General features: G+C 46.5%; 3 protein-coding genes across 3 annotated transcripts in view; 1 reads left to right on the top strand and 2 right to left on the bottom strand.

Annotated features, from left to right (window-relative positions):
- LOC146198143 (uncharacterized) overlaps positions 1–1,881 on the top strand; it is a 22,539-nt gene extending 20,658 nt beyond the window's left edge. The window contains exon 8 of the mRNA XM_084593473.1: positions 1–1,881. This exon is cut by the window's left edge and continues 775 nt beyond it. The gene's annotated coding sequence lies outside the window, so the exon portion shown is untranslated.
- Positions 1–3,599, bottom strand: part of LOC146198142 (solute carrier family 22 member 7-like) — a 3,834-nt gene extending 235 nt beyond the window's left edge. Inside the window, exons 1-2 of the mRNA XM_084591859.1 lie at positions 3,442–3,599; positions 1–1,587 (exon numbers count right to left, since the gene is read on the bottom strand). The exon at positions 1–1,587 is cut by the window's left edge and continues 235 nt beyond it. Coding sequence (XP_084447985.1) covers positions 1–1,587; positions 3,442–3,599 — 1,745 coding nt within the window. The remainder of the gene's footprint in view (positions 1,588–3,441) is intronic.
- Positions 3,600–19,318: 15,719 nt separating this feature from the next.
- LOC146198141 (arylsulfatase B-like) lies at positions 19,319–55,387 on the bottom strand. The gene is made up of 10 exons (XM_084592570.1): positions 55,290–55,387; positions 49,488–49,647; positions 48,146–48,258; positions 37,691–37,801; positions 33,897–34,022; positions 31,975–32,101; positions 26,634–26,924; positions 25,253–25,391; positions 21,273–21,576; positions 19,319–20,742 (listed from the first exon to the last, which is right to left on the bottom strand). The coding sequence occupies exons 1-10, from the start codon at positions 55,368–55,370 to the stop codon at positions 20,476–20,478; spliced, it is 1,719 nt and encodes a 572-aa protein (XP_084448696.1). The 5' UTR covers positions 55,371–55,387; the 3' UTR covers positions 19,319–20,475.
- Positions 55,388–72,089: the final 16,702 nt, after the last annotated feature.

Raw genomic sequence — 72,089 nt, 5'->3', positions numbered from 1 at the left:
ATCATCAGGAAGCACAGGAGGCTGGTGGCAGTTGGGGATACTTGAGAGTCTAGCTGAGACAAAAGCGGCCCTAACGTTGCTCCGACCTGGCCACAGAACTGGGCGAAGAAGGATCCGAGGCTCCGTACGACGGTTGGGTATAATTCGAGCGTGAAGACAAGTATGATGATGGTTTCCCCGAGCAGTGTGCACATGACGACCTCGCCGATGACCCAGGTTAGTCCTCCCTCGTCCAGGGTCCTCATGCTTCTATGTAGCAGCACCAGGACGCACGTCAGTGGCAACGCGATGGAGAGCAGGCTCTTGCGTGGAGTGACTGACAACAGAACCCAGGCTAGAATCAAAGAAAAGGTTCTCATAATACCGAGAAACGCCGCGTGCCAGACGCTTCTAGGTCTCTCCGTCAGACCCATTCCATATAATACCAGTAGCAGACTGAACCAAATCCAACACAGCGCAAAATTTCTCTTCTGTAGCTCCCTGGTGGTCAGAAAGCTGATGCAGTTCATCTTGGGTAGCAGCGTTGACATGGGAAAGCTCGATACGGTGAGGAACAAGTTCTTTTCGTCTACCTGGTGGTGGTTCCAAGAGGAAGCGCGTCGCATGACCTTCTCGGCTTGATCAACATTATTAGATATTAAAAGCCAGCAGATGGACTCATTGAGCAAGCAGAGAACTGGCAAAAGTGAGAACGTAAGAAAGAAAGTCACTAGGTTTACCGCCCTGTAGTCCGTCGACGCAAGGCTTATACCCCGTGCAATCAGACTTGCAAAGGATGTTCCGGTCATGGCCAGACAAATATAACCCTCCCTGTGCTTGTCACCCGAGTTCTCGAACATAACAACGATCATGGCCAGCTCGACGACGCTCAGCGATGCTGCCAGCAAAATCCTGGCGACAACGAATTCGAGGAAGGTGTGCGCCAACATAGTGGTCCCCGCTGATGCGGCAGAAAGTACGGTGCAAATGTACACTGCAGGAAGTCGGCCAATCCTGTCCGATATCTGACCGAAAAAGAGCATGGTGATAATGACGCCAACCCTGTTGTAGACGAAGGCGACGGTCACGTACCACGCACGATCGCAAACCAAATCCCATTCGCTGACAATTGTGGTTACTCCCGGCAACAGGTCGTAATCCCATTCGTCGCACGCCACTTCGACTCGCGTGCCGTTGCGCCCGATCGCGACAGGGTCATACATGGTGCATTGGCTGTAACTGCCGTCAAGCCGGCGTGGGATGCTTTCTTGTTTCCACTGGTCGACGCTGATGTTCGCATCCCGGGGAGGGCGGCACCAGTGGTCGACGGGAATCAGGAACGCGTGCACGGACATATGGTGCATGACAACCAGGGTGGCGAAGACCTGCACGAAAGCCACGTTGACCCACTGGAACATGCCGTTGCCTACGATTCTGTCGAGGTCGACGGGAGCTGGAGCGGTCGTGCTCGTGAAGGCGTGCCGAGACGGATGGTTGCTAGTGACAGGCTGCAAGTTAGACTCATCCGAAGGGGCGGCCGTGCTGTAGCACATAGAACCGTCCACCAGGGCAAAGGTCTCCGGCTGGGTTCCGTCATTGAGTCTTGCTCTGAAAGCATTAAAATCAGATGTCACATGGTCTGCGAGACGGTATTACGCGTGTATTACGCACCCTCCTCATACAAGAAGTAATGGCCAATTCAGCGTGGTCAGGCGAATTAGGTGTCCTAGCATCATGGTTTTGGATAGCAGATAAGCATTCGCACACAATCGTAATCCACAACCTTATGTGAAAGTCCACATATAATCCCCCGCTTTAAGCAAGCGACATGAACTGGCGGCGTTACGGCGCAGAGAGGAGGAACCGAAGTAGTAACTCAGATATGGTTCACCCGTCTCGTAACAGAAGCGTGCTCAACTGAGCTATTTTAGTGTGGTTCTATCAAGCCCTTGATGACAACATTCAAATTGCTCTAGGGCATTTTTATTATACTGATGCCCTGCCTGCAGGATATGCAGCCAGACGCGATGCCTGTGTTCGCCGCATGTTTGAACCTTAATTATATAGCTGTTATCTCGATGATGCATTTTTTACGCTATATTTGCGACTATCGAGCCCGATTGGAATTATATAGCAAAGCGCACGTTTCAGCGGGATGCTTAAGTAGCATGGAAGACCCGAGGTGCGGGAAAAAAACAACAACGTCAAACGTTTGTGCTGTTATTGAATTGTGTTTCTTTAGAAATGGTACTCAGAATTTTCAATTTCTCTTCACGCAAAGATTCACGCAATAATAATTTGCACATTTAAGAAAGTACAGAGGGGTTGCCGTTTGGTGCATTCCAAGAGCGCTTTTGAAGTTTTTACGAGAAGGGTGTCAATTCTGAATGCGGCAAAACTTTATCGAATTTTCTGTAATGTGTAGTACGGGGTCCGCTTCATGAAAACGTGGACGTTTCTTTGCGCCAAGCGACTCTTAACCGAGTAGACGGCGAAAACATGTGCAATCGCTCAAACGCGTGACTGATGACGCTAATGAGATGCTCTTTGTTTGAGTATTTGTGCCGTCTACTAAATATCGCCCCTAGGCGATATTTAGTAGACGGCACAAATACTCAAACGTCAGAAGCCAATGTCATGTAACCCTGGGAAGAGAGGGTTACGCTATGCCATAGAGCTTCTAAATATTACCTAGAGTAGGGTGCCTCGATGCCAGTGCCGCCGGTGCTCACATTGATGCACCCTGACCTAAAGGGAAAGCTGGTGCCACCTTCCAAACGAGTTTTTATAAGGGCACTTCATCCACCTTGCGAACGCCGCGGAAGACAAGGCTAATTACTTTTACTTGGGCCTAAAACGTAATTACTACCACAGAGATATAAATATTTGTAAAATTAATACGGAACAAAGAAACGTTGTTGTGTAAAATCAAAATGTACTGAAGTAAAATCTGCCCACATTTGCAATAAATTACCAGAAAGGCAAATGTAAACGAGTATCAAATTTAAATGTCCATGGTGTAGTAGGCTGGGTAATCACACGACGCCAAAACGCCCAAAACTTCGATGAAAACGAAAGGGAAGAACAAAAGAATCCAATCCGGGGAACAATGAACAAGCCACATCTGGAGAATTGTCTTTCCGGCATGCCTTGGGTGTCCATGGTGAAGTCAGAGCTCATCGAACAACTCTGGAATTAAGTGCTGAGCTACCAGTTTTCCATCTAGATCTAGTAAGAAATTCTATGCGATGCATGACCTGGCTATGGATGGGCTACTGCTGTGCTAGCTAGGCAAATGCCAGAATGCAGGTCATGCAAACCACACCAGTTTAGGTTGGGTTTGAGCGTGCGAATTAGTGCGTTCGCACTAAATATAACAGCCCCACAGCAACAGGCTGAGCGCGGCCTCATGGCTGAGCTGAAGTAGATGCTAAAAGTTGTCAAATGATACAGTATTTTCACCTCGAAGAGTCGTTCCGAGTGCTAATGTCGATGGTCACCAGCTTCTCAAAGCCCGTCGTCGACGACTTTCGCTGATCGGAAGACAACACCGTAGCAGCTTCCGGGAGAAGTCCGTTCTTGGACGCCGTGCTCTCGCCGCCGCAGCTTGTCCTCGACATGATCTTCCTCTTCAAAGGCGTACATGCGCGAGGTGCAACCACGTTACTTCGCTTCGTTCTTCTTCTTTTCTTCGGCTGTTGCCTGCCATGCCGCAGGAAACTTAGGGCCACAAGGTGAGAAATAGGGCCACTTTAAAATCTTCCCCATTTTAAAGTGGCCCTATTTCTCACGGCCACTTTAAAATCTTCACCCCTCCGGGGTGGCGCAGTGATTGCGGCGCTCGACTACTGTTCCCAAGGACGCCGGGTCGAATCTCGACCTCAGCGGCCGCTTTTCGATGGAGGCGAAAAGCAAGGCGCCCGCGTGCTGTGCGATGTCAGTGCACGTTAAAGAGCCCCAGGTGGTCGAAATTTCCGGAGTCCTCCACTACGGCGTCTCTAATAGCCTGAGTCGCTTTGGGACGTTAAACCCCACAAAACCAACCAAACCAACTTTAAAATCTTCGCATCAAATCTGCGGTCTTTTGCAACGAGCTGTCAAAAATGATGATGCTGATGAAATTTACATTCTTCCCTATTTTGCACGTGATGCGCTACTCGGTGTATCGAAGCATTTAGAGGAGCCTTTAGAAGCTTTCTGCCTCCATGGACGTTATCCTTGAATTCTGATGTGAGCTATGGCATCAAAGTACCCTAAACTTCATCTTTTGGCAGCGCACAACGCTCTCACAAGTTCTGAGCAGCTAAATGTAATAGGCGGTGTGACATTTTTTCCTGCCGGCCAGCATGATATCTACCTAGCCTGTATTTTTTGAAAAAGAAAAGAAAAAAGCTGACGGAGTGGGAAATTTAAATACGGAGCTAGGTGGGGCGACTGTTTTAAAGACAGCAGCTCAAACCCCTGGCGACGTGACTGCAGTTACAGAACGCAACTAGACGCGGCTCGAGACAAAGGACCTAAGGCGGTAGCTTTGGCTGCGAGGCAACTGGAAATCATGTTCCGCACTAGTCGAAAGGTAAACGGCTCTGTCATGTTGGCAATCGCAACCTTGCGCAGCTGCACAATAAGGTGAGAAGGCTTCGAAGGCGGCCGAAAGCGTCAGGCAAATAAGGAGCAGGCGAGGGCTGCGGCACTTCAGAGCGAGGGACGCTGAGTGAGCTGGTCATCAAGAAACGAAGAAGCGGCCGAAGGTGGTGGCATTGGTGGCATGTAAAGCGACAAAAGTGGGGAAGCAAGCCGAGCACGAAGTCCATCCATGGTCCATTCAAGAAAAATGGCTGACGGCAGAGTGGAGGCTCTCTAGCAGCGGAGTATGTAGTCAGGGGGACCATTTATTTTTTTGCACTGCAGTTTCTTTTACAAGATCACAGCGGGGCGCACACACACTATACAAGTAAACGAAAGCTGGGAACGAAAAATAGGAAACAAAATGGGAAGATATGTATATTTAAAAAATTTTAAATAACACTTTGCAAGAAAAGCCAATTCAGAGATATAATGTGGTACAAATCAAGAAATTAAAGTTTGTTTTCAAACACTTTTACTCAAGATACGGGATCAGTAGAATTACTCCAGACTGTAATCTTTCGTGCGTTTATTGGTGCTACTGTAAAATCCTGCCGTTGCTTCGCGTATATACCCACAGGAGAACGATGTACAGTCGTGAGCAAAAGTGGTACACAACACTTAGCCATTGGCGGAGCTCGGGAAAACTGCATTGTGACGCCATCTGGCAAAAGCTACCTGAGATCCAGACGATCGTCGCGATGGCCCATTCTATCAACATGCATGTGTTACTGTAGCTGTTCCGGCAGCTGTCGCTAGGTAGCGTTTAAATGCAGTTTCCTAGAGCTGCGCCAAATCCAAAGGGTTGTATATCACTTTTGCTCACGACTGTACATGGGATGTGCCACATTGTATGGTCAATTCATTAATTAAAAAAATTTTGGATACAGATGCAGTTCCTGTGACATCGTAAGTAAACCTCTTTGATTAATGCGTGACAGATGTGCGGCCATACGAACTATAGATAAATTGAAATAATTTTTTTGAACTCTAATTTATCAGGGATAATTCTAGTGAAATGATCCCTTGAAATATAATTTAGCAGTGTCAGTTCTAGCGAAATGATTCTAGATTATGACGGAGTATTCTAATACTCAGCATTAAGGACTTTATATATGAGGAAAGATGTACGGTGTGGTAGCTGAGCCTCAAATTTCGTCGAAGGAAAAATTGTTTCCGTCCGGCAATAGCTGCGACAACATCAACATGCTCTGTCCAAGAGAGTTTATTTGAGATTCGAAGCCCAAATTACTTTTATGTATTCATTTCTCAAAGAAAAATTATTGTTAGCAGCATAGATAAATGGCAGAAGCTTTTTTCCCCGACTTATACGCACGAATGCTGTTTTGTCGTAATTAAAACATATTTGTCATTGGTCACACAATGATTTTACCTTTGATGAATCGATTTACACGCCTTGATACAAGTGATACTACTCTTTTCAGCCTACGCATAACCGTTAGGGTATAATCTAGCAGGGAGGTTAGTGACAGTGTCATTGGTAGTAGTATACGAAAAGAAGCGGCATAAGAACGGACCTCTGGAGCTCGCCAGAATCAGCAGCAACTGGAGGGAAAAAAGAATCATATAGTATCTCAAACTTACGAAGGTTCCTTAAGTAAATTGCAGTCCATGCCAGCAGTATGTGCACTCCATTGTATTACCTAGTTTGTAAAGAAGATTGATATGGTAAACCCTCAAACACGTCTTTTTTAAATCTATAAATATAGCACTTTGTCTGCTTTCCTTCATTTATTTCCTGCGCAAAATCATATATTGTTCGAACTAGCGGGATGATGGTGGCAAATGTTCGTATAAATCTTGTGGGCGATTCCTCTGCCCGAGGGACGCGCACGACAAACACACAGTGGGCCGTATAACAAACATATTTAATCTCACAGGGATCTTGTCGTCCGGGTGGCTGCGGGTCGTTTCCGTGGAGAGCCGGGAGGGAAGCGGGAGCGACGAGCCAGGGACCAGGAAGCGCCAGGGACCAAGAAGAGACCGCGACGGCGGCGCGTGCCTTCTTTTATAGCCCCCTCGCGCGGGACCGGTTATCCCCGCGCGAGTGGGGAGAGGGAAACAGGCACGCGCGCAGGGAGCATTGGGAAGTGGCGCGGCCTTCGAATGCGCGGCGCGCCACGAGCCCTACATCTTCCCCCCCCTCAGCGTCCGACCCGGGCTCCGCCAACAGCCGGGCCATGTCCATGTCCGAGCCCGGGTCAGCGTAAAATATGAAGGCTTGTCGCCTGGCTCTGGCGGGATGCCATCTTAGCTGGTCCGTGGGACGGGAGAAGCAGCAGGCATGGCGGGGCTGTTCCGGCTGGTCCCTCTCCAGCAGCGGCCACATCCTCGGGGTCACAGCGCAGCTGGGCTTGGCCCTGGATACGCCTGGCAGCGGCCCTGAGCTGCTGCTCTGCATCGTGGACCCCTTGCCACGTGGCGCCGTGCTGGATGTACATTGCAGCAGGCGTTTTCGCCCCGGGCACACCTGGCTTCCTGAGGCCCGTACTCCAGGCCTGGGCAGCGGGCTCCACTCCAGACGCGTTGAAGACGGCCAGCATGGCCGCGCTGGTCACAATAATGGGCCACAAACTAGGGGGTACCCCTGTTTAAGTGGCCCCTCCTTGAACCAAGCGCTCGGTGCGGTTTCCCGCCCCAGCGACGGTGGTTCATCTGGCTGCTGCAAAATCTTATCAGAATGCATTCTGAAAGAAGCAAAGACGTTAGACAAAGTAGTGCACTACCTTGGCCTTAGGTTATAGCGTCGGTTGCGAACCGGGTTGCTACCTGCATCGTTTTGAGCTTCCCCCGCTTCGCAGTTATCGTCCTTGCGAAGGTGGTAAGCTTTCAAGTCTGCGACGTGCACCGGACCAGCGGTTTCACCGCTCGCCAACAACCGCAGCTGGTAGGTGAGTGGCGTTGTCCGTGCCGTAACTTCGAACGGTCCAACCCACTTGTGCGCTAGCGACGCGGCGAAACCACGCGCTGCGTTACTAAGCGGGTGCGTTCTTTTCAGTACCAAGTCGCCCGTGTTGAAAACGACGTGACGACGACCTTTGTTGTACTGATCCGCTTGCTCCATGCGCGCGACATCGAGGTTTTCACGAGCCGCGCGCTGCGCTGCCTCAAGGCGCTCGCGGAGCTTTGCCGCGTACTGTGTAAGCGGAGGGGGCGCGGGCCCCGCCGCGTCAAGTAGGGCGTTCTCTAGCGGAAAAGCGATCTCTTTCCCAAAATTCAAGTAAGCAGGTGTCATACCTACCGACCTGTTCACGGTTGTTCTAGTGGCGAAAGCCAGTTCGGACAGCCGTGCGTCCCAATCTCTGTGCTGCTCGGTCGTCGCGACCAGCATACTCTTAACATTCCGATTCACTCTCTCGGTTATGTTGCTCTGAGCGTGGTAGGGACTCGTTTTCCTGTGGCGGATTTGAAGCGCCCGACAGGAATCAGCAAAGACTTTGCTTGTGAAATACGAAGCATTGTCTGTAATGAGGTCGGAAGGGAAACCGAAACGAGTGAATGTCTCCAACAGTTTCTCCCAAATCCGTTCTGACACAAGCTTCCTAAGGGGGAAAACCTCAACCCACTTGGAATAGTGGTCCGTTATTACCAGGATATATTGGTGTCCGCGCGCGGAGCGAGGGAGGGGTCCCATGATATCGCACGCGACCACTTGCCACGGATAGTTGCTAACTACCGGCTTCATCATGCCAGCGGGTTTCCCCGCCCGAGGCTTGGCTACCTGGCAAACAGGACATGTACGGGCGTAACCCAGCACATCCTTTCTCATACCTGGCCAGGTCGCGACACGGCATAACTTATCGTAAGTCTTACTGCCGCTGCCATGGCCTGCCAGCGCTGAGTCATGGAAGTACTGGAGGAATCGTTTCCGCAACTTCCTCGGGACCACGACTCGGAAGGGGGATGCAATCGCCTCTTCCTCGTCAAGTTGGGGGATGTAGCGGAGCAGTAAGCCATCCTCGCCCAGCAGATACGCGTCGTACTTGCCCTCAGCGTTCCCGGTGCAAGCTGCACTACTCGCAAGCTCTGTCAGCACCCGCTGGCATAGACCATCTGCTTTCTGGGCCTCAATTAGCTCTTCCCTACTGACCGCTACTCCCCAAGACAGATTTCTCTCTGCCTCACTTCTTGGCAGGCGAGTAGTCGCCGCCACCAGCTGCTGCGCCTTCTCTCTCTCGCAGCACCGCGCGGCAACTCTGTCCGCCTCCTTTCTCTTTTTACCTACGCAGGGCGCGACACTCGCGTCCGCCCTCTCCTCCTCTCCACTGGCGGCGACGCCGCTTTCAGCAATGCTGGTCTGCGCCTCTTCTGCGCATCTGCCTGCCTTCAACGGTGCGCGCGATAAAGCATCGGCCACCTTATTCATGCTGCCCCGGCGGTACTCAATGGCGTACGCGTAACGTTGCAACGTCAGCGCCCATCTCGCGAGTCTGCCTGCGGGGTTTTTCAGCCTCTTTAACCACGAAAGTGCCTGGTGATCTGTCTGCACGGTGAAAACCGCTCCGTCTAGGTACATGTCGAACTTTGACAATGCGAACATTATCGCCAGGCATTCCTTTTCGGTCACGGAGTAATTCCGCTCCGCCGATGTGAGCGTGCGGCTAGCGAACGCGACAGGGCGCAGTTTGCCCTCGTGTTCCTGCAACAAAACAGCTCCTACACCGGCATCACTAGCATCTGTCTGCAAGACAAACGGCTTGTTCAGGTCGGGGAGGCGCAAACTAGCGGTGTTCGCTATCGCGCGAGCCAAGGCAACAAAAGCGTCGTTCTGTTCCTTGCCCCAGACCCACTTCGAGCCTTTCCGCAACAGCTGGTTCAACGGCCTAGCGAGCTCTGAACAACTAGGGATGAATTGTCTGTAGAAGGCAACCATTCCCAAAAACCTCTGCAAGCTTTTCACGTCCGTCGGGCAGGGGTAGTTCAGAATTGCCTGCAGTTTGTCATCGTTCGGTCTCAAAGTGCCATCATCAACCACAAATCCCAAGAGGTTAACTCTCTTCGATGCCAACTGCACTTTCTTTGGGTTGATCGTTATACCCGCACGTCTCATTCTTTCAAGAACGGAATTCAAGTGAATGAGATGCTCTTCGAACGACTGTGAGAATATCACGACGTCGTCGAGGTACGCCATCGCGTAGTTGAACCTTGCATCGCCCAGCACGATGTCCATCAATCGCATGAACGTGCTCGGTGCATTAGACAAGCCAAACGGGAGTCGAGTAAATTCGAAGAGCCCGCGGTGACAGGTGAATGCGGTTTTCTGAATGTCACCTTCCGCCACCTCAATCTGCAGGTACCCTCTGCTTGCATCCAGGACTGTGAAGAACCTTGCGTTCCCTAACGCGTACATCACAGCCTCGATCGACTGGAAAGGGTACGCAACCGTAGGCGTCAGTGAGTTGAGCTTTCGATAATCAACACACAGCCTGACCGAACCATCTTTCTTTGGCGCTAGAACCACTGGGGACGCCCAGGGACTTTGTGAGGGTCTCACCGCGCCGGTATCTATCATCTCGTCAAGGGCGCTGTCGAGAAGCTGTCTCTTATGCGCGCTTAACGGCCGCGGGTTACATCTGAAAGGGCGCGCATCACCCGTTTCGATCTCGTGCTGAAGCAAGTCGGTCCTGCCTGGTTTCTCTGTGAAACAATCCGAAAACGGGAGTAAAGTTTCTACGAGCCTTCGGCGCTGACTACCGGTTCCCGAGAAGGACGCGATAATTGCTTCTAATGGGCTACCATTCAGTGTCGCGGGGGAGCCCTCTGCGACAAAAGCGTGAACGCTCGCTCGCTCAGCGACGCATTCCTGCTTGGGTGCGCTAACAAAGGGAATGAGGGGGGTGAAGGGGCTGTAGCGATAGCCGTTCTCCCCCATGTCAAGCACAATGCCTTCGCTCGAAAGAAAATCTCTTCCCAGAATAACTGGTATGGTTAAGCCGGGCAGATAGACGAAGCGATGCCTCCGCTTCCTGCCGTCAAAACGCAGGACCAGACGCACCGCTCCTTCCGCTTTTGTCGTCCCTGCTGCTAAGCTCAAAGGGGTTTCTGCTGGCCTGACACGAATGTTACATCTACGGCAGGCCTCGAACACATCATCACCGACCAGTGACAGAGTTGAGCCCGTGTCAATGAGTGCCGAGTAGCTTTGACCGGCTAACCGCACTAGCATAAAAGGGCTCGAGCGCGACAACATTCCTTGCGCTCTACAGGCGAGGGGGACAAAAGCCTCAGCGCCCGGTGACGCGGCGTGGGAGTACATTTCCCATTTTCCGCCGTGGCTACCACGAAATTCTCCCGCCGACGGCGACAGGCTGGTGTTACCAATTATGGCCGCCGGCGGTCCGCGTTTCCCTGCATACGCCTTGCTTGACACTCTCGTGCCACGTGGCCCGGCTGGTTGCAATTCCAGCAAAGCCGGTCGTTCACCTGCCGCGCGGACGGGGGATGCCGCGTTCCACGAAGCTGTTGGGGACGTCTTTCCCCTCTCTCCGCGCCTGTGCGTACGTCGCTGGCGAGCCCAGCTCGACGCCGCTGCTCGAACGCGTACGGGTCAAGAGCGCGAGGAATATCGGAGCCTTCCGCTGGCCTTTCCTGCCCTACCGTCATTACGTCTGCGCCCCTGGCGCGCGGCGCGGAGTCTTGGCCTCCGGCCCAGGCGCATCGCGGCTCTAGCGATTCGGCTGGCCTGGGGGGTGGCTGGTAGCGCAATTCAGCGAGTAAATCCGCCTGTACTACCTTCGCTTCCTGTGCTAGGGCCTCGAGGTTTGCAAAACCACGTCCCCGCAAATACGGCTTGAAGCGCGGATGGCATTGCCTCATCACGCGCGTGACCTGTTCTAGATCGGTTGCCGTGGGATCTGCCCTCTTGTAGAGCTCCTGCATTGCGCGTACATACTCGAGGAGGCTCTCCTCCGGGTGCTGTGTGCGCAACGCTAGCTCCTCAAGCATCCGGCGTTCGTAATCGGGCGGCAAGAACTCGGCGCGGAAGCGATCTGTGAAGTCTGCCATCGACTGGAAGGCCGGCTGGCAGCGTCTCCACCGCGCCGCGCTCTCAACAAGTGCCACGGGGATTACCTGCGCTAGCACCACGTCGTCTGGGGAACCCAGTGCCGTCTGATAATCCTCGAGTTCTTGCAAGAACTCGTGGACTGACTTCACGTCAGTGTAGCCGGAAAAGGAGGGAACCTCTACATTTATCCGCGGACGCGAGACTGTCGCCGCAGCTGTGGCTTGGTTGGCGCTAGCCACCGAACCGAGCTGACGGGTGAACACCGACAACACTTCGTTCATCTGCCTCATCAGGGCGACCGCATCGGTAACCTGCGCAGACTCTACCGCGTCCTTTACCTCACTTCCGGACGCACTAGCGTCCGAAGCGGCGGCCCTATCTGGCACGTCTTTTCTCGGAGGCATTGCACTCAACAACTAAGGCCGGCCGGGAGTCTGAACGCGCACGACTACCACCTAGCCCGCATCAAGAGGCTAGTCACAAAGGCTAAACACTTCATAAAACTAACATATGCACAAAAAAAATTAAAACACAAACCGCCCGACACTAACAAACACACACATAACCCAAAACAAAATAAAACACTGTACAAACACTACTATACTACACTCCGTGTCATCTGCACACACGATAGCCCTAAACTCAAAATGGCGTCGCGCCTAACATACAAAGGACCGGCCCGTCGTGTTGCCGTGCGCTGCCACGTTGGCAGAGAAATCGTCCACATGGGTGCTAATTCAGCCCCAGTTGGGTGCCAGTTGTGGGCGATTCCTCTGCCCGAGGGACGCGCACGACAAACACACAGTGGGCCGTATAACAAACATATTTAATCTCACAGGGATCTTGTCGTCCGGGTGGCTGCGGGTCGTTTCCGTGGAGAGCCGGGAGGGAAGCGGGAGCGACGAGCCAGGGACCAGGAAGCGCCAGGGACCAAGAAGAGACCGCGACGGCGGCGCGTGCCTTCTTTTATAGCCCCCTCGCGCGGGACCGGTTATCCCCGCGCGAGTGGGGAGAGGGAAACAGGCACGCGCGCAGGGAGCATTGGGAAGTGGCGCGGCCTTCGAATGCGCGGCGCGCCACGAGCCCTACAATCTATGCATGACAAATGCCGCTCAGATCGATGAATAAAATTGTGCGAAGTGAGAGGCATGCAGCAGCCAAAATCCCTGACCTACACAGGCGTGCGGCTACCTTGACAAGCAAAGCAGAATGGTGGTTCAAAAAAAATTATTATGGAACGCTTATAGAGACACTAACAACTCTTTCCTAATTGGTATGTTAGAAAATTGCGGCATTTAGCGACCATGTTGTCGCTGGTCAATCAGCAAAAGGAGCATTAATTGCTGATCTATTTCGGTTCGAAGTAGAAAAGGTTTTATTTTTTTTCCGCCGCTATGATTGAACCTCAGCTTTCCCCTAATAACGTAAAGGGGAAAATGACGCATACCATGACGTAAATATGGACTCCGTGATATCTGGTGCGCTCTAGCAGCACTAAAATTAAAGCCATCGCAGGCTGGAGCCATCGCTTCGTTTTGATCAGCCAGATTCCGTTCTCAAGTTCGACTACGAAGTTCACACGGCGATCGTCGGCCTGCACTTCGACGACCTCTGTCCCTGCACAGTGTGCGATGCTCCTTGGATCTGAGGCTGCTCGACTAGCAGGACATCAGCAATGTCCGAGCGGCGACGATATGGCAGTGTGGGCGGTGGCGAAAAGCATTTGTATTAACGATATTAGGAGAGGTTACATGGACAGAATTGTCTAGTGGACCGCTCCGATTATAATACTAGTGGAGTCCCTTATTAAGGAACCCAATTGGTCTGGTCGCCTCACGAGATTGCTGAACCAGGGCTTGTTGGGCCGGTAAGTTTTAATCGTTTCACTGCGATGCCAATTATAAAGCTTGAGAAAACTATATTAAAACAAAAGGCAAATTCATGTTATACAAGTAACAAATAGCAGAGCGTTTAATCGGCATGGAGATAAGAAGTAACACGTATGAAATAGAGAAATCTTTGCGTGACGTGGAAGGGCTGAGGATCAAATCCTGTTCGATGCAGTTAATTTTTTTCTGTTATCTTCTTGACAAGCTCCCATGACATTTTAAATTTCAAAACTCTCTGTCCAGCATTCCCTCTCCTCTCTCAGAAACTAGGCTAAGCGAGTAAAAGAAGGTCACCCTGTACGGCACCTCCACACTGTTGTGTGCAGGTTTATCCAGCAGAATATACTGATACCCAATCTTTTATAAACGTCATACTTTTTTTTTTTAATAACGAATTGCTTGCTGAGGCATGAACATCGTCAGACCAAATCTTGGACTTCCCCTGGTGATTTGCGCTTGTAGCCCGAGGCACGTCAAAAGCGAAACCGCGGAGGCATGTAAAGCATAGAGAAAGAGATTGGTAAAGAGCGGTCACTCGGCGAAAACTGGCCCCAGGAAGTGACGCGCGACTGTTTGCGCTGCCGCCGATTGATGGATGGCGGCACCAACGTGCGCATGCGCGGACGCGCGCGCGACGGCACTCGCTGCAGCGGTAGCCCGCCGGAGCACTAGCAGACGACAAGAAGTTGTCGAAGGAAGCTGTGTGCTCGTGCCTCGCCGCGCTTGTGCGGCACATACCTCTCGTGGGCTGCTGCGCAGAACGACAGCGGTTTGAAACGACGGCGAGGTGAGCAACGTTTTTTGCTTAACTATGCTGCATTTCAAGCAGTTTACGCTGACCATGCCGGCCGGTGCCAATAAGTTTCGCAGCTCGTGAACAGGCGCGCCAGCTGTTCAGGCGCAGTTCGTTACGCCGTAACTCTGGCGGTTCCCAACCACGGCGAGGTGTAATATGTTGTGTTCTCGGGAAACAGCTTCATTTCGAACAGTTTAGCTCGTAACGCTTGACAAAGTGGCATGTGAAGGCATCAAGGCACGCCGTTGCGCCAAAATGGCGCGCTCGCCGGCCGGTGCGGCCATGGTGACGCAGTTTGCCGAACGGCTAGTTTTGCTAAGTGTCGCGTTTAGCAGAGCAACGGTAAAGTAAGAAACGTTTCATTCTTGACTTTCTTGTCAAACTACGCAGTATTTCAGGCAGTTTAGCTCAGTACGGCGGTCTGCGCTTCACAAAGTCGCACGTGAAGGGCAGCCAACAGGCATGACAAGGCGCTCGCCAATATGGCTCGCCGGCCGCGATGACATGTGACATGGCGCGAGGATTTACGAACGGCTAGTTTTGCGTGGTGTCACGTTTAACAGGGCAACCGCAAGGTGAGAAATGTTGCATTCTTGTAAAACTGCGAGGCATTTCGGGCAGTTTAGCTCAGCGCGGTGGTCTGCGCTTCACAAAGTCGCGTATGAAAGGCAAGCCAACGTGGCGTGCTCGCCGGCCGCGGTTTTGCGAACGGCTAGTTTTGCGTGGTGTCGCGTTACATTTAACAGGACAACGTTAAAGTGAAAAATGTTTTATTATGCGGCAAGCTTCATTGCTTCAGCTGTTCAGTGCTTTTGAAGAATATTGTTAGTTTAGTGGCTGTTATTTCACGCTCTGTAGAAATGTATTTTCAGCTAGGTTCGGTTAGCCTGCATTTCCTGACCTCTACGTTGCAAGAGTAGCTTTTGTATCAATTTTACTAATGACAGCTTTTCTGTTCTGGACCATAACTGCTGCTCACCAAGTTTTCAGTACCCACCCACATGCACAGATGTGTGCGCGGTGCAGTGGCCTTACATTTCATTGCAACCTTCTGCATCATATTCATTCCTTTTCCAACAGCACTGCATGGACCCACGGACTGTAGCCGAAGCACGGCAGATGCGACGAGGGAATGGTGTGGCCTTTCCTCAAGCGTCAGTACTCCTCTCTGCCCTGGACAATACAAGTTACCCTTGCTGAGGTAGCCGTGACTGGGACTGTGTAGTTTATGTATAATGCCTGTTTTGTTACATATCATTTGCAATAATTCGGAAATCAGTTATGCTATTTTTTGTCTCTACCTAAGTACTGTTTCTCACCTTGTGTATTTTTATTTTTCTGTATTGTGCACATCGCTTAGTGTGTGTCAAGTATTGTCAATGCATCCGTCTGCATCTGTTGCATATCGTGTTTTATATGCGGCAAAATAAATTCATTTCGCGAAGCACTTGGCGTCGTTTCTGCACTACTGTTTTGCAAAGGCTGTGGCGCAGCTGCGTTGATGGGTAGTTTAGAGAACTGGGAATCTATTTTTCCTGTTCTTATGCATGCTGAAAATATATAGAAACACTAGCAGACAATTTAAAACCAAAATAATGTGCCAAAAGGGCAGGGAAGGGCGCAGCGCATGGCTAGCATTCAAATCGCGCGCCCTTCAGCAAGACCGGATGTAGTTGCCGCCGGCCGCTTGGTGCACTACAGTCAAATGGGCCGCTGGGCCCTATGGGAGTGTCCGCTCTTTACCAATCTCTTTCTCTATGTGTAAAGTGCATAGCTATCATTGCGAAGCGCCGAAGCGAAACATACCGAAACGAAACTGGCATGGATGGATGGATGAAATATGGGAGCGTCCCCTTTAAAACAGGATGGTAGCAGTTGCTTCATGCTCGTTTTTTTTCTTCTCTAATTATTGTTTTAGATCAGTTTTTTGCTAGCATCCACCGCAGGTTCATTCACCCGGCCACTGGTATCTCTAAACCCCAGGGCCTCAGGAAGAGTGACTGCGCCTACATCGACTTCCGGATGGATACCATCACATTCGAGTGGAAACTGGTCGCCTGTGACGCCGCCAATCGTATATTTTCTTTGCCGTTCAATATTTAGGCTGTCGTTATGGCGTCGTCTTTGGATGAAAAAAACTTCGCATGCAGTTCCGAAACCAAACTTACGTAACAAATAACGTAATGCGCGTTAGTTGGCCTCCGGGATCCCCTAGGCTTCATGGCGCTTGTAGATGCAAGAATGGGCTTTGTGGCGACACCGGTGTTTCTCTTCTCGCTTTTTTTTTCTATCATATAAAAGCTTTGTTTTCAGTAAGAACAGTATTTTTGTGAAACCGAGCCAGTATTCTATCGATACAGCCCAACTTAATTGTTCTCTTACAGCTCCGCCTTTTAACTGTATGACGCGACGACATTAACGGCTTCCCTCCGCAGTTCCCCTCACAGGTCCTCGCTTGCCTGTATGTGCACTTTGACCCTCACTTAATCATCAATACCCTAATTTGTGCCTCTGTAATCCCAGATAAGTCTAGCACAGGGTCGTGTCACACCACTCGAAATAACTACAAATTCCCGCTTAACATTGCTATACGAAACCTGCCGGCATGGCCGAGGGGCATCACATGTCTGACTCGGAATGCAACAGTCGGGGAGGATTCGATACACATCTCACCCTGCCGTCTAAATTGAGAAGCCTGAAGTTCGTAGCTCATACCAAATTGACCACGTCACGTGGTCGCGAGACGTCGTACTACCCTACGACTAATCAGTGGATAATGGAGGAAGGAAATAACTTAGGAGAGGCCCTGACGTCACTTTTTTGAAGTCTGCGCGGCCGTGCCGCGACCGCACGCTGTAACGTCTCTCCTCCTCCTTTACCCTCCGCCTTTTCTTTCTCCGCGACGCTCACGAACCTCGGGCCTTTAGCAACGCTGTTGCTAGTGGCCCGAGTTTTCATAGCAACAGCGATGCCGTTGCTAATGGCCCGACTTGGCTAACCCTAAATTTTGACGTCACTTCCACCACACTTTCTCCAATGCATTGGGAGTGGCAAGGGCCTCTCCTTAGTTGTTTCCTTCCTCAATGCAGTGGATCAACCCCGGCTCAAAGAAGCCGAGGCCATTCACGATGGTCTCGAGGGAATACCGCCGCCGCGACTGGGACGGTGCAACACCTCTCTAGGTTCTCCATGTGGCTATGCGGGCGATGCGGCATCGCGCAGCTTCATCCGCAACCGATCTCGTAAGTGGGTGACAATTTGGTGAGCCCCAAATTACTGTTGGACCGGAAATGGGCGCGAGGACACACCGTGGCGCCACCTCTCGGAAGCGCTCGTATGACGCAGTAAGTGTGATAACGCACGTTGAACGGCTGCTGTAAGATGCTTTCGTAGGCAGTTCAGTTGCGCGTAAGCATTACGTTCACTTATTTATTTAAGGTACACTTTGGTCTGGGCCTCTATAAGCTTATTTTCAGGTATGAGACTCAGTAATGCGGCAAAAAAGCACTTCACCGAATCAGAGTTATCGAAGTTAGCGAGCTTATACTGCTACGACGACGCGCACCGGCTGCAGCATTTCTGTTGTTATGAAGAAAAAACAAACTGAAGCTACCACACAACCAGTTAGATGCAAGAACAGATGACTGTCACGAGCCTGACAGATTTTGAGCGCCTTCGCATAGCGCCGGCGGAAGCAGCGCCATTCGCCTGCTCCCTTGAACGTAGTAGAGCAAGCAAGTTTAACCGCGGTGATGACATGGAATAATTTTTTAGCAAGCGCGAAGACGTGTGTTCCACGAAGCGAAGTGTTGCGCACTGACTACCGTCATTGACACTCTGTTTTTTTTTTTGTTTTGTTTTTTTTTTTTGTTACGCATACTATCTCTGTCAGCACATCACAACATGCATGCAGTCTCTATCTTTCGTTTATTGACGAATTCTGTCATTCGAAATTATTACTGTACTGGAGACGTCGCCTGAGACAACTCACCGTGTGCACTGCTGCCCCAGGCGGCAGGATCTTCTAGTTCACTTCAGTGAAACTTCGGTGTCAACCTGTTCATTTCGAATAATTTGAGACCTTCTGGCCTTCGCACGATCCTTCCTTTGTTTGGGAGTGTACTGCTCCATGCAGAAGCTAGCATCTTTTCCATGCTTCCAGCAACAGTACCGTTAGAATTCGCAAGTGATAAGCGCAAATTAAAACGTGCGCGCCATTTCTTCTGCCGCTCACCCAACTTTTAGCGCCAACTTTATGGACAAAATCTCGCTCGCTCAAATGTCTGCAGCATACATCATGAGAATGATCACTCGCTGATTTGGCCATTCAAATTTTAATTAAGGAAGGAGAATTCCGTGAGCTTATGTTTCGGGTAGCAATGGGAGCTTGCGCCGGGTTCCCTCGCTTGCGTCCGGGTACAGAGCAGTAACAAACTGTATCAACAGCTTAAATAAACTTTAGCAGCCTCAGTAACGATGCAAGGTCAAAAGGTGCAACGCTAGCACTCTATATGAACCCAAACTACAGAAATAAACGCGAGTATTAGCTTTTAAAACGCGCAAGTTCAATCAAGCGTCCGCTTCAGCAGAAGTAGGAGGAGTCACGTGATCCCACTTTCTCCCCTAAGTCGACACTAGTGCCGTGCGCTCCAGTGGTGGCGCTTGCGCCCAATACGTCACTATAGGGGTACTACCGACAGCCTCGGTCACACGTGGCTGCTGGACGAGGTAGGAATTCAAACGCCTGAATAATAATAATAAAAAAAGCAAAATAATGTTTTTCTGTCACCAGAGAACATTGCTTACCTGTGCAAATTCGCAAGCATCACTCGCGTGCTGCGATTTCGCTGCGAATGTTTCTGGATTAATGAAAAAATTTTTCTGTGTTTGCGTGTTTGTTGCATACTAGACCGTCGACATTCTGACCTTGCCACTACAAAGCGACGAGAGTTTCCCAGTTTGCGCGGTCTGGTAGCAAGATAAGTTGAAGTGCATTCGACGTTTCATCTGTGTTTATTTCACACAATGCATCAGTGCGTCGAGACCTGCCATCATCAATAACTTAGACGCAGAAACAGCACACCGAGGTTGCTTTCGACGATTACTATTACTGTAACACCAGTACGCATTCGAAACGCACACTAGTAAGTTATACGTACCACAAAGCGTTCACTAGGTGCCTTTCTAACACGCTTGAATCAAGCACCGTTCATGGCCTATTCGTTGTGTGGCTTTTTTGCACTCGGTTATGTAAAAAAAGAAAAGCCTATGTGTTGGCTGCCGAGCTGCCAAACGCGCGGAGGGCCTGAGTGGGAAATCAATGCTGACTAATTTGTTTTATTGAATTTCGTGCGACTCGCCTTCATTTTAATTAGTGCCATCAAGCGCTAACAACGCCAACTGTAACAGTAACAACGACGCGCCAGACAGATTTTTGCGTAATGAGGCTAATAATGCTTTCACATTGATTAAAAAATGGGGACTCTTAAGGCCTCTATGTTATTTATTTTTTTGATGCACCTCAAATGCTCCAAATAGAGGTACCACATGAGGGGAAATACAAGACAACAGGAAATACAAATACAAAGAATGATACTTGAGTTAAAGGACAATATTTTTGATGAAGTTCTTAACGTCAATGGTGCTGGTATGGAGTGCGAGTTGGGCAGGCAGGCCAATGTAGTCGATTGCTGTTCTCGAACAAAGAAAGAACGCAGGGGCGCAGTAGCATGTGAGTAAGGTAGATAAACTTCTTTAGTGTGACTCGCGCGAAGGGAGACGTGATGAGTTATTGTAATATATCTGCGAGGAATGAGTGATAAAATTTGAGAATGAGGATAAGTCCGCAAGTTTTGCGCCGTGTCTCGACGTCAAGTAGGTTAGCCTTAACAGTGCTATGCTACGCTATTAGAAGCAATATTACTTCTACATGTTTCAGTCACTGCAGAGCAATACAGTTACTCGTCTCGCTTCTTATTGTTTGGTTTTTAAATTTCAACCTGAGAGCATTAGTACCTCATGTCGAAAAGTTCTCTGTCTTCGAAGTTGCAAGGAGCTGCCAACTCGGGTAGCTCATTTCATGAATGAGCGAGATGGGAATCGAACACAAAAGACGCTTGAGTGGAAACTGGATGCACGCCTACTTTACTGCCGCTGCCTCAATTCCAAGCTAATGCGAAAAACACCGTAGAAAATAAATTTAGTAGCGAGATTACGCTATAAGAGCCCCAAGACGCTTCCGCCGCCACACTGGTCCCGACAGTTGAGCAAAGCAGCATGTTGTTGTTATTGCAGACGATGTCTTGCCTAGGTCCCCAAGAACAGTTGTTGTACTCAGGGTAAGCATCGAGGTTCGGTCCGCTCTGTCCTTGGGACGCCGCTATGGAAGCTGCAGCAACTAGCTTCTTCATCAGGATTTCCACAAGCTGCAAAAAAAAAAAAAAAAAAAAAAAAAAAAACAACACAGAGGTGTATTTCAACTGGACACCAGGAGGCGTTAAACATTTTATGTGATAATCAAGGCGCATGAGTGAAATCACAAAATCTGTCCATTAATGGGCTGCAGGCATTTACCTCTACCACTAATAACACGAGTGCCGGTCGCTCGTGAACTTTATACTTTGGGTATCGTATTTGCGAGTGCGAGCGTGATGATAGAAAATTTAGCTTTTTTTTTTTTCGAGGGGACGCGAGCATTCTATTCATAAGGAACACTCCCATTAAGACCGCTACATACACACCATTCCATTCTCCTTCAGAGTGCATTTTCTGTTCAGGCTAGGAGCTCGCCTTATTTTATACTTTTTATGCGCGGATCACTGGTGAGTTTTGAAGAAAAAGAAGAATATTTCATTGAATAACGAGCAACTTGGGCTCCATCACAACTGTTCCATTCGGAACTTTGTCGATCGCTTGCCTTTCCCTCCTACGTTTTCGCAGTTTCCGCTGCACTCACGTCGCTTTGTTCCTGGGCAAGGTTCCTCGTCTCGCAGGGGTCGTCGATGACGTCGAACAGATAAACAGAGCTCGAATGTTTTAAATTTTCCTGTTCCTCCCCACTGCAGGAGATCGCTGCACTTCGCCTCCATTCGGGGCTTGGCGCTCGGGTAGTGCTTGCGGAGTAGAGCTTGGCCAACGTCGCCGCCGCAGTTGAGTTGGCCGTCAGTTGGTCGACGTCTATGTAGATGGAAATGTTGCCAGCCGGACGGAACCATTCATCTTTCCAGCTGCCATCGCTTGGGACGACCACCAGCTTGTACCTGACAACAATAGCCGTATATAATACTTGCCACGTTTAACTTACACCCTTAACGTTTAACATTGCGAGTCATCTATAACCCAGCCCAGATGCATATTTTTACATGCCATTAGAGCAGCACAAAATGCTAAACAGAATGGGACAGTAAATAGAATAACACTAATCCTGAAATCAAGGAAAATTGATTATAAACGTTCACAAAAACGCTTCACGTGTAGCGTTTTGCGTAACTTGAACGAAATGTAAAAAAAAAAAAAAAAAAAAAACAGAAAAAAAAGCGGGAACCGAAGCTGCGTGAAACCAAGAGCGCATTTTATTGCCGCTATGCGGCGCTTCTTAGGATATTTAATATTCCGCTTAATTATTCAGGTAGCTAAGATTAATTATAAAATATTATTTTAAATTCAGGGAGAAATGCTTTTGATTGAGCTGCAGGATGCACGTTAAGAAATAATTGATCCAATTTTGTGCTGAAAACGCTCATTTCTATATCGTGGTCTTTTTTTGCTTAAGAAATATGAAGAATTACCAAATGGCTGCGGTACTTTTTTTTTTTTTTTTTTTTTACGCAAAGTTGCCATAAGGCATGTTATAGATACTCGTGTAAATTATTTTCGGCAAGGAACCGGAACAGGCTCCCACTCTTGTCATTGTCGGTGAGCCATTTAGAGAAGTCCTCTTCCCTTGTTGTGGTTAGTCCCACTTGGCGCAGAATCTGTGCCCTTGATGCCCTTGTTCCTGTACAAGTCCACAGCAGGTGGCTACTTGGTTCCCAAATTTTAGTAAATAAAAGAATGTTCTCGAGTGTATGAGAGATAACATTTTCTTGGAACCGCCCTCAATGAGCCTGTTAAGCGCAAAAAGAAAGAAAAACGTGTTTTGTGTGCACTATTTGGCTAATAAGGGAGAAGGCCATCTGTCATTTTGGGCAAATTTTATACTTGCGTGCTTTTCTGCTCGTCTGTTGCAACTTTGCATACTGAATGTTAGGACATTTGTGATTTTAAAGCGAAGTTTGTTTTTGCGATACCTTTTGGCCGAACTTCACAGTTCTGCAGTCGGTAGCGGTGCGACTCGTGGTGCCTAGAGCATCCATGGTGGCTGACATATTCTTTAAAATACTCGCATAGACGGTGGCGCCGGCATTCCATGCAGGCAAGAAACTCTGTGCCCAAGTGTCCACGAGAGGTACTTACTCCCCGGATCAATGGCTTCCCCGAGCCATGTTCAGATTAGGACTGGACGACCGGGTACGTTTGTAGAAAATATTGTTCGATTGTTAACCACCTACTAATTAAGAATGTGTACTAGACCCTGAATTCAACATTGAAGATATTGCATAATTATTTTAGCTCGTTACCTAATTAAGAAGAATTCAAGAGTTACTCCAAGGAACTTCACACGGCGTGAAACAATATGGCACTGGTTTCCCTCAGTTTCCGTGCGCTGCATTTTTTTTAATTATTTTTCAAGTGAAGTGACCTATCTACACTATTACAACCGACGTCAATTATTTTGCATACCTCGTTGAGCACTCTAAAGGTTTGCCTTAAATGAGAGCGTGGGATTACGTCACCGATTGTTTTGTAACACTACAGCACTCTTGAAACAATTGGCTCATCAAGCATACACAGTGCTACGCAGAATGAGGCAGGCACAATGTAGATAACCGCACGCGGTCTGCGGATGAAGCTCCCCGTTGTCGGCTACCCCTGAGGAACCTCTTTCGCGTATATCTATTTTGCTGCAAGCTTAACTTGAACGAGAACATCTTGGACGGAAATCCGCCTGGTCGGGTTCGCGGGCTCGCGGGACAAGAGGGTCAGGTCTGTCAGCATGGAAACGACGAAGTAGGTGCCCTCGCATTGTCCCCCAGTGAGGCGCTGACACGCATCGTGCGAAACCACGTCTGTGTGTCTCACAAACTTGCCTCAACGGTCAGCCGTTTTCTACCGCTACTAATACCCCAGTCACACGGTCATTCTCAAAGGCGATTGAGTTGATAGCCTTCGAGATTTTCAATCGCGATCGAACTCGAAGGAGTTGTGCCGCTGCTACACGGCAAAACTCGAAGGCTATTGAAATAGTTCTGGTGTTTGGCGCCAAACTTTTATGGCGCCACTATCGTTGTTTTCAGTTTTGCTTAAAGAACTAAAATCTATCTATAAATGCAAAATAAAATATAACTGCTACCCTTTTTCAGTAACTGCAGGTGTTTAGTTGTTATTCAAGGACAACTTTTATTCCTTTTTTTTTAACGCGTTGGCGTTCATACGACTGTGCTTTTCATTGTGTTTGTTCTTCTCGGTGGCGCATGCTACAGTATGTAGAGAAGAGTACATAAATAATACGCCTAAAAAAAGAGCGATATTATTTTAAAATTATTACGGGTATTAATATTTTACCGCGTAAATGAAAGATATAAAATAATAATGCTTGTTCACGTTTTTGTATCGTAAACGCGCTGTGCACGTGTGTGCGTGACACTCGTTGGGTCAACGCTAGCAACCTTGCGCGACGTTCGAAGGCCTTCGAGATCTCGTAGAGTTCTGAGCTGTTCCGTTGACTCGATAGACTATCGACTCAATGGCCATTGAAAACGCCAGTGTGGCAGCTTTCGAAGGCCTTCGAGTCGATAGGAAGTCGGTTGGAGGGCCTTCGAAATGCCCGTGTGGCAGCGGTATAAAAGACCGCATCCGCAGAGAAAAACCACCTGGTGTTGTTTACAAAATCTGGTGCTCCGAGTGCCCTCATATATCGGCAAAACAAAAAACCTCCGTCAGCGAATATTACAACACAAAAAATGACGCCCGGCAAATGAACTCAGAAAGCAACTCCCTCGCCGAGCACTGCGAACGCGCCGACCACAAAATCGCCTTTGAGGAGGTGAGCGTCCTTGCCGTGGAAACCAACCCTTTCAAAAGACGACACGTCGAGTCGTGGTTCATCCGGCTGACAGCAGCAGCATCGAATAGGAAACCAGGGACGCTACCCTCCGCGTACACAACTGGACTCCGCCACGTGTTGGGATAGGGGAAGGAAAGACCGCTGCTTGTTACTGCGGGTCTCGCACTTCAGTCGCCCGTGAGGAAGGGACCGAGTTGGTCCTGAAACGTCGGGTTTTAATAAATAGTTTTGATTGGTGATAGTGTTTCTCAAACTTTTTTTCTGCACGCTTAACCACTGATTCCTTAATTTGTACCCCTATCATCCCGCGCGTCCTCATTAGCATACATGCGTAGGTTGACAAATTATGGGAAATACATATCGACATAGATGTAAAGCCCTGCTCTAAAAAATGCTGTGCCAACGTGCCTGAGTTGCCCATGGGAAGCGCGCTTGACTCGGGATCCGAGGCTCCCTGAAGCTTTAATTCCTCTCAGAAGAAAAAGCAGCACTCCTGCCAACTGTCACGTGGTATGGTGACGTCACACAGCCTGACGACTACTCAGTGCCCGGCCATGTCACCTGCCAACTGGCACTTGCCTGGTGCTTACAGTGCCATACCGACAAAACCGTTTTCTATAGAACACATCTTTAACGCTACCGTGTTAAAATGGGTGCACGCAGAACCGGCGACGCTAATGCCAACTCTCGCGCTCGGTTTCCATTTTTCACTGCATCAGCAAGAATGCTATCGGCGCGATTATTTTCCATCACCATCGCGTCCAGCTGACCTTCCACTCCTGTAAGCGCCACTGCCGTCACTCGGGTCGAAGCCGTGCAGCAGCTCCTCTCGGGCTGGCGGTTGGCCACGGGAGAGGGTCCCCCACTGGCTGACACCGTCAATGGGGCCCAGGTCCGCAATGTTGCCTCCTGATAACAAAGGACGAGGCTCAGTTAACGAGCTTCCACAGGCATGGCACCACACTTAGGAGCCGTGCACCTCATCGGTTTGGTTGGCTCGGCATCTTGCCTCCGCTCCAGGACTGGAACTTTACAAAAAGTTTCCGACGATATATCACGGAATAAATATCATGAGATGGAAAACATAATGCAGCGTCTTCTCACATTCAGTGCTAGGGGCAGGTCTTTTCTAGAGAAACGAAAATTCTAGGGTACCGTGGTACTTCGCAAAAATCACGCTTCGCCTCTACCGAGATATTGACACCATTGAGTGTCAGAATGCCCTCGCCTCCCTACATGCATCGCTAGTATTTCGAGAGATATGTGGAAAATGCATAAACAGCATGCGTCGTTAATCTTTAGATGCGCACCATGGTCTCGAGAATTTAGAACAAAGGAGAATTTTCTTCTAAACGTTGTTATGACAGGGCATTCGTAGAATCCGTAGGCATCCTAACCTTCTCAGGGTAGAAGGCCACAGCCCCTCCTGCCTTTAGGATTCTTTTTAGAACGCCGAGGTTGCGTAACAAGCCACATGAAACGATCCAGAAGCAAACCATCATGAGCACTAAAGCTGCAAAATTATATTCAGCACCAATGCGCGCTCAAGCACTGCTTTTGCGAACGCCTTGGCAAGCATCCATTTTTTTTTCACTGCTTATCTCTAGCTTGCCATTCCTTCATTCTTTCTTTCCTTGAAGATCACCAAAAACCTTGAGTCCACCTCACCTCTCCCACGCCTCCCTTTTTTCAGTGCGTTCCTTATCTTCCCCTTCCTGCCGCGAAAACAGCCTTGTGTGTGTGTGTGTGTGTGTGTGTGTGTGTGTGTGTGTGTGTGTGTGTGTGTGTGTGTGTGTGTGTGTGTGTGTGTGTGTGTGTGTGTGTGTGTGTGTGTGTGTGCGCGCGCGCGTGAGACTGTCACAAATTATTTTGGCTACACCCCCGCACCGCCTCATTTGGAAATGTCTTCTAACCTACCACATGCCACACACTACCACAGTCTCTTGGCGACAACGACAGCATGAGCAACACGCCATATATTTTGTTCCTGTGAGCCGTTCTTTGTTTACCGTCCCTTATTTTTCTTATTCATTTATTATAAGAGGACTATCGCATATCTTAAGCCAACTTGTCTGAATTCTTTCTGTTTCAGTTTTTTTTTTTTTATTTTGCCTGGTAAACTACGCTAATGTGGGCAAATAGAGTGCATACCGGCCGCCTGGTACAGTGTGGGCAACCAGTCAACGAAGTGCGTGAGGTCCCATGAGACACGGCCTTCCGGTCGACTGCGGTCCAGCAGCGGCGACCAGATGAACGCTGGCACGCGCACACCACCTTCCCAAAGCGTTTGCTTGGAGCCGCGCAGGGGCCAGCTGGAGCCCATCCCCATTGGGTCCGGCCCATTGTCGCTGCTGAAGATGATCACAGAATTCTGCAGCATGCCTTTTTCGTACAGGGCCTCGACAACAGAGCCCGTCGCCTGATCCATTGTGTCCAGCGTGGCTGCAGACCAGAAGACGCGAGCATAATACACAGCTCTAAGATGACGCTTCCTATAGCGAGTGCAAAGGAAGCGCCTGTGTGACGTTACGTGTCGATCAAAAGCCTGAGCGTCTAGTCTTGGCTGCATGTCTAAAGTTTAGGAAGCAAATATTAGCGGATGATGTTTAGGTTTTTGCCGATGACGTAATCTGTTTTGTTTTTATTAGCTTCTAGCGGAAATGATTTAGCCAAAAACTTTAGAAGCCTGGTTATAATAAAGAATTCATGGAGGTCAACATTGTAAAACGCAGTTTATTGACTATCAGGTTATACTTACTCTCGCCAGTATCTATCCAACAATATATCACATGGTTCCCTAATTATACCTTACATGCTTAATTATAATGAACTATTGCCTAATTAATTTGTAACTAAGCTATCTTATATACTTGCACTCAACACTAACGATACATCGACACACACACACACACACACACACACACACACACACACACACACACACACACACACACACACACACACACACACACACACACACACACACACACACACACACACACACACACACACACACACACACACACACACACACACACACACACACACACACACACACACGCACACGCACGCACGCACGCGCGAGTTTAAGAATATGCCGATGCAGGTGCCAATTTAAACAGGAATACAATTGCTTTAAACTTTCACCCAAATGCTTCAGCAGAAAGTTGTGCTACATTATCTACGTTTTGTAGCTGATGAAGACGTCCCGGTCAGTTCTTTGCCCACGGAGAGCGGCCTCACCAGGGCACTCATTTTAGCAACTAAGTTTATAGACACGCCTTGCATATGACAGAGTCCGAACAAATCGACAAAGCAGAGAGGGAAGCATCAGAAAGTTTGTGTTCAAACAAAACGTGACTGGCCAGTTCAGTCGATTGAGTGATTGCCTCGGGAGACGGTGACTCTTGGCTAGAGCCCCAGCATGCGTTGATTTTCTCTTCAACTACGATTCATGTAATTGCGCTTTGGTGAATGCTAGTTGTCGTCAGGTCAGAACGACAAATAGAGCTTTCCGCGAAATGAGATCGATAGTAGCATTGCCTCATATATAGTTCCGCTTCCAAACGTCTTGGGATTTGTGACGCCAGCGTTGTTTTTATCCAGTGAAAAATCGCTGTGCCGAAACTCGATCATTATTATGCTGTGTAGCATATAAGCCTCGATTGAACGGTAACCGGGCGTTCATCATAGTGAGGAGGACCCGAGAGAAACCTCGCAAAAACGCCCGTCCAGCCATTCGTGCCAATAACTCGGTCTCGCGCGTTGCTCTCGCGTCGTGCTCTCGCGCCATACTCGCGCGATGCGGCTGCTGCCGAAGCTCATCTTCCTCTGTACAGGAGGCCGTCGCGAATGACGAAGTGAGCAGTCTGGCGGCGGATAGCACGAGGTTCTGGTGCGGCCGATGGGTCCCAGAGAAAGCAGCTAAGACGAGCTATCCGAGGATCCTGTTGTTGCTCGCCAGCCATGTTGCGCAAGGGATGTGTCAACGAAGAGCATCCGACGCAGAAACGGCAGGGGCTGAGAGGTGGTAGGGAAAAGTGGAAAAAGGCGTCGGCGTCGTTTTGCTTCCGGCCGGAGCGATAGATGACACGAATATCGTACTCTTGGAGACCGAGAGCCCATTGGGATAGCCGGCCTGTAGGGTCTTTCAAGGAGGACAGCCAACACAAGGAATGGTGGACCGTGACGATGTCGAATGGGCGGTCGTACACGTAAGGGCGAAACTTGGAGATCGCCCAAATTATGGCTGGAATTCCTGTTCTGTACTGAGTAATTAGATTCTGCTTTGGTCAACGAACGGATCACGTAGGCAACGACGTATTCTTCAAAACCGGGTTTGCGTTGTCTAGGAAAAGCACTGAGGCCAACGCCACTGATATCTTTACGAATTTCAGCGGGAGCAGTTGGATCGAAGTGCCGTAAAATGGAAGGTGAGACGAGAAGACGACGCAAGATTGTAAACGCGTTGTTGCAGGCGTTTTACCAACCGCTCAGGTCGTCGCTGCGCAGGAGGTTCGTCAGAGACGCGATGACAGTGGCGAAATTTCGGACAAATCGTCGGAAATAGGAGCATGAGGAGTTCCTTCATAGTTGACGGCTTCGGGAACTCAGCGACGGCGCGGAATTTGGCAGGATCAGGAAGTACGCCGTCCTTGGAGACGACATTCCCTAAAATCGCGAGTTCGCGAGCACCAAAACGACACTTCAGGTTAGTTGGAGCCCGGCTTGGGTCAAACAGTTCAACACGCACCCCAACCAAAGAAATTGGCTCTCAAAATCAGGAAAAGACGACAATGCCATTTAAATATCAGAGACAAGTATTCCACTTCAGGCCACGGAGAATCGAATCCATCATGCGCTCAAAAAGGGCCGGCGTATTACAAAGCTCGAATGGCATGACGTTAAATTCGTATAGGCCATCAGGTGTTACAAAAATTACAAAAACAGTCTTGGCGCGTGCGGCATCGGATAGGGGGACTTGCCAATATCCTGATTGCAGGTCTAAAGACGAAAAAAAATGCAACTGCATGTAAGCAGCTGATGGCGCCATCAATTTGAGGCGGCGGATAGACGTATTTGCGGTTGATGTGGTTAAGGCGCCGATAATCGACGCAAAACAATATAGTGCCATCCTTTTTATTTACAAGAACGACAGGCGAAGCCCACGGACTACTAGAAGGTTGAATGACACCCCGCGGAAGCACGCCTTGGTCTTCAAATTCTGTCGTTCAGCGGCCAAGACACGGTGTGCGCTTTGACGCAGCGGATTGTGGGTACCGGTATCAAACTCGCGGGTGACGGTAGACCTGCGGCCGATTCAGCTTTTTGAAACATCACACGAAGAGCGACGCGGGTTGCTCGGGTTCAGTAAGTTCAGTAAGTGAAGAAGCGCGACGCGAAGTGAAGAAGCGCGAGAAGAGCGACGCGAGTTCAGTAAGTGAAGAAGCATGGGCGCGCTGTGGTGAGGCGAGGCTTGCGTCGACAGAACCAGAAATGACTTCGGCTGCAGCGGCCGGTCGGCAAGCGGTCGGTCGGCAGCGGAACCAAAGTAGGCAGAAGAGGAAGGACCTGGCATGTGTTCAGCAGACGGGTCGTGAGTAATCCGCAGGCGGCACGATGCAGCGACGACAGTAACGCATGTGTCCTGGGACATCACACTCATAACAAATCAGTAGATTATCTCGAGTACGCCAAGGTTTCGAACGAAGCGGTGTCGGCCGCGGGGGATTGAAAGCGGCTGGTGGAGGGCGGAATGGGATATCCAAGTCGGCATCTGAGGACATCGGCATACATGGAGGCGGCGCTGTGACAGAAGCCTGCTGAGGAACAGTTGGCAACACCTCAGCCACTTGACCACGAATCACAGCCTGAAGGGTTGGGGCCAGGTTAGATGCCTCGAACGCTATGAAGAAGGGACAATTGTCTTGCGACTTCCTCGCACACGAAGTCCTTAATCTGGTTAAGCAGCGAGCTGCTGGTCGTCGGCACAGCTAGGCTGGAGAGTGAATCAGACTGCATGGATGGCGGTTGTTCTGGAATGCGCTGTTTGCGGAGCTCATCAATAGGTCTGACAAAGTGTGAAGATTTCGGCAATGGTGGTGGGGTTGTGACAAGCATATGGAATGCGTCTGCCTAGATGCGTTTTGAAATGTGTCTGATGCGATCCGCTTCCGGCATGGACGTGTCTACACGGGTGCACAGGCTCAGAACATCTTCTATATAACTTGTGAAGGATTCACCGTGCAGCTGTGTTCTAGATCGCAGGCGCTGCCCGGCGCGTAGCTTTCCGACAGCAGGGCGGCCGAAAATTTCGATTCAATTTTTCAAATCAGACATCATCCAGATGTCAGAAAAGGCCCACTTAAAGGCAGACCAGGTTGTAAACCTTGCTTCGTGGTTGTAGTACCACAGGCTGACAAGGTCTGTGAGGTAGAACACTACGTTGTTCAGCTTCATGGCTTCGCCCCATCGGTTGTGGCCGCTTACCAGATCGTAGGAAGCAAGCCAATCCTCCGCATCGTGATCGTCGGTTCCGCTGAATATGGCCAGGTCCCGCTGTCCGGGTGCACGCCTGGGCAAACGACAGGGGCAGGCGAAGAAGCAGAGGGCTGGCTCACGTCAGTTGTCATAATAAGTGCGATGATGCGGCTGTCGAGCTCCAGGATGGTAGAATAAGGGTCGATCCCACACCTCCACCAAGTTGTAACGGGGTTCATAGTAGCGAAAAGGACCGGATAGAAACCTCGAAAAAGCGACCGGTCTAGCCTTTCGTGCGAACAACTCGATCTCGCGCTCAGCGCTCACATATATATATATATATATATATATATATCCATTATATATCCATTATTATATGTATATATCCATATACATATATTGCCATTACCACGTCCTAATATCCCGCGTGCTAAACTGCCAGTTGCTCATACTGTTCCCTGGACGTTACCTTCTTTATAAACTTTCATCTGTGCGCCATCATCATCATCATCATCAGCCTGACTATACCAACTGCAGGGCGAAGGCCTCTCCCATATTTCTCCAATTAATCCGATTCTGTGCTAGCTGCATCCACTTGACCCCTGCGAACTTCTTAACCCCATCCGCCCACCTAACTTTCTTCCGCCCTCTGCTACGTTTTCCTTCCCTTGGAATCCAGTTCGTTACCCTAAGCGACTGTGCGCCATGTCATTCCAAAAGCGACGACAGGGCGTGGGCACTTGCACGTGCATTCCCGAGCTAGAACGCGTGGGCGCTTCACTGACAAAAAAGGTAACCAACTTTCACAAGCACGCAGCAGATCATATGAAAGAGTGCAATATTAGAATCGACAACCTAAATTATCATTAAATGCAATGACTTTGGAAAACATCATGCTGTAGCATTGTCAACGGATAAGGGTAATTGCACAACCTTGGAATGGTTGTTTATTTTTACTGTACTGCTGCCTTATGATTAGCTAATATCAGGCTGTGCCTCCAAGATCGCTTACCTGCGTACCCTATTCGATTCGTGTCGCCAATGTAGAGGAATTTCCGCACGTTCTCTTCCGGTGGTCGGAAAAGGTGCCCAACGGTGCCGATGTGCGGGGCTTGCATGCTGAGAAATAGAAACAGTGGCTGCATGCACAGCAGCGCGCACATGCGCCGCTTAAGAGGGTTGATTTGGTGAATTGGTTGAAAACACTTTCACACAAAGAAATTCCAGGGGTGCACTTAAGTCTGCTTAGGTGCAGTAATGTGAAAGCGTTTTTCTTACTGCTACCAATTATGTTGTCTGAGGCGAGATTCATTGTCTTCGCTTTGTTTGGATTTTATATGCGCAGATTTCGAAACGCTTTCGTTCCTTTCCATAACACATACCCAGGGACACGTTTTTAAAGTTTTGTTAACCTTTTTTTTTTTTTTTTTTTTTTTTTGCTGGCACTGTTGTCATTTTCCTCAGCGCCATCCGCATCCTTAGCTAGACCAGATTTGCTGAGTCGCGTTCTCAGTCGGCGTGGAGTAGTGGTTTGCGCGCACGGCTGACGAGGGGAAGTATGGTGGTTCGATTTTTGGTGAGTTTTCTCTCTTAAATTTGAATTCGTGCCAATTCGGTCTGATGACAGGCTGTGATGACAGGCTCTGTCCGCGCCACTCATGAGCCAAGAAATGCTTTCGCATTAAACCATTCTTAGGCCATGCATGCAGCTGGGCCGCTTAGTTTGCCATTTCATTGGTTATCGATGCCGCGTTGACCCCCCCCCCCCCCCCCCCCCCCAAGCAGCTAGTGCTGTTGTCAGGACCATCATTGATCGGGAACTTCTGCTTGGGATGGATGAATGCAGTGCTCATGCTGTCTAGCCAAAGGGGATCACTGTCACGCCCTTTCAGAATGAAACCTTAGAATGTTGGTGGCATAAATGCCTCGATGCCGCGTAGTTTTCAGAGCAATATGCAGTTTCTTCTCAGCCGCGGCCATGCGTGGTATATGGGTTGTGCGAGGTAGCGATACCCCATGCTGTCACGAAGTTGGGAGGAGCGATAAGAAAACCTTCCAGGCCTCTTGGATGCCGAGTAAAACATGGTACTACTAGGCCATGCAGCAGCGTTCTTACGGCTTGATTGAAACGGGACTTTACGCCTGGTAATCAGTTGCAATCAGCTGCGTGCTGAGTAACGCGGTAGTCGAACAGGAGCCATTAATGTTGTCGAGTCATACCTCTAGATCTTCCGCCAATTTCAAGTTTAAACTTCCAAAGTCAAGCCAGCGTAACACCAGTCTTTACCCATGACCTTGCCCTGTGCCCTTAAGGGAATGTCGTCTAGACAAACAATACTTAAAAAACGCCATGACGTCACGAGATGATGTGATCACTTTGTATAAAGAGGCTGCCGAGCTTCTGCCTCGCCAGTCATGAGTCAGGAGCCGAGCACGTCGGATCGAGAAGCTCGTAACGCTGCTAAACGTCAGCTTCGCCAACTAAATGACGGAATCAGATTACCTAGCGGATATAGCTTGTCCAGGAAACGGATTGGCGAAGCAATGACACAGAACCAAGCCAGTAGGGGCAGGGAACCCCTGACCACGAGAGGTACTACTCGCAGCAAACAGGGAACGGACCGGTGACCGAAGGCGCGAGAAGCGCGCTGCTGAAAACATCACTCAAGTTAGCGCCCAAGCCTCTGGCGTTTCTAAAGAACGGCTTACAGACTACACCAATCGCTTAGCGGAATCAGCATCGGCCACCACATGGTTCAAGCGAGGCTTTACGGTGGTTACCTGTGTCAAGCGTGCGGCCGACCATAGAGTAAGAAACCCTATGCGGCCGACTATGTCACTTCAACGACTTCATTTCGTTACGAACAGCTATCACGCGACTTTCGGTTTAACTAAGCTGAGTCACGCATTGCTATTTTTCATTTTCTCACTCACCTCAGAGGCATCATGATCCTTGATGATGGTCTTCGCCCTGCCCAAGAAGATGTCCATGGAGTAAACCCCGTAGGCATCTGTCATCAGCTGCTCGTTGAACCAGAAGTCGTAGCCGCACGATCCGTTCTGCAGGCAGCCACCAGAAAGAACGAACCGTTAAGCATGCCATAAGACTGCACTATTCTAGAAGTGCCCTCTCTTTTGGTTAGCGCCGTACTATTGGGTGAAGAAGCCTTGGCGTCTGTATGACCGCCGTAATATGAAATATGCAGCCATTTCGAACCACGAGCATTACACACGCGGGAATTTCACTGTCGCATGGGCTGCGGCCGTGTTCAAAATATTCGTACACGTCCTTGAAAGAATTGTTTCGCGCTTCCAATCTCCAGCTTTTGTGCAGAATTTCGCAACAATTTATATTTCTGAGGTCCTAAACACGCTTTTTTAATTTACAAGGACACACCTTGACAGTACAACCGGCTGCTTATTTTCGCGGAAGAAAAAAAAAAAAAACCAGATAAGAGCTTCTCGCAGGAAAAAGGCCTCCTGAGAGTTCATGTCTTTTTAAGCCGCGAGATTGAAATATGTGGATAATAATTGTATTCACATGTGATGACGCACTCTTGACGCGAAGTGCAGCGCCAAAATACACCGAGAAAGTAAAGACAACAAACCAAGCCTCACCCACAAAACAAGCAGCGTTAAAGGCGACCTTAACCCAATGAACAGCCGCTCCAGCTGTTACTGGTTTCACAAGCCACTGGCGCACTCGCATTCAACTTTTCTCTTTACATGACACCGCGGCGGAATGTTCGTGCAAATAAACATTTGATTCTCGACAAGGTCACTCTTCTAAAGGTAACCCTTAGACGAAAAAAATGTCGAATGTGATTGCTTGAACTGAGTGGTTATAGTAGACTTAGAAAAGTAGCTGTCCCGCTATACTATTGCTAAAGGTCTTTGTTAGCACAAAAATTCCCAGAGTATCTGCTGTGAGTTTGTCTGAGACTCCTCTGTCCTTCACGGGAAGAAATGTTCTATGGCTTTGAATATAGTTTGAAGGAAACTGAATATGTGTGCAACAGACAACTGAGCTGGGATCGCGGAAAGAAGGGAGCAGTAAAACCGATGATTGTATGAAGCTTTTTTTCTCCGGGTGCATTATGGGCTACCTGTACATGTTCTGTCATTTGTGTACAGCGACTTTCTTAATCGCTTAATCGCCGCATCAAGCCGAACTGCGTGCACTGTCACCGTTGCAATGCTTGTTTTATTAAGGCGAAAACCTTTCAGCGCTCATACTCGCGGTGACCGTCCGTCCGTTACATCGAAAGGCTGGAAAAGTGCCAGCTATGACCCTCCCTCGCACCGACGTACACCTTCCTCGCTTCTCGGCCACAGGTGGCGGCGCTGAAGCGCATGCGCAGCTTTCGCATAGCAACCGTGACGTCACCTGCACTGGCAGGCGGAGCGAGTACCTCCTTCGTCAGACGGGGTGTGTTCCCAAATCGTAGGATATTTTCCATTTCGTGGGAAATGCAAGCTACGAAAGGAAAACATAATATTTATTTTCAACCCATTAAAAATGTGCGAAATTTCTGCTGTTACATATATGTTTCCTCGAGAAAATGTGCAGAGACATAAGGAAAACGCCGAGCTGACCTTTTTCGGGGAGCAGAATTTCTTCAAGTCGTCACTTTCCTTCCTGGCCTAGGTTGCAAATTTGCCAATGAATTGCGTGCGTGACACACAGCACAAGCGCCCAGAGTGTGGAATTCCGGATTCACTTAAGGTCGGAAGGGGAGAGCATTATTTTCTCATAGTCCCTTGTGTGATATCTTTTCACGTACGCACTGATTTCCGGAGCTCATTCAGACACATTCCGAAGAACGTTCTGTGGCTATGCAACCAAGGCCAGGGAGGAGACATTTTTGTCCTTGTGCCCTGGACACGATCAGGCCTCGGCCTCGGTCGAGGGATGCGGAGGAGAGAAGGGGGTAATTAAATGGAGAAAAAGTGCGAGGTCGCTAGGGGCGGGGTTAGCCCAGGCCGCTAGCCAAAATAATGTTGCTGCTGGAGTCATAGCGTTTCTAAACAGCATATATTTAGAAACAGTGTCAGCCTGCACAGATAGCTTCTGGAAGGCGTCATGAAGAACTATCTCTTTGGTTAACATTATGCGTGGGATAACTATTTTATTTTATTGTGCTGTGCTACTTTTGTAATGAATTTGATTGGATGTGTCCGCTGTTAAAATTATTCCTTCACGAACGATTACTTCGAGGGAAAATAGGGACATTTTGTGTTGACCCCATGGGAAAATACAGCTAACCAATGTGGCAATACTGCAGACGTGTCGTTGCAGTCGAGTGAGTGAGTCGGACGGCTCCCAAGCGGCCCAGTGATTCCGCACCAAGCGGTTCGGATAAGCGCAGGAAGGAGGATTCCCCCAACACCAAACGGCGGAAGATCAATGAGAAAATGCGTCAACGACGGCTCCAGGCTTCTCGTGGGTCTATAAGGCGAGAGATGCGGAACGAAAGCGTTTGCGACGGCTCAATGCTTCGCCTGAGACGAAAGCAAGAGCATGTTAGCAGTCACTGGCCGTCGAAGTGGCGCGGCAAAGGCTCTTAAGACTGCCAAAGTGCCCCCATAGTTTTTATTTCCCAGCATGCCTCTGAATGCAGTTAGCGTGTCATCATATAACGCTGTGGGTGTAATGGCACCAAAATGGCCAGTGCGGCCACGAATGCCGGCGCCAATTTAAGCTACCTTGCCATCCCACCGCTCCCCTACATTCAATACTCTCTATTCGTGTATAAATTGGCTTGTGTGGCCCTCTTCCCACCACGTCCATAATTCCACTATAATGGCTGTCGCCGGATTATCGATGGCAGTGATTATATTTCGCGCGACGCCATAACTCGCCTTTACCTGCTTTTGTACACCGTGACGCTGCCATGCTCATCTTTCATAACCTTATTCTTCGCATTGGTATTTCTTTGTATTGGCATTGTTTTTCGCAAGGTATTTGTCAGTGATTTAGGCTGTCCACATCTCCGACATTGTGGAAACTAGCATTTTATGACGGCGAGCACTCTTCAAAGAACAGAGAACACTGCACTTACGAAAACCAGTGACATTTTCCCAAGCTGTGGTCACGTGGGTTACTACAGTTATAATCACAGCGTTTCGCCGCAAGAGGCAACATCAGTCGTTTTCATGCGACTTTCCGGGCCGAATTAAAATTACAAACCCTAATTTCTTGGGTATTGTAGCGCTTGATATATACCATAGGATGCAAGATCCTTTCATTTACACCCTAATACCATTACATATTTTTGTCACTGTTCTGTCCCTTTAATATGACTTCCAATGGGCGTTTGTTCGGCGTGACCATGTAATCTACATTGATTAAATGATTTATTGATATATCGACAATCCGCCTTTTTCACAAGGCTGCTCTGCGCATGCGCGCTTCTCCCCTGGTTGAAAACAAATCACGAACCCCAGCTGCGCATGCGCAATTCTTGGCCTCCGCGATTAGCGCAGTCATATCTGATCTCGGAGGCCATGTGTAGTTAATATTCGTGACAGGCGTATGCGATAGATGGCGGTAGCTGTCAAGAACACACACCGTCATTTCGCTGGCGGCTGCATCTCCCAAAGACGTTTTGAACAAGTAGCGGACGAATTTTAAACCACACCCAGAGGGCGTTACATTTTGTGAAAAAGGCGGATTAGTTGTGAGTTTTAATGACAGAGGCGGGAAGCAATTCGGCAACTGCACGTACATAAGTAACCGTGTGGGTGACGTAGTCCTCGCCGTGGTTGAGAAAACCGACGTAACTGTCAAAGCCTCGGCGCGTTGGAATGTGGCTCCAAGTCGAACACCCGATATGCCACTGAGAAAGAGAAAAAAAGAAAGAACATTGAAAGTCATGTATAATCTTCGATAGCTTGTTGTCGTTCTTCGAGCCGAGAAAGTTTGTTCTACTGCAACAAAATAGTGATTACAAGATTCTATGCAGCCATCTACGCCAAAAGAAAACAGCAAATAACTATTATCCTATGCGTTCCGCATAGTCACTCACCATGAAAATAATGGGGCAACGATGAGCAGCTCCTAAAATCACCTTCCTGGGCAGCGTGGTTCAGTGCTGTTAAAAAATATGTGACCTCATGGCACTTGAAGGAGATGTCGCAATGCGGGGCATGATGAGTTGCATCTTAAGGTTAGCAGGTAGAGCAAGTTCGTTCATAACAACGCGCACATAGGGCGCTGTGCGAACGTATCCGTTCCTTAGTGTTTCGTTATCTCTCACTGTTCCTAACTTAAGAATAAGCACACGCTGACTTTAGGGAGGATGGTTTTATGCTCTGCGAGATGAAGAAACAGCAGCGCGGAAGCTTTTCAGGGGCTACCTGGCGAATGACTGGCCTGCAGTGAGCCCCCTGGCAACATCGGACCGGCGAAGTTGTGGGCTTCAGGCTAACCACAAGAAATTATAAATAAGCGGAGATGTCCCCTGAACTTCCTATTTTCACACCCTTACATATAAAAAACGCTCTAACAGTAGTGACCAGCATGATTAACTCAAAATACCACATTGGGCGATGTAGGCCTGAAAGAAATAACGAGGGAAACACAAGAAAGACCGCCCAATGTTGCTTTTTTATACTACTTGATTGCTACGTGCGTTTTACGCTAGATCGCCTAATGCGTTGGATTATTAGTTCCTAGATTTGCTAGTTACGCAATATATTATGATGGCAGGTGCTGGAATGATCGCCAAGGACCCTTCTCGACTTCGTTGCAGCCGACGACTCGCTGGACTTTCGCATTTGCCCTTAAACATGCTCCAGGAAGGCGATGTATACGACAGCAGCGGCACTCGTTTGACAGCAGTACCGCGAGCCCCGGACCTTTTCTGACAAGGCAGATAGATGATGACGTGGATGAGTGGCTCACCAATTATCAGCGAATAAGCAAACACAATCGCAAGTGCCTGCAGAAACGTGCGCAATGTACCGTCTTTGCCAAAAGTACCAGGCTGCATGTTTTGCTTCTCACTTGTATTATAAAGCCGATAAGGATTCCCACTTTATTACAACTAGTTAAGAAGTGAGGACAGGTACCCACCTTTACATTTCAGAGATTTAGAGCTTCAGAAGTAGTATGAATCCGCTACCACAGGGCTGAAAAGCAGATTCTGCAGCCTGGTTACTTTTGGCAAAGACGGTACATTGAAGAGGTGCTGAAACTCTGCAAAGCTGTAAATCTTCTAATGTCAGAAGACAGAGTTGGCCACCTCTTAAATGGCATCGCAGAGGACGTCTAGAACTTTTATTGCGATAGCAATACTGTGCCAGGTTTCGGCCCGCCGCGTCTTCCCGCAAGGGCCGCGTTTGACCTTGAACAGCCGCGAAGAAGAAGAAAAAAAAAGAAGGAGAAAAAGAAGGAGGAGGAAGAAGAGGGAAGAGGAAGAGGGGGAAGAGGAGGAAGAAGAGGAACGCTCGGTCACCGGCAGCTAATGCTTTCGTTCCACATTCTGTTCAGCAGCAATTCTGTTCAGTTGCTTGAAAGCCACTGATGGCAGAACAAGAATATCACAGCTGTACAGTTCGTTTGCGAGTGTCGGTAATGTCTACTGCATCATTTGTTGGCCATAATTGGTACGGCATTTATGAACATTCCAAGGCTCTGCTTTGTGTAAATTATTCACTGTTTTATTTTGTTCTAATCCAGCGAGTCTGACCAGGGTGTCATCGCATTTCATTATTGCAAGTTTGTAGTTATAGCACCAGCCTATAGGTATATATATATATATATATATATATATATATATATATATATATATATATATATATATATATATATTATTGGTATAATGCTATGCGTCTGAAAAAGACCAACGGTGTGATAAAAATGTGGAACTTACATGCAATGCGTACGACCCGTTTTTGTAGAACAGCAAGTTTGTTAATATTTTCAGCTGTTGTTGTCGCCCATACGAGACATTCATTGTTAATTATAGACGAGAACAAGTTGTTATAAAGTAGCATGGTAACAGTCATAGATCACTCCGGAGCAGACCAGGCAGCCTGCAGGATAGCACAGCGACTTATCTGCTTTCTACGTTTTACGCAGCCGCCTCCGGCCAGGTTTACGACGAATTGATCATCGGCGCCGACGACCAGTGCATCGCCCATCCAGCCGGGATACTGCCGTACTTCACACATGCGACTACGAGCCCCTCGGATATGCCGCAAGCCGCGCCTGCGCGACTCGTGAAAGGACACTGACACCACGTGACATGGCCCATATATAAAGCCACACCGGCCTGGACGGATCATCACTCCGGAGCAGACCAGGCAGCCTGCAGGATAGCACAGCGACTTATCTGCTTTCTACGTTTTACGCAGGTATGTTGTCTCCCTAGCGATTGAATTTTTAGCTCCTGGTCTGCTCCAAGTGAGGGTGTTTTAAGTGTGTTTGATTTTTGTGCTGGTTTTTAGTGTTACTAGTCATTAGTGTTTACTTTGCTAACAAAATGAGCGACAAGCCACCTACGACTATAAAAGAGTTGGCCAAGGCATTCGCAGACTTCGAAGCTCGTTTCGACGGCAAAGAAGAAAGGTTGAAAGAGGCCTTGAAAGAAATAATCGAGACAGAACTGGAAAGTGTGAAACAGTCGGTGCAGTTCATGAACGAAAAGTTTGAAGAATTCAGGACTAAGATGATTACGCTGAAAACAGAACTTGCTTCTGTAAAGGATGAAAATCACGAGCTCAAACAGGAAAATAACCGTCTTGGTAAAGAATTGAAGGAGTTAAGGAGCGAGGTTATTGACCTCCAGCAATACAGTCGAAAGAAAAACTTGGAGGTAAAGGGCATTCCCTTAGAACAGGAGGAAGACCTCTTTCAGACCATGGAAACCATTTGCACTTCATTGAAATCAGATATTCAAGAAACAGACATAGAAGTTATACATCGCGTCCCAACGAAAGACAAAAGCAAGTCAAATATCATTGTGAAGTTTACTTCCCAGAAAGTCCGGGACAGTGTCCTGAGAGCAGCTAAGAAATGCCGGCTAAATACGTCTGTGTTAGGTTTTGATGATCCCGACCCCATCTTCATTAATGAACACCTTTGTCCGGCGAATAAACTGCTCCTCGGAAAAGCTCTTGCAGCAAAACGAGAAAAAAAATGGAAGTATACTTGGGTATCCGACGGCAAAATCCTCATGCGAAAAGCAGACAAAACAAAGGTACTTCATGTGACATGCGTCGAAGATCTGAGCAGAGTTGTCTAAACAGATGGCATACAATATTTCCCAGATAGAGCAAGCCAGGCTTGCGCACGATGACTTATCTATCTTAAATTGCAACGTACGAAGCATTCGCAAAAATTCTGACAATCTTCTAGCGTACCTGTCACAGTTTTCATTCACATATGACGTGATTGCTATCACAGAGACGTGGTTAAGAGAGGCCGAATCCGTTTTTATTCCAGGCTACAAAATGCTGTCACTATCAAGGTCTGGCAGTTCACGTGGCGGTGGGGTTGCCCTTTTTGTCAAAACTGCATTACATTATTGTAGCTCCGATATTAAGAAATACAGCAACGAAGCAATTGAAGCTCTTTTCATTAAACTTCAGTGTGGCCCCGTAATTGGCGTGGTTTACCGTCCTCCGAATTCTAAAATACCACAATTCATTTCTGACATGGAAACTATTTTGATGTCATATGCGAGTATAAAAAATCCCATTGTTATCTGTGGCGACTTCAACATTGACCTATTATCAGACAACTGCAGTGACTACGTTTTTCTTCTTCAATCATTCAATTTTAAAAATGTCATCAACTCTGCAACTCGGATAACCAGTCAAACTGCATCCCTCATCGACCATATGTTGTGTAACCTTGATATGAATTTTCGGGCAGGTGTGTGTGATGTTTTGATTGCTGATCATTGTCCGACATTTATGTTCTTGCCCCGATCCTGTATGTCACCGTCTAGTCAAAATCATCCAAAGCGATCTTTCCGTATTGATTACACGTGAGTTAGAAATATACTTAAGAGCATTACTTTCAGTACTATATGTAATGATGACGACGTAAATATTGAATTTGAAAATTTTCTCTCGTACATCAAAAATGCAATCGGCCAATCGACACGGGAGTGTGTCAAACGCAACTACAAAGATCCTGTATGCCCATGGATAACTCAGGATATACTTGACGTCCTGAAGAGAAAGGATTCATGGTACAATAAATGAAAAAAAAAAACAAAGTAAATGACTATTACCGAACGCAGTTTAAATATTACAGGAATAAGTCAGTAGCCATGATCAGAAAATCGAGAAAACTGTATTATACCAAACTGGTTAGTCAAAACAAAGGGGACACGAAACAACTATGGAAGATAGTTAGAAATGCAACTGGTATAGATAAACACAAAGAGGTCACCCCATATAGCATTTCTCTTCAAGTTGCTAATGATTTCAATGAATACTTCACTAACATTAGTAATAGCCTTTCTAGCCAATCCCCACTATCGCTATCTAGTTAATCTGTACCAACAACTGTATGCGAACATTTTCATTTTCGCGCTATTACCACTGAAGACATAAAAGCTGTTGTAAGTAAGATGGCAGTAAACAAAGCAACCGGTCTTGACGGCATTCAATCAAGGGTAGTCAAAGATAACATAGATATCCTCTGCCCTTACCTTTGCCACTTGTTCAATCGTTCCCTAGAAAATAATCGCTATCCTGATACACTGAAAGTTGCTAAAATAGTTCCAATATATAAAGCAGGAGATCGTAACCAGCCAGGTAGTTACAGGCCGATATCGGTACTAAGTGTGATTAATACACTTTTCGAAAAACTAATAGCAAAACAAGTAAAAACATTTCTTGACAACAATAATATCATTACACCTCAGCAACATGGATTTGTCGAAAATAGGTCAACTTCCACAGCAGTGTTAACTTTATCACAAGCTATTAATTCTGCCCTGCATCAGAACAAAATAGCTGTTGTTGTTTTTTTAGATATTCAAAAGGCATTTGATACGGTATGTCATCCTATATTGTTGCAGAAATTGGAAAGTTACGGTTTTGTCGATAACTCGTCCAAATTTTTTCACAGCTATCTATCTAACCGTAAGTAAAGAGTACTTATTAATGATTTTATATCAGATGTCAACGATGTAACCTGTGGTGTGCCACAGGGTTCTGTTTTGGGTCCCATGTTGTTCTCACTTTATCTCAACGATCTCCCGCAAGTGCTACGCTTTTCTCAAGTACTACTGTATGCAGACGACACCGCTCTTGTGGTTACTGGGGAATCTCTTCAGGCAATTCAGAAGATCATAATGAATGAGCTGACAATGCTGTCTTCCTGGTTCCTCAACAATCGCTTAACGCTGAACATTGCCAAAACTAAGTATATAATCTTTCACTCTAGACACAAGACTATTAACAATACATTTACACTTACTCTAGGTAGCTCGTTAATAGAACCAGTTTCTTCTTTTAAATATTTAGGGGTTATATTTGATTGCCATTTACACTGGAAAGAACAAATTAACAACGTATGCAAAAAATTAGCATTTGGGTGCCACACGCTCATTAAGGCGAGATACTATTTTCCTTACGATATACTACGTTCCCTCTACTTCTCGTTTTTCCATTCACATATCAGTTACTGCTGTGAATCTTGGGGTCAAACATATAAAACATATTTGTCGCCTTTACATCGTCTTCAAAAGCGGGCATTGAATGCAATAACAACTAGTAATTTTGATCAATCCAGCAGCAACATTTTTGATGCCAACAATATACTATCGTACCTAACCTTGCGTAACTACAAAGTTGCGCTTGGGATCAACAATATAATTAGCACTAACTCCCCCCTTCCATTAAGTCTATTTGTCCAGCCTTCGCGTAATACTAGGCAGGCATCTAACTGTAATTTTAACCTTCCCAAATGTAGAAATGTGTATGGTGAACGACTGATGGAGTTCAATGGTGTTAAAATATGGAATGAATTGCCGATCGAGGTAAAAGCCGCCAGAAATTTTAAATTGACATGTAAACTATATTACCAGTCTAATCAAATTCTGCCTGAATTTCTTTCTTAGTGAAATTCCCATATGTAGCCTAGTTCTTGAAACATGCTTTACACTTGTATTTGTTGTTGCGTAGATGCAATAGCGTGTGCGCAATAATTTTTGTGAGTGTATGGTGTAGTTCGCTTGCACTTTATTGTACTTTGTAACCATATTCTTTCTAATTTTTCTTTTCTTCATTGTAGTACTATTATGCTTATCGATTTTATTTGGTACTCATAATTATGTGGGTATTTTATTTTACTTGCTGTTTGCTGTATTCTTGTCTATGTACGCAACTGTAGCAGTAATGTTGCGTTTATATCACAACTGTTCCTTTCAATCATTGATCCTCTATGGCTGAACCTGATAGTAATATTTGTATTTGGACCGGCCACTAGCCTACTGAGCTATCGGTCCAAACAGTGTTTGTACATTTTATTTGGTTTTGTCAATAAAGTTCCTTGAAAAAAAAAAAAAAAAAAAGCAATGACGACATATGATACCAACTGTTTGAGAAAGCTTGCTAATTAAGTAAATGATATGGTCGTTCCACGACATATATATGTAAAGTATACACCAGGTGTGTTATAAGACCGCACAAATTCTGCTCTGTTACTGTCTGGATCTATCAAGGGTAGCTCAAAATGTTTATGGCGTTGTTGAAACAACACAGCTTTAGTTTTATTAACGTTAATTTGCAAATAGTTTCTTAAGGTCCAAGTGTTTATTTCATTTAAAGTTTTATTCGCTTGAATTGCAAGATCAGTACTTTAAACTTCTGGGAAAAACACACTAGTATCATCTGCATATATTATGAACATAGCATTGCTATCGACTTGGACAATATCGTTAATATATAAAGAACTAAGAGAAAGGGGCCCAAGATACTCCCTTTGAGGAGCGCCAAAAACAGCGGATTCACTCTGGGAGAATTCACCAGCGATGCTTACAAACTGGGACCTGTGTTGCAGATACGACGAAATTAGCAAGAAGGCGTTGCCTCTGATACTATAATGATCCAATTTTCTCAGCAAAACAGAGTGATTAACTAGGTCAAAGGCTTTCGAAAAATCTAAAAACAATCCGAGTACCATGTGTCTCAACTCATAGTTATGCAATATGAGCAAAGAGAGCTAATTCTGTCGATCTGTTTTTGCGAAAACCATATTGAGCATTAGTGACAAGGCTGTTTTGGTCAGCGAGATAGGACAGTCGTTTCAGAGTAATCTTTTCTAGGCTTTATAAAAATTGGCAGGATTAACATGGGACGATATGGGACGGTAATTTCCAATTTCATTTTTGTTTCCATTCCTAAACATTATGACAACGTTCGCTGTTTACATGACACGGAAAGAGTTGGCACAGCAAACACGCGTTGAATATGTGAGCAAGGCAAGGAGCAATGATATCGATAATCATCTTTATAGGATGTATCTGCAAATCTGACGCATCTGTAGCTTTACAATTATTCAGCGATAGCAATGTCATTACGACTTCAGTTGTGGCAACCGGCTCTAGAAATGTTGTTTCACGATTTCGGGCACCCATAGAGGAAAATTAGTGTTTTTTACTCGATGTGTTTACGAAGGAAAGGAAATATTCATTAAAAACATCTGCCAGTGCTGCCCCCTTCAGTTCTATCCGATCTTGAACTATTTTTGGCGTTAGTTTTTCAGTCTCTTCAAAGGTAGAATTTAAAACCTCTCAGACATTTTTAGATCGACCATGGGCTGTATTAAAGCGGCTTAAGAAATATTCTTTTTTAGCGACACAAAGAGTTTTAGTGGCAAAGTTCCCGAAATTTCTGAACTTTTCAAACGCTTCAGGACACCTGCCTCGTGTAAATAGTTTGTAAAGTTTGTCTTGTTTTGTCATTAACTGCAATATATAGTTGTTGCGCCATGGATTTCTACCTTTATTTATGCAGGTAAATTTTGTAAGGGGAAATGAAGTATAGTATACGTCAATAAACTTTTAAAAAAATTTTATATACGCCTAATAAATGCTGCTTTTCTCAGACATCTTCCCAGCTAACAGTAGAAAGGCGCACTTTTAACTCAGATAGTGTGTGGTCATTGATAAGAAAAACTAATTGCTGGGCTAGTTGGTACATTACTCCTAAAAGGAAGGTTTCACAGAGCTAACAAATAGACACTAACAAATTGACACACAGGGCAGGTGCACACCAACATTTTTTTTTTTCGAAACAACACCACATGGGAACTTCTTCAAAAAGCAAATGCTCCCACACCGTTGGCAACATATGTATGCCAGTTTAGGCCTGTCTTAACAAAATTCAAAAAACGACTTTTACTAATAAATAATGATACTGATGAGTAACTGATGCATTCCGAATCTAGCATTTTTATATAAGAGGTTTCGAGCAACTCACGGGCAAGAGTATCCCTGCTCCTGCCTAAAATCCTGATTTCTGTGAACTTCGGTTCTCACTTTGACTTGAATCGCACGATTGTAAATGGGCAGGTAGATGTAAATTCGAACTGTTTTCCAGAGTACGCTCGGACTCTGCAGCCAAATTATTCACACTACGGCCAGTTTGGCCGATGTATACCTTGCCATAGGTTAAGGGGATTTGATAAATAACCCCGGTGGCCCATTTGACGTAGGGCCTGGCGTGCTTTTTAGAGCAGCCTTGTTTTCTATTGACATCGCCTGCGACTCGTACGCACATGCCAGCCAATTTTGGGGGGCGGAGACCATCCGGACTCCGTGTTTTCTAGCGACCCTCTTCAAATTGTGAGCCACCTTATCCATATAAGGGGCAACAAGAGGTCTGGTTGCGACCTCCTCTTTATGGTACCTTTTTCACAAACGATTGTGTCCTTTCATACTCTGCATCAAGGACTCCGTCACGGCCACCGCTAGGTGTTCAGGATAGCCCGCTTATCGAAGCCTCTTCAGCTGGTTATCGAAGCTCTCCTTTACCATGTGACAGCAGGGTCTCTGTAAAGCAAGCTTTAGCGCTTCCATCATTATTGCTCGCTTAAGTATCTCAGTGTGCACAGAACCGCAAGGAAGCAAATCCTTACAAACTCTGGGACGATAGCACCAGCAGACACCGTTTTGTGTGAACTTAAGATTTAGGTCTAAAGACTGCAAGCAATCATGCTCCGGTATTTCCGATGTGAACTTTAAGTCCTTCCCTCAATCCTGAAAAACATCTAGGATTTGTTCCACGGTTCTCTTATAAACCCGTCGTCCTGTCTTTTCAAAATGACTAAAACGTCGTCGACATATCTAAAAACCTTGAGAACTATTCCAGAGTCAAAAGTTACAAACAGGGGCCGGTCGATAGACGCAAGAAAAATTTTACATAACACGGGAGCAACACAGGAGCCAATACAAATACTCTTGTGCTGTAAATACAACCGGTTGTTAAAATTTATAAACGTAGAGTTCAGGTAAACTTCAATAGGGTCATGTTATTGTCAAAGATCATAGTAGCAGTATTCTGGAAGGGTGATACCATTCAGTTCAATGCTTTCTTTGACAGACACAAAGAGTTCTTGATGAGGGATAGAATAGTAAAGGTCTGCCACATCCACCGAAAAAGCATAATCTACATCTGCTATATTCTGAGACAAAGCTCACAAGACCTCAGGAGAGTTTCTGTAAGGCTGTAATGAAAAGGAGTAAGGTGACAGTGAAAAAAGAGAGAAAGAGGTGCCGGTAGTGGAAGGCTTCGGACGACCACAAGGCTTCCTTCATGACAGTCAGGAACTGTTAGTGGAGTGTTTCTTGAAAAAATATGTGTGAAATATTAACGAAACGTTGTCTGTAATTGTATCTACATGTCTTGCTCGAAATCTTTGCCTCAATCTATCTAAAAGGTTAAACAGCTGATGAGCTGTGCTCCAATTTCTTATTAAGAAGTAACGTAATCGCTGGTAAATTTTTTTAAGCATTCGCGAGTGCACTACCTTAGCTCTGTTTTGAATCATGGGAAATGATGAGGAAGAGGATGAATTGACCATTGTTGGACCAAACTTCAAAACCCGCCATTTTTTCTAACTCAAGGGGGGCCCCTGAGAACGGAGGACCTGGTTCAGTTGAACCCTTTGAACCCAGGATAATACGGCCCTGGCTGCGGCTCCAAACGGAACTCACCTTTCCCACAATGTGGTTCTTGTAACCGAGCCTTCTGAGATGTTCCGGCAGCAGAGTAATGTTGAGCGGCACTCCGCTGGGCGCCGACGGATAGACCAGGTTTTCATCCAAGCCTGCATCACAAAGCCGTATCGACGTTGATTGATAGCCAGACGATGGTATTCATGGTCCGATCGCTATTACAGCCCGACTAACAGAAATACGGGACCTCTTGAAAGAGTTCCTGAACATTTTGCTCTTCTGAAAGAATTCCCAGCGAGCCAGACAACAAGAGCAGGTCTGATCTAAACGGGTCTAAATTGCGCATTCTCAAATACCAGCAGGTGAATTATTTATGTCATTGACGACGAGCTCGCCAGGTGCTCAGAATGCTGACGTCACTGAACTTGTGCTATCGTGCTAAAAATTGTATGTATACTTTTTCTTGTGCTCATGCGTCATATTAACCACGCAAAATAAGGATGGCGCGCACGTACCAAAACCAAAGCGCCCAACAAGGACGCAGATGTGGACTACTCACTCCGGAATATCGCCGTGGCAGCGCACTCAGCTGCAAACACAGGGCCCAAGTGGAAGACTGATTCCTGGAACCCTTGTCGATAGCCTGCATTTGTCCGCCATCGGACCTACTGCTAAATTGCAGATGCGCTTCACATCCCAGTTTGACAGGGGATAGATTAGTAGACTGGGCTGCCTGCATTCACCCCATGTGCGTACCACTTCGAAAATTCACCAATTATTGTAGCCATACCGCAGGATGCTGGGTTCCTGTCAATTTCTAGGGGGAACTTGGGGCTGAGGAAGCACTTCTGGCAAGTAAGCTGGATCCCTGCGGTTAACTTGCGAGCATGCATGCATGTTGCTTGCTCCTGGATCGGTTGCATATTGGTACAAGAACCGGGCCGATGTTACCGCGTATAACGCGCATCTGACTCCCTTTGACTTTTCAAGGGCAGACAATACCGATTAGGGCCCCAATAGGTTACTCAGATTTAGACGGCACAAGTCCGACTTGCAAAACTGACTTTGGCTTTAGATAGGCTGTTGGGTTACATTGGTGGGGATATGGTCTAACCACGCTCCCAACACTGGACCGTCCGAATGGAGCTGTAGAGCTGATGCTGGTTCAACGTTGCCCGCCTACATTCAGAGCCTCAGTATATTTGCCTTGCCCAGGCCACTTTGTGCTACATGCATGTAAACCCATTCTATATATACGTATCCTTCGCCGTATCTAAAATCGCGCCTTTTCACTCTCTTGTGGCTAGATGTGCAGCAAGAGTTGGCAGATTACATTCAAATAGCAAACTACAGAGGGGGTGCAGAAATCGTTCTGGCGCACCGAAGCGAAGTGGGTATAGCCCCGTGAGCAGGGCGGCCCTGGATGGCGAACACAAGGGCTGTGCGTAGTGGTTATTGAGCACTACCCCGTCTGCAGCCAGGGCGTCCAGATTTGGTGTCGGTATCTGAAGGAGCCCATGGAAGCTGGTGTCGGCCCAGCCCTGCAAGCGTGCCATAAAACCCACTTTTGTAATCTGCATTCATTAGTCGTGCGGAGCATGTGTATTTCATGTCGCAATTAATATTCAGTGTCACGTTTCTTATTTACCGTTTTTTTTAGCAAATGCCAAAAATTAAACGCAGGCCCTGTTGTAGCATCAAGAAAAAAAAAAGACATTCAAATACTTTTTAGAGTGGCTCTGTTTTGTTGGAATATTCCTCCAAAGACGAAGATGAACTTCTGAACGTTCTCTTCAGCAGCATTGCCATCCATATTTATCTGAATACTCCAGTCCTTGAACATATATACTTACATTCTACAATGCACCCTGGCCAATCCCCCGCCGTGGGTATGTGCCATTTTATTTGAGATCATCATCATCATCATCATCATCATCATCATCATCATCATTATCGTTTGGTGTGTGCTTCAGAGCACGTCGGAGAAAAAATAGTTTGCGTAGGGCATTAGCTGCAACGTTGTCAACATGCTCTGTCCAGGAGAGGTTATTGCAGATCCGCAGGCCAAGGTACTTGTATGTATACACTCGAGAGAGAGCATTGTTTTAGCAGTATAGTTAAACAAGAGAGGCTCCTTTTTCTGAGTTATATGCACGAACACTGTCTTATCATAATTAACGCACATTAGCCATTGGTCACACCATGTTATTGCCTTAGTGAAATCGTTATTTAACCGGACTTGGTCCTCAGTAGTTGTAATCTTTTCATATAACACACAATCGCCAGTATACAATCTACCAGAAACTGAGATGTTATCGACAATATCATTAATAAAAATCAAGAGGAGTGGCCCAAAAACAGATCCTTGGGGAACGCGGGAATCAACAGGAACTGGAGAGGAAGAGAAATTATTTACGCTAGCGGTAACACAGGACGTTCCACATCCGCCGCTATTGGATGAGGGTGGCGCTGGTGAGCACACTCAAGGTTCATTTACAGGCGACATTAATAGCCAAGAAAGCAGAAGGTCGGACTGCCGTCGATGTAGCTCAGTTGGTAAAAGCACCAGACGCGATATTCTGAGGTCATGGGTTCGGTTGAAGAAAAGGGAGAGACGCCAGCGCGATCCCCAACTTTTTGCCGATCTTCGTGGCGACGATGCCGACGACTGGCTTGATAATTACACCAGAGTCAGTGCGTTCAAGCGCTGGGATGACTCCCACAAGCTACTCAACGTCGTGTTCTATTTGACTGACGCCTCAAAAAATGCGAAGGGTTTAACGCTGCTGAACCGAATATGGAGCGAAAGCATTAGCTGCGAGTTGTTGTTGGCTTCTTAGAAAATGGCACGTACCCACCATGGAGGATTGGTCAAGGTATGGTGTCGTCCACAAACTCAGTTATAAGCACAAGCCTGTCGCAAAGCGAGATTGTAAATAATTATAAGACTGTAGCTATTATAATTGTGAACATAAAAAAAATTTTTTAATAATTTTGATGGAAATAAAAAAATCCGAAAGAATTTCAAAAAGGGTTGGCAAGTTAACCTACTATAGTTGATTTATTATAGTCGTGTATGAGTCCACAAATTGTGTCTAACGCAACTCTATTGGCACTTACATCGAACGACAGTAAAACGGGTAGGGACAAGGGGAGTCCTAACCTAGAGAGGTGAATCTTCAGGTATATCCTTCTCTGAAGCGTAAACCGCCGGGACGAGAGGAAAAAATGTTCTATTGATTCCACTTTTCCGCTTGATGCACAAAGGTTTAAAATTAGGGCCTGGATAAACTACAGACGCAATAAGGGCAGATCTCGCTAAGTAATCAGCCACATCATTTGAAAGAACAGCTGCATGGCCAGGGACACAGACAAAACGAACTTCTTTAAAAGTACGCGGAACAAAAAAAAAAAAAAAAAGAAGAAATCGACTCAAAAAAATATTTTTTTTTGACAATTAAAGTGAGATTGTCACAGATAAACAATTAGCAAGAATGATTACTTGTGATACATGGCATGGATATTTTTTTCAAAGCCAATTCAATAGCTAAAAATTCTGCAAAGAATATAGGAATATAATTTTGGATACGGACAGAATAACTGCGTGTCAAATCCTGTGAAAATATGCCAACTGCAGCGTTTTAATGGCTGACTGAGTCATCTGTAAAGATAACAGTGTGATGGGGAAATTTTTCTAAGTGCTCAGAAAGAAGACCTTTTAAAATGCTCGAAGGCATACATTTCGCATGGAAGGGGAAAATGTCGTCATAATGAAAGTCCAGTGCGGCCTGCATGTCATCAACCCATTGCAAAGAACTCAAGTCAACACTGATTGATGCTAAAAGTTCTTGTGTTCCAGTAACTTGAGGCCGTCTATAACGTGGCCTATGATCAGATAAGAATAAGGTCAGTTGGGATGCAAAACTTGGAGGAATGACTTCAGAGGGCGGATCTAGCGACCTGGTGAAAGTTTGTACCGTACCCTGAGCTGTTGGAAGCGGGGATACGGGCTTCAAGATAAAGCAGAGCGTTTGAAACAAATTTAGGAAGACTAAGACAGAGACGTAGCCCCTCTTTGCTCCGGTGCCGCTTCTGAAGTTGCCGAGTTTTTCCTGCGAGCGATCGTCTTGCGCCATGGTGCTCCCCATATCTTAATTAGCGACCATGCGAAGACATTTCGTTCCCAAGTCCTATCGGAAGTACTCCACGCTGCCAACACCGTCCACAAGATATCTTCTAGTTATCATCCTCAGACCAATGATCTCATCGAGAGCTTTCATCGCACCTTTTCCGACATGATATCCATGTACGTCAGTCCTGATCATAACAAATGCGACACAGTGTTGCCTTTTGTTACATATGCATGTTATTTCGCCACTCAACGCAATACTGGTTACGATCCTTCCTTTTAATTTATGGATGTCAACCCACCACAACACTATTCGACACCGCTTTATCTGCTCCTGCCTCCTCATCTGCATCGTTGGCCGACCAGTTTGCTACACGTATGGTCCATTGCCGACGAATTGCTCGCCGCAACCCCGAAGCCGCCCAACAAGAACGGAAACACAGCTATGATAGCACCATCTCACTGTCTCCTTTTCGCCCGGTGATGAAGTTCTCATCAGGACGCCAGTCCGCAATCATGGATTGCGCGAAAGGTTTCTCACCGCTACATCAGTCCTTACACCGTACATCAGCAAACATTTCCCTTGAACTATCGCGTTGTCCTTTCGCATACCGACGTCTATCGGTGTCGGCGCTCAGAAGTTCACGTTTCGCGCATAAAGCCGTACGCCCTCCGGCCCGCTTCTATCTAAGCAACGACCAGGGTGGCCGCTTCCTTGCCGTGGGGATTTGTGTGAGCGCGGGGCCCGAACATTCCCCTCTTTCACCTGTACATACTCATAATCATCCACACCATCAACCAGGTGATAGAAAAATGCTCGGAATATAACCAGCCCTTATACATAGCATTCATTGATTACGAAAAAACATTTGTCTCAGTTGAGACCTCGGCGGTGATACAGGCATTGCGAAATCAGGGGGTACAAGAGCCGTACGTGAAAGTGCTGGAAGATATATATGTAGTGGCTGCACAGCAACCATAGTTCTGCATAAAGGAACTAACAAAATTCCCATAAAGAAAGGTTTTAGGCAAGGAGACACGATCTCCCCAGTACTATTCACATCGTCACCCATCATGACCTGCTTTCTTCTCTCCTTCCCCTTCCCCAGTGCAGAGTAGCAGGCCAGATTTGAATTATTCCGGCTAACCTCTCTGCCTTTTCCTTTCAATAAATACATCTATCTATCTTGCTTAGACGAAGTATTCAGAGACTTAGAATGGGTGCAGTTAGGAATAAGGGTAGGTGGAGAATATCTTAGTAATTGGCGATTTGCTGATGACATTGCCTCGCTAAGTAACTCGGGAGATGAACTGCAAATAATGACTGATGACCTAGACGGGAAAAGTGGAAAGGTAGGCTTAAAAAATCAATATGCAGAAGACTAAGTTAATGTTCAACAACCTCGGGATGGAACATCAGTTTACGTTAGGAGCGAAGCACTGGAAGTGGTAGGCGAATATGTCTACTTAGGACAGGTAGTAACCGCAGATCCGGATCATGAAAAGGAAATAACAAGAAGAATAAGATTGGGATGGAGCGCATTTGGCAAGCACTCGCAGATTATGACTAGCAGCTTACCGGTATCGCTCAAGAGGAAAGTATACAACAGTTGCATCTTACCTGTACTCGCCTATGGGGTTGAGACGTGGAGGCTAACCAAGAGACTTCTACTTAAGTTGAGGACAACTCAAAGGGCTATGGAACGAAAAATGGTAGGGATAACATTAAGAGATAGGAAGCGTGCAGAGTGGGTCAGAGATATAACTCAAGTTACTGACATTCTAATAGAAATTAAGAAGAAATGGACATGGGCAGGACATGTAGTGCGAAGAGAGGATAACCGATGGTCGCTTAAGGTAACAAACTGGATTCCAAGGGAAGGAAAGCGTAGCAGGGGGCGGCAGAAAGTTAGGTGGGCGGATGAGGTTAAGAATTTCGCAGGGGTCAAGGGGATGCAGCTAGCACAGAACCAAGTTAATTGGAGAAATATGGGAGCGGCCTTCGCCCTGAAGTGGGTATAGTCAGGCTGATGATGATGATGATGATGATGATGACTCATAATCGTCATCATTCACCGTTGTTCAGAAGACCGCCCGCAGAGTTCCAGATACTGCCTGGAATAAAGACGTTTTTTTCGAGTGGTAGGTCGCAATATTTATACTCGGCATTCACCATTCGGTATTGCTTTAATACATAGTAAAAATTGCGCGTGGGTATGTACAGATGGGCTATTATACAGACGATTTGCAAGGCACTCAGCGTTTCTGTGCTGCATTGTCTTGATAAAAAATAGAACTAAAATAAACAATGATAAACGGTGTTTATCTTTATAAACACCGCTTCACAGCGGAAGCCAGTTCAGTTGAAAGTCCTTTTAGTCATATATATTCGTTAATTGGAGCATCATGCGGATAAATGAATTTTTGGTGGAGCAGCAGGTTTTGTTTCTCTTTTTATTTTAGTACCTCGCTTTATAGAAAAAAAAAAAGGGGGGGGGGGGGGCAAGATACATCCGCAGAAGGGGAAACGAAAAAAAAAAAATGTTTAGTATAGGAGACAGCACAATGACAAGGTTCATTAATAATGTCACAGTTATGAAGGAAAATAAACAAAGATAAACGGTGTTTATCTTTATAAACACCGCTTCACAGCGGAAGCCAGTTCAGTTGAAAGTCCTTTTAGTCATATATGCTCGTTAATTGGAGCATCATGCGGATAAATGTATTTTTGGTGGAGCAGCAGGTTTTGTTTCTCTTTTTATTTTAGTATCTCGCTTTATAGAAAAAAAAAGGGGGGGGGGGGGGGGCAAGATACATCCGCAGAAGGGGAAACGAAAAAAAAAAATGTTTAGTATAGGAGACAGCACAATGACAAGGTTCATTAATAATGTCACAGTTATGAAGGAAATATATCATTGCGTATTACGGCTACTGCATTTCCTGCAGAAAATTTTCGAAGCGTATGCGACGCGGTATGGTTATTAATCTTCGAGCGCGGTATATTTCGTCAAGAATAGATACTGCACGTTCCCGCCGAAAGAGGAAGACACTTACCATGTCATCAGCGAGTATGAAAATGATGTGCGGTTTTCCGGAGCTTGAACCCATAGCAGCCTGTGCCACGGTCTCAATCATCACCAGCGTCAACAGCGGAGTCGCCATCCTTAGGGAGAAAGCGCATGGTAGCAATGAGCGTGCATCAGAAGATGGCAATTCGTCGCCGTGACTTTCAGTGAGCTGCATTGCAGAGTACATGGCCACCAAAGGTAAAACAAGTCAAGCGAGCGGTTGCTGAACTGGCCAACATTAAAGGGGAAAAAACATCAGGGCGCGTTCAAGCTTCGCCTTAGTAGCAGACGCCAAGCGCATTTAACGCCTCGTTTTTTAATACTTTCAAACTTTTTGCTCAAGTTGGCTTTTGGGGAAACGAAGGGGCAAAATCTCACTTCTAAGCGAACAGCTATACACTTGCAAGAGCTGCATGTGTAGGTTGTCGGTTCGAATCCCATTCACAAATTAGCCTGAAACTTGACTACTAGGTGGGCGCAAACTGGGAAGCTAAATGATGAGACGCTCCACAAGGTATGGTTTGGTTTGGGGGGCTTAACGTCCCAAAGCAATTCACGGTATGAAGGACGCCGCAGTAGAGGAACGGAAATTTCGACCACCAGGGGTTCTTTAACACGCACTGATATCGCACAGCATACGAGTGCTTAGCTTTTCGTCTCCACAGAAAAACGGCCCCCATGGCCGGGATTCGATTCCGCGTCCTTGCGTTCAGTAGTCGAGTACCATAACCACTAAACCACCACGGCAGGATTGCACAAGGAACGGTCGCGTCGCAATTTTGATACCAATTCAGGTGCGCATTTTCTCCGACACCGCGTTTTTCTGTTCGCGATGCATAAAACTGTACATACCAGCGCGCTCTTTCAGCAAGTGCATAGCAGCAGTGCGAGGTTGCGTAGGCACATCCGGCTGACCTATTTTTTGATAACTTTCTTTATTGCATCGTGCATAAAATGAGTTGAGACAAATAATAAAAGAATAAGTGTTTTATAAATGAAAAAAAAAAAAATAAAAAAAAGGTTCCTAGATGTAATGTAATTGTGGGAGGAGCATTGATGAAATCTCCTTCTTCCCATTTCGATTAAATGATGCTCGACTTATCGTCGGAGCACGAACGGCTGCAGTCACGCAGATTGAAAATGGTGGCATTCGTGACATTCGTGAAAATGGTGGCATTCAGATGTTGTATACATAAAGAGGTCTACCAAATTTCCCAACAGGAAAGAATGACAAAGTCGTCAGCGGGTCGCAGCATGTGCTTCTTAGACTAATCATCTCATATGGCAGTCAAGCGAAGCACAACACTGATGTTCCGATTGAATTCAGGAGACAACTAAAGATCTCCGCAGCCACAGAACAGGTATCTGGAGTATACCAAGGAAATAAGAAAAAAAAGGGCGGAAATACCGAGGAATAAAATTTCCTGGAGCACTGTGGAATCTACACTGCAGAAATGCGAAAGAGTTGCTGGTGCACACGGTGCATCACATTTGCTCTCATTATCATGATCAACTAAATGCACTGCCATTATCAATGTTAATGCCATCGTTGCCATTATCACTAATTGCAGCGTCATTGTCATCGCTAATATCATCATCACAAGAATTATAATGTGTGTTTCACGATTCCAGGCGTGGCAACGTAGTAGTAAGCGCAGGCACATGCCAAGCGCTTGCTTGCGCTTCGCGTGTACCTGATGTCCAAAGTAAGCACCGTACTCTCGGTCTTCTTTCATGCCAATGGCGCTGGCAGATAGGTTCTTGCGATTCGTGCAGCGAGGAGGAGACAACGGCAGTTATATAGATTGGCAGTGGAAGAAGATTTAGACACTGTCTTTGCCGTACAAGAGACAAAAATAGATGGTGATGCTGAGACTGAGAGTATGGTGCTCCCTTTCACGTCGAAGTGCCGATGTACTACGCCTGTGTTAGTCATGCTGTCGGGAGATCCGCGATCTGGGTACTTTTTGTTCGGCAGCATTCGGGATTTGAAATCCAGGCCGTGAGGACGGATATGTCGGGCCGCTTGGTTGTATATGATTTTGATTTTGTGTGTGTATCTGATTGGCGAGTGGCATGCTTGTATGTTTCAAATGTACCCGATGAAAGACGACAGTTTTTTGAGAGTCTCAAAAATTTTTTATGTGCTAACAGAAAACTTATACTGATGCAGACTTTAATTGCGTGCTACCGGCGTGTGCCAAAGCGAGCGATACACCACGCAGAGCCGCCAGCACGGCAGAATTGAGCAAAGTAATTGATGAGTTTGGGTTCGAAGACATGGTGGAATCGTGGGAAACGAGTAGTGCTTCCCTTCACGCATTTTCAAGCAGCAAGTCACGCCAAACTAAATATGATCTACGTGGCGGGTGAACTAATTGTGTTTTGTCGAGAATGACTAAATAATCTAGCTAATGTGGACACCAGCTCACTCTCAGCTGCATCGAAACTAGAGAGCCGACGAGCGCGCATCCACGGTCTCACCTTCAGGGTAGACGTTGGCCCTCACTACATTCTGAACAGGGTCAGGCTATTAAGTTATGGAGAAATTGATTTACAGAGCAACAACAGGCAAACAGGGTTTACAATACCCGTGATAGATAAGACACTAAGAGCCATGAAGGCGTCTGGAGGCGCCTCCAAATAAGCACGTTTCCGAATTCTGCTAACCTCAGCCATTCGTGCCCGTAAATATTCTGATAATTGTAAACAATGTCGGGATAGGGCACATAATATACACATGACATAGACATGCCCACGAACACAAGATTACACAGACAAGAATCAAGGAATTTTAGGAGACTATTGAACGCTCAAACTCTGAGTTCAAACTAGGTTTTATCCGACTGGACGAACACGCCACTCGGGTCCAAGGTCACCATTCCGCCGTGTAGGCGGATAGGCTGACGCCTATCTTTTGGAAAATAGTTTCGCCAACACACGCGCGCCTCACCTGCGTGCTTTCGAGGAGGGCCGCGTGCAGCCGTAGTAGATGGACGTTCTCCTCCCATCTCGGCGAAAGATACGCCGATGTAGAGCACTATACCCGCTTTGGTCCCGTCCTCATTGTCTTGGCTGCAGCACACTCATCACGGCCTCTCATGTATGGAGCTCGCTTGGAACTAATTAACGAGGCGCTGTCTTAGCTGTCGCCTGCGCGACGCCTACTGATCCCCCTGTAGCGCGCTTGCCCCGATGGGCTCAACGCGTGCGTCTCGCTCAGTCGCATGTCTCATGTCACCTATACACTCCGCTTCATACATAGCAGTCAACGCTGTCGAAGGTGCGGAAGTATGCCGCTCCCAAAAGGCAAACAATATATATTACTCCGCCTCGCATCGTTTCTCAGTTGTATACAAAGTGCGGGTCTGTTTGTTCGTTCTATGAAAGGCTGACGTTCGGTTCTCAGACTAGGAAATTTTTCTTCAAAAGTTTTTTTTTAGGAATATCTAGGTAGAAAGCCGAAATGCGAGCTAATCATACCTGACGGTTTTTCATAAAACTGGAATGACCGCTTTGAAAATCACAACACTGTTTGTTGTCCAAAGTAGGGATTTCGTGTTCGTCACGAAACGATGGAACTCGAGTCGAATGGCGTTGAGTGTAAAGCTGTCATACTTCACACTGCGGAACTGGATATTCTTACTCTACTAAGTCTTTTTTATGTTGTGCTATATTGTACCTGAGACAGCTTTCTTTAACATCGATACTGTACTAGCGCTTACCGCGAACATCTCGCCCACAATTGCGAGAACTTCACACTCAGTCTTCTCAGAGAAGCGCTCCCTTATGCGATAACGTAGGTGACAATTACCAGCTTGAAGTGTTTCGAAATCTTCGTAGACTTCAGCTTGGAAAGGAGGCGAGCAGCAGATGTTTTTTAAGTCGCAGTGCGCCAAGAAAATAAGCGAGTAGGAGACAGTGACGCCATTTTCATGGGCTGAGAAACTGTAGTAAACTAGGATATATTCTAGTTCACTATATTTAAAACCAAAGCAACATCTGCAAAAACCTGATACAGGAGGAGCAGGAGAAAACCAGAAAGCTAATACGCCCTGTTTTAAAGAACATAAAATAGGGACCAATATTTCTTGCAAAATAAAACGCTTTTATTACAGGTAATCTCATACAATATCGAACAACATTTACATTATTTTTAATTTCATTGCTAGTTTTGTTTTCGAAGCACTACATTGCGATGCGGACGAGGTGTGAGAACAGGCGACGCGGCCTTCGCTGCGTTGACATTTACAGAGTATAGCATCGCTGCCTCTATGTCCGACGACGGCATGATGAATAACATTTTCGGGACCATTTCTCGGTCTCAAAAACATGGTCGCCGACGTAATTTCATAAGGGCTAATAATGCTGCCGCATTAAAGTGCACACTCTGCGAAGCTCCCAACGGCCCACGAGGGAATTGGATGGAGTCCCATGGCGTAATGACGTTTATCCTACTACGAGTGCTCACATCCCACTATCTCATACTGCATATACCTATAATCAGTGTTCGTTTTAGGCTGCACAAATTGCGTTGTACAATACAGATAATTTAAAGGCGCGTTGAAATTTAAAACCACAAAACGAACGAGGCCATACTTAGTCATTTGCGCTTTCGACATGGTGCCGTTTGCTGTGGTCATTGACTGAAAACAATGGAAATGCTAACTTGGTTTGTAGCAGTACAAAATTTTTTCTTTCAAACTTTCCATGTTAAGCCGAAAAGATATATACGCCAAATGGGGCTTTGTGTATTTTCAACCTGGTCACTGCCCCTGCAGCCGCGAGCCTCCGCACTAACGAGGCACAAAGACACCAACAATGATTTGCTCCTTAGAGACGTTGACAAAATTCAAGTCGTTCTTAATAAGGAATGCTACTGTATTTGCGTGAGTACTGTAGAAATAAAAATAATTTGCCTTCTGAAAGAATGATGCCATGCATAATTTTTAGTGAGACATTAACTGAACTTTCTCCGACTGAAATGATTGTTATTCTCAAAGTAAAATGAGTATCGAATAACCTGTCAACCACAAAAAAATTAGGTCGAGAACACGTGAACTGAATAATTAAGCTTACCTTTCGCTTCGAGAGCTAAATCAGGCGCTGAAGTAGCGACATTTTCGCCAGTTGGAACGGAGCTGTAGCGACTATCGGGCGGCAATATCTGCCGTCACTTTCAGGGAAGGAAGTGAGGAGCCAATTTTTATTTGAGTTTATTATTTTTCTGAGCAGCTGTTGTCTGAGGCATTTCCGATTTGCCCGTAAAACGCGTCGCTTAAAGGACAGCGTTGGCAGGCTGGTACGCTCAGGCAGTGCAGGGCGCCAACGCGGTATGCGGGTAGTACCACAGCGGAAGGAAACAATTGCTGTAAACGTGGACGCACGTGTAGCGTACCATCCTCCTTTTATCAACTCTCTCACACGATCGCGCGCACATGTACTGCTCCCACTTTCTGGAATGAGGGCAAGAGAAAATGACAGTAACAGCAAACAAGAAAACAGATCACGTCAGGGGCCCTTATTTGTAGTCGAGTTCTCTTAAAGGCTCAGGGGGGCACATGAGCCGCAATCTGACCAACGATCAATGACCAGCAAGCACAGAAACAGAAGAGAGAAAGGGATGGGAAGGGCTTAAGCTCGGCTGTTAAGAACACGACGCGTTAACGTTAACTGCTTCCGCCTATGGCTCATTTTGCGGATTCTTGTACGCTTGCATGTACTCATGCCCTTTACAATGCGTCTAATCGCTAATTTAAAATGTCATACGAACTTTTGTGTTAGAGTCGGGCAGGGCGGGTGTTTGCAGAACATTGAGGCGGAGTGAATTTCAACAAAGTGGCCACCGAACTGGAGTTGAGCATCTTTAATACTATTTCTAGTTATTTTTTTATTGAGCCAATGTTGAGATTATTGGGTTGATTAAGCAAACGTATACCTTATTTTGCAAAAAATTTCATATCAATGTATTCGATGAACAACCGAGTGCAGAAGCAATTTTCGGGATCGTTGCATTGCTGCAGCCTAAATTATTCAGCTTTATCTACAGTATCTAAACATTCATGTGGTGTTCTCTTACACGGACAATCTTAAACAAGCACACATTACCAACTCATACACTCCAAAATGTTACGCACCAACATTCAGAGGTTAAAAGGCATGGAGAAGTTGGGCACACAAGACTATAATAAACAATAATTCTCAATCCGATGCATTTTCACCCACGCTGTACCTGAAAAATACTATGTGCAGGTTGAGAGCGTCAGATCAGCAAACTTATATAAAGTATTTCTGTGAATTGGTCAGGTTCACATGGGAGAATCTGTCAACTGAGCCCGTCCACTTCTTTGTCGACAATAAAAATAAAGTGATTAGTTAAAGCTATTTTGCATTCTTCAAAAAGTGGCGTCAGCGTATCACAATACGCGCCTTTTTTCTCGAAACTTTTGTTTTGTATTAAACCTTACCCCTGATATATTGGTACAAATATGTAATGCAGTATATTGCGTGTCTTTTCAAATAATCAGCGAATATACTTATATGCGCACATTTGCTGTTTATATAATCTTTAAAACCGCAATGAAAAATCGAGTGAAATCTCCCAACATAGACAGTGTAAAGGAAGCGCGACCGAAATTCTGGTCAACCTACTTTGGGCTTCCTTTTGATTACTCTCCAACCAAGCTAGGCGTCAACGGTAGCTCAAAAGTCATCCTTGTAAGGGAAATTCCGCCTCTATCATCTCGCACACATTTATTTGCAGACGGCTGTAAGCTTCACAAACGCGCCAGAGACTATATATATTGTATATATTATTATTATTACTGGGGTGGGTGTATTATTTACACAATAGGCGGGGCATGCATGAAAGCCAGGAGCAGTCCTTGTCCCAGCACCAGCCCTCGCGATTCCTTCTCTTCCTCATGCGCAACGCCGCGAGGCGCAGCGTAATTGGTGCAGAAGTTGTCCGTGGGGCAGATAAAGGTCGTCTTCGAGCGAGTCAAGGAGATTTAGCACCGTTTCATTCGTGCCATATGAGCCAGCTGAGTCTTCAGCGAGCAGCAACTTTGTCGATGTTATTTAGCGATAGCATAGGTTACAATTCACTTAACCGACTTAGAACAACAAAGGATCCGGCGTATTGCCAAAAGAACTTTTGGTACAGTTCGCGGCGTGGCAGTAGTGTTCAAAGCCAAATCAAACCAAACCTCCGGGTTCGTAAGTAACTGCAGCATGATCTGCATCATACCGGAGACCTTTGTACGGTCTTGGGAGGCGATGGTTCGCAAACGAGCGAGACGATATGCTTCTTATACGAGACAGAAATGTTGAGACAGGGATTGGTTATCGTGCAAGGAAAATGGAAGAACTGTCTCCAGTAAAGTTGGTGGCAAGCGTGCGTACAGAAGGGAAAAAAATGAGAATATCCCGTCGCTTCATGCTTAGCGTAGGCGTAACAAATGGCAGGACGGCGTCCCAGTTCTTGTGATATGATGCTACGTACGTCGACATCATGTTGATTAGAGTCCGGTTAAAGCACTCCGTAAGGTCCGTTGTCGGAAGTGGTGTTGTGATTTTTTGCAAGCAGGACGGCGCCGCGAGGAGAAGCCGGCACGACAAGTACCAGACGGGCACCATCGTAGTTCTTTTTTGAAGAGTTCATCTCGTATAACGAATGATGTTGCAGGCGCAGGTTTCCGCGCCTTATCAAAGAACGGAATTAGAGCGCGTTGCTCTTGCTGGAACTTTACGAGGTCAGACAATGTTTCGGTCACAGGCGCCAAACAGTCGTCCAGATCATCTTCACTGACTGCCGTACCAGGAAGAGTAAATCGTGACAAACAGCCAGCGTAAGCGCGGCGGCGACCTCTTTTATAGGACACATAAAAGTCGTATTCTTGAAGACGTAATTTCGCCCGAAGGGTCGCGCAGGCCAACAAGCCCACACAGCGAGTGATGGTTGGCATATGTTGAAGTGGCGGCCGTACAGATAGGGTCGGAACTTGTTAACAGCGAAGACGACGGCGATACATTCCACTTCTGTTACTGTGATGTTGCGTTCGGCTTCCGTTGAAGTGCTGCTTGCGTACGCGATAACAAGTCGGGCGCCTTCTGGAGCTGGACAAGCACCGCGCTCACACTGCTGGCATCTGTGTGAACCTCGGTGGTAGCAGCCGGATCGAAAGGGCGTAAAACAGGGTCAAATTTAGCAGAAACTTGAGTTGTCAAAAGGATGACTCGCATTCTGGGGACCAAACAAACGGAGCAGGATGGAAGTGAGCGGATGAGCAATTTGGGCGAATCCTTGGATGAAACAGCGGAAATATAAACATAGCCCCAGAAAGATTGCTAAATGATTTTGCAATGTCTCGCACAGCAGCAATTTATTGGGGGTCGGATCGAATACTTTCCTGATCCACTAAAAATCCAAGCACCAAGGTCTGCCATTCACCGAAGTGACACTTTTTGGAGTTAATTAGCCCGACATTTCGAATACAGTCCAGCACATGACTAAACCAGTCGTTATGCTTCCGAAATTATTTTCATAGATTAATACGTCATTTAAGTAGCACATGCATATGTCCCACTTTAGGCCACGCACCATTGTGTCCATAAATCGTTCGAATGTTGCTGGTGCATTGCATAGCCCAAAGTGCATTACATAAATTCATAAAGTTCGTTAAGTGTCACAAAGGCTGTCTTTCTCGGTCCGACGAATGCATAAGAATCTGCCAATATCCCGACCACAGATCTACTGACAAGAAATAGGAAGCGGATTGAAGACAGTCTACGGTTTCGTCAATACGCGAAAGAGGGTAAACGTGCACCACACTCTCTGTAACGGCTTTTAACCGACGATAGCCAACGCAAAATCTCCACGAGTTGTCCTTCTTCGCCAAGATGACGGGGGCAGCCCAATGACTGCAGGAGTCCGTATAACACATTTCTTGAACATGTCCTGGACCTGTTTATTATATGCCAAGCGCTCGGCTGGTGGTATTCGGTAGGACTTTTGTCTGATCGGGATTGCATCACCAGTGTTGATCTTGTGTGACATACATGAACATGGCGGCACAGAAAGAATTTTTTTTTGGACAAAGTCGAACACAGGTGCATAAGGTGCCAGAACTTCATATAAGTCTCGATGGTCGGACAACGAAAGAGATTTGTTTATCGCCCGGTTTATATTCATGCTGTAGTCATATTCACCTGCAGGTGCGGATCAGGAGACTAAACACTTGGCTTGGCTGACTGCTACAAAGTCCGATTTGACCTGTACCGGACTTAAAGGTCAACGCAGGATAGACAGTTGATTTCTGAATTTGCACTCCATGGAGCAGTAGAGCTTACACCTTAAATAAAACGAAAGATTACCATGGTCTTCTGGATCGTGACGCAGAGTATTGAACATGCGGTTCGTTGTAAACAAATAAGAGAAGGCAAACAATTGCGCGTGCGATATCGGTGAGCAGAAATAGGATGTGCAACAGAAAAACAAGGCAAGAGCCCCCGCGGCGAAACAGGAAAAGCGTACACACTGAGGAAAACAACACGACACAGTTGATCGTACATTTACGCAAAGCTTCGTTCTTTCGACTAGAGACACACTGGGGGATCTCAAGGTTAAGCAGATCACCAGGTAGCGGTGGTCCCATAGATGCACGCGTGACGACTGAGCGAGGCATGAGTTTCGTGGCGCCGCCCTGGCGGTTCTGATAAAAAATACGTTAAAAAGAACAATAAAACTTTTGACGTTAAAGGAAAAAGTATATTTACATGGAATTTGATTTTCTTCTTGAAACTATGCCAACGACGCCGGAGCCAGAGCGGTGCACGGGTAAGTCCGCGAATAATTGACATCGTATCTTTCCAGCCGATTCAACGGGACAAGCACTTTGACTGTCAAGGCAAGTCAGCTTGAAAGTGACCGAACTGAACTGCGGTAATTCCCAGCTGACTTGTTCAAGCATCGTTGGGCCTCGGTCGTCGCTGGCATTGTCTTTCGTCGTGCACGTCGCGTAAATGCATGCTGTCGCTGATTTGGGCAAGCATCTATCTCTGTATATGAAAATGAATCACATGGATTGAGGGATTTCCTTAAAAGCACATGCGAGTGATACCAATGGAAAGTGTGTTGCATTGCAAGTAGCGTTTTTTTACCACACGTTTGTATACATATATGCGTCAGGAAGTTAGAAATCTTGAACTTTCTGAAAGTGACCCCGTTCCATTCACCTGCCTAGGACTTCATACGACCCTGGCGACAATAAAATGACCCACCAGTAGTACCATCAAATGAGACGCCAGCTTATAAAAGGGCCATTCTTTGAGTGAGGAGGGGGAATTTTCTGTTGCACACATGCTCTGCTATATACAACTGCAAGGTACACTTAAGTTATGCAGCATATTTTTTCTGATGAATGGCAGGTGAACAACAAAAAGTGAGTTCATCCTTAGGCATCGGTGCGATAGAACTTGACGGTGAGTTGTCATTTGATGCGTTTGATGTGAACTGCTCTTAATTAAAGTCTGAAATCTGGGCAGGCATATCTGCTGCAGCAGAGTTCTATTCATGTTATTTTGTTCCTGTCGTGGTTTTTGCAGTCAAATTCACTGTTTTAGAAAGCGAGTATTGTGGGCTGAGCACGGTATTTTGCTTACTGAAGGACAAGAGGAGCACAAAACTAATTTGGTTTGGTTTGGTTTGGTTTGGTTTGGTTTATGGGGTTCAACGTCCCAAATCGACTTAGGCTGTGAGAGGTGCTGGAACACAAAGCTATATATACACATTTGGGCACAGGTGTCATTTGGTACATCTATTGCAACTGCATATTTCATTACCGTAGATAGGTCTGTGCAGTCTGTATACATATATAGTTGATGACATCTGATAACAGAATGTATAACTTACAAATATTGACAGCTCCTAGGGATGCAAGTGCTATGCACAGCATTAAAAACCTGAGTGCCCGCTTCACTGGTATGAGGGTGCCTAGTCATTTCTTTTTTTTGTTTTGTTTTGAAAAGCAATGATGAATACATTCCTGTCACTCATCCTTTTTCCTCTTTTTTAGCATTTGATAAAAAGATTTTCGAAAACCAAATGAAAATTCTTGTGGAACTGAAAAGCCTTATGGGACTGGTTACATCAACCAAGCCATCAAGAAGAGTGAAAATGCCTGAAAACAGTCCCACACCACCTGCAACAACTGTTGCTGAAGTTCTGAATCTTGGTGCTTACCTTTCTATAGAGGAGTCTTAACTATATGCACTTATACCTAAATGTGTTCTAAAACTAATTTTTTTTTTTTTACCGAGGTGACTTATTTTTCCAGTTTTGGAGGCACAGATGGACAGGACACCGTTCAGACACTTTTACGTGGCTTGATGGGGAAGGCAGCTGCATTGAAATTCAGCTGGCGTGGCTCAAATGGCATAAAGCATGCATTTGCTGACCTGAAGAAAATCAATAATATTATCATTAGCAAGTACTTAGCTCATTGTCTTATCATATTGAACAATATTTGTATTTTGGGAGGGCACAGCTGGTTGGTTGGTTTGGGAGGTTTAACGTTCCAAAGCGACTCAGGCTATGAGAGACGCCGTAGTGGAGGACTGCAGAAATTTCGATCACCTGGGGTTCTTTAACGTGCATTAACACCGCACAGCACAGTATTTCTTATGGTGGCTTAAAACTGACCTGAAGAATACAATAATATGATCATTAGTAAATGCTTGGTTCATTGTCTTATCATATTGAACAATATTTGTATTTCGGGAGGGCACAGTATTTCTTACGATTGCTTAAAAATTACTTTGCATGTCTGAGCTTACTGCACACAATCATCTACTTTTAGCTAGAGCAGAAGAGTGCGTGGCCTTACTCTTCAAAGTTCCAATGCATCTGCAACAGCCACAAGTCATTGTGAATTAATTGGCAGGTGATGAGAAGAACGTAATCCAGGTCCCTGTATTCCGCATTGCTTCAGTGGGCGACTGCACTAGGCACACTGGCTCTCTAAAGAGTGAAGCCATTCCCTGGTGTGTGTTCGTTAAAAGTGGACCACCACACACATATTAATCGCATTTCAGATGTGTAATTGTTCACAGCACATCCCATTTCCCGAAGGGGTATCTTGCAATAGTTATGCTGCGATAGTGCTACATTACAGCAATGCCTCATTGTCACATATTTTGTGCAAACGGCTAGGTTTATGCATTTGTGAATTACAGGGGTGCTTAGCACGAGAGAAACGAGGACAAGGGAGGGACACAGGAGTAGGCTAGCTCGCAACTGAAGTTAGAAGCGAAAAAAAATCTAACCTGCCTAAGCATTGTTTGACCTGCGAGTGCCATCCGCTAGCAAGGGCGCTTCTTGAGGCGTCATTTATTCATAGGTTAGGAACCGATAAGTGCGCGAGTGAAACGTCGGTTGTTTTGTTACAAAAGGAAGTAAATGCTTTGTTATTTTTGTATGCTCCCGGTATCTTTCCGTGTTTTATCTGCATTTCTGTAGCCCAAGGTTATCTTGGTTCAATTTGGCTTATCTATCTCCTTCATCCAAATTCAGTGGATAGCTGAGCATGCGTATACAACTCCTCGAGCTCGTACTTTTTTCGCTTCCAATTTCAGTTGCAAGTTAGCGCTTGCCCAGTCTCTCTCTCTTGTCCTCGTCGTGTCTCGCGCTAAGCCCTCCTGTAAATCATGACCTACCAACTGACCCAGAATTCCACTTTGCTCAAGCTTTGAATAACTCAGCTATATTTATTTATTTATTTTATTATCAATACCTCACATGCCCCAGGAATGGGGTATTACATGAGGGATGGGCTGCTATTTCATATAAAAATAGATTCGATGGCTGCCTTGAATTGAGATGGATTGGAGTGGTGCACGAAGTCGACTGGCAGATTGTTCCAGTCCCGAGCAGTTTTTACGAAGAACGAGCGAAGATGAGCTGTAGTCTGCGCTGGTGGAGGGTAGACAACTTTGGGATGGCTGGTGCGGTTTGAGAAACGATGAGCTGGTAATATCACTGAAACATCAAGTGGTGTGCGATAAAATTTATGAAAAAGGCAAAGCCTAAAGATGCAACGTCTCAAATTGAGATTAGTAAGGTGAGCCTTAGATTTAAGAGCAGTTACGCTGGAGTGATAAGAATAGTCTGAAAAGATAAATCTTGCTGCGCGATTTTGAACTGATTCGAGGATGTTACAAAGGTTAGCTTGATGAGGGTCCCAGATTGAGCATGCATATTCTAGCTTAGATCGAACGTTCCACTGTTTTAAAAGTTACCTGCTTGTCATATTTTCTGTTCATACAGGTTGTCTTCGGGCTCACTTCCCAGGTGAGGCCTGCCTCCTGAATGCAAGCGCTATAATAAAGCGCTGACTGTCTGATGCCTAAGACTGAGGAGGTGGTCGCAGCCAGAGGCGTCAGCTGCAGGAAGTTCAGAAGCAGGTGGCTACTGACAGCTTTGACAGCTAATAAAGATTACAGGGCCAAGCGGTAATCGCTACGAATGCTTTGTAATAAATTTGGAGTTCCTGTGAATATTGTATATTTATTCTTAATGACTGCTTCAGTGCAGAGCACCTTCAACCATTTGCATGCACATTTTGTTGGAAGCCTCACAGGACACCTTTTCGGCTAAATTTCATTGTGTCGTCCATATGGTGTGTGGCATAATTATGCCGTTACATACATTGCTGCTAGGTTATTTCAACATGGGCAAAACACCTGTGCATAAATGCCTTAAGTAGTTCAAAAGTATGTAAGTGCACATGTTGTGAAAATGAAAGTCAAGTACTTTTTAAAATGTGAGTGCTTCAGGTCGTGCAGGTGTGAAGTTCTAACTATAATGCATCGTGCTGCAGGTGCCAAACTGCGAGTAATGTTTGCACTAGAATAAAGGGTTAACCTGCTCTAAGTCATGGCAGGGTGGCCGAGGCCAGATTGGCCTACGTGCTCAGCCCGACGACGGCAAGCGGTAATCGGCCCATGCAAGGCCAATATCAATCCCCAAGCATGGGCCGGGCACGGCTGCCGAGCTCAGGTCGTTGTCATCCTGGTTGGCAGCCGTGCACGGGCCTTCAAAGGGCCGTGAACGATTTTTCCATTGGGAATGTGTGCAAACGTGACATATCTAAGCGCGAGCGTCAAAACGAAGAGCAGTTTATAAAGGGCCATGGCAATTCCGAACAAGCGAGGTACCATCAGTGCCAAATTGTCCAAACGTGATATATCTAAGTGCGAGCGTCAAAGCGAAGAGCAGTTTATAAAAGGGCTATGTGAATTCCTAGCAAGCGATGTACAATCAGTGCCAAAATGTGTTCAAACGTGATATATCAAAGCGCGAACATCAAAGCGAAGAGCAGTTTATAAAGGGCCGTGGCAATTCTGAACAAGCGATGTACCATCAGTGCCAAAATGTGTTCAAACGGGATATATCTAAGCGCGAGCGTCAAAGCGAAGAGTAGTTTATAAAATGGCCATGGCAATTCCGAACAAGCGATGTACCATCAGTACCAAAATGTGTGCAAACGTGAAATATCTAAGCGCGAACGTCAAAGCAAAGAACAGTTTATAAAGGGTAATGGCAATTTCGAACAAGCGTTGTACCATGAGTGCCAAAATGTGTTCAAACGTGATATATCAAAGCGCGAACATCAAAGCGAAGAGCAGTTTATAAAGGGCCGTGGCAATTCTGAACAAGCGATGTACCATCAGTGCCAAAATGTGTTCAAACGTGATATATCAAAGCGCGAACATCAAAGCGAAGAGCAGTTTATAAAGGGCCGTGGCAATTCTGAACAAGCGATGTACCATCAGTGCCAAAATGTGTTCAAACGGGATATATCTAAGCGCGAGCGTCAAAGCAAAGAACAGTTTATAAAGGGCAATGGCAATTCCGAATAAGCGATGTACCATCAGTACCAAAATGTGTGCAAACGTGAAATATCTAAGCGCGAACGTCAAAGCAAAGAACAGTTTATAAAGGGCAATGGCAATTTCGAACAAGCGTTGTACCATGAGTGCCAAAATGTGTGCAAACGTGATATATCTAAGCGCGAGCGTCAAAGCAAAGAACAGTTTATAAAGGGCAATGGCAATTCCGAACAAGCGATGTACCATCAGTACCAAAATGTGTGCAAACGTGAAATATCTAAGCGCGAACGTCAAAGCAAAGAACAGTTTATAAAGGGCAATGGCAATTTCGAACAAGCGTTGTACCATGAGTGCCAAAATGTGTGCAAACGTGATAACTCTAAGCGCGAGCGTCAAAGCGAAGAGCAGTTTATAAAAGGGCTATGTGAATTCCTAGCAAGCGATGTACCATCAGTGCCAAAATGTGTTCAAACGTGATATATCAAAGCGCGAACATCAAAGCGAAGAGCAGTTTATAAAGGGGCGTGGCAATTCTGAACAAGCGATGTACCATCAGTGCCAAAATGTGTTCAAACGGGATATATCTAAGCGCGAGCGTCAAAGCGAAGAGTAGTGTATAAAATGGCCATGGCAATTCCGAACAAGCGAGGTACCATCAGTGCCAAATTGTCCAAACGTGATATATCTAAGCGCGAGCGTCAAAGCGAAGAGCAGTTTACAAAAGGGCTATGAGAATTCCTAGCAAGCGATGTACCATCAGTGCCAAAATGTGTTCAAACGTGATATATCAAAGCGCGAACATCAAAGCGAAGAGCAGTTTATAAAGGGTCGTGGCAATTCTGAACAAGCGATGTACCATCAGTGCCAAAATGTGTTCAAACGGGATATATGTAAGCGCGAGCGTCAAAGCGAAGAGTAGTTTATAAAATGGCCGTGGCAATTCCGAACAAGCGATGTACCATCAGTACCAAAATGTGTGCAAACGTGACATATCTAAGCGCGAGCGTCAAAGCAAAGAACAGTTTATAAAGGGCAATGGCAATTCCGAACAAGCGATGTACCATCAGTACCAAAATGTGTGCAAACGTGAAATATCTAAGCGCGAACGTCAAAGCAAAGAACAGTTTATAAAGGGCAATGGCAATTTCGAACAAGCGTTGTACCATGAGTGCCAAAATGTGTTCAAACGTGATATATCAAAGCGCGAACATCAAAGCGAAGAGCAGTTTATAAAGGGCCGTGGTAATTCTGAACAAGCGATGTACCATCAGTGCCAAAATGTGTTCAAACTGGATATATCTAAGCGCGAGCGTCAAAGCAAAGAACAGTTTATAAAGGGCAATGGCAATTCCGAACAAGCGTTGTACCATCAGTACCAAAATGTGTGCAAACGTGAAATATCTAAGCGCGAACGTCAAAGCAAAGAACAGTTTATAAAGGGCAATGGCAATTTCGAACAAGCGTTGTACCATGAGTGCCAAAATGTGTGCAAACGTGATAACTCTAAGCGCCAGCGTCAAAGCGAAGAGCAGTTTATAAAAGGGCTATGTGAATTCTTAGCAAGCGATGTACCATCAGTGCCAAAATGTGTTCAAACGTGATATATCAAAGCGCGAACATCAAAGCGAAGAGCAGTTCATAAAGGGCCGTGGCAATTCTGAACAAGCGATGTACCATCAGTGCCAAAATGTGTTCAAACGGGATATATCTAAGCGCGAGCGTCAAAGCGAAGAACAGTTTATAAAGGGCAATGGCAATTTCGAACAAGCGTTGCACCATGAGTGCCAAAATGTGTGCAAACGTGATAACGCTAAGCGCGAGCGTCAAAGCGAAGAGCAGTTTTTAAAATGGCTATGGGAATTCCGAACAAGTGATGTGCCATCAGTGCCAAAATGTG

Source organism: Amblyomma maculatum, chromosome 2 (assembly GCF_055883805.1).
Source record: "Amblyomma maculatum isolate TAMU_Amacu chromosome 2, ASM5588380v1, whole genome shotgun sequence".
NCBI lineage: Eukaryota > Metazoa > Arthropoda > Arachnida > Ixodida > Ixodidae > Amblyomma > Amblyomma maculatum.
This window is presented reverse-complemented; position numbering and strand designations above follow the sequence as displayed.

Bases quoted from the DNA above. Each gene is read 5' to 3' on its own strand.
- LOC146198141 (XM_084592570.1), bottom strand. From the start codon at position 55,370: ATGATTGAGACCGTGGCACAGGCTGCTATGGGTTCAAGCTCCGGAAAA. The intron at 48,259-49,487 runs GTGCGCCAGAAC...TTTGTGATGCAG, and splicing joins GCTATACCCACTTCGCTTCG to GCTTGGATGAAAACCTGGTC. The intron at 25,392-26,633 runs GTATGCACTCTA...CTTTGTTATCAG, and splicing joins CACACTGTACCAGGCGGCCG to GAGGCAACATTGCGGACCTG.